The sequence below is a fragment of the Tursiops truncatus genome, chromosome 1 (assembly GCF_011762595.2).
Source record: "Tursiops truncatus isolate mTurTru1 chromosome 1, mTurTru1.mat.Y, whole genome shotgun sequence".
NCBI classification, from domain to species: Eukaryota; Metazoa; Chordata; class Mammalia; order Artiodactyla; family Delphinidae; genus Tursiops; species Tursiops truncatus.
Window position 1 is genome coordinate 100,263,988 of NC_047034.1, and position 63,321 is coordinate 100,327,308.

At 40.0% G+C, this 63,321-nt stretch overlaps 1 protein-coding gene and 1 long non-coding RNA gene across 4 annotated transcripts; both read right to left on the reverse strand.

Annotated features, from left to right (window-relative positions):
* Window positions 1-26,375: 26,375 nt before the first annotated feature.
* On the reverse strand, window positions 26,376-37,624 carry RWDD3 (RWD domain containing 3). Of its 3 annotated transcripts, none has more exons than XM_033863125.2 (4): window positions 37,475-37,624; window positions 29,265-29,705; window positions 26,968-27,083; window positions 26,376-26,869 (listed from the first exon to the last, which is right to left on the reverse strand). In XM_033863125.2, the coding sequence occupies exons 1-3, from the start codon at window positions 37,557-37,559 to the stop codon at window positions 27,007-27,009; spliced, it is 603 nt and encodes a 200-aa protein (XP_033719016.1). In that variant the 5' UTR covers window positions 37,560-37,624; the 3' UTR covers window positions 26,376-26,869; window positions 26,968-27,006. The 3 variants fall into 3 exon arrangements, with proteins under 3 accessions (XP_033719016.1, XP_033719009.1, XP_019775447.1); XM_033863118.2 differs by having other exon boundaries at window positions 29,218-29,705; XM_019919888.3 differs by lacking the exon at window positions 37,475-37,624 and adding an exon at window positions 36,763-36,882 and having other exon boundaries at window positions 29,218-29,705.
* A 6,016-nt stretch (window positions 37,625-43,640) lies between these two features.
* Window positions 43,641-60,133, reverse strand: LOC109547427 (uncharacterized). Its single transcript, XR_004528151.2, has 6 exons — window positions 60,003-60,133; window positions 57,694-58,645; window positions 56,643-56,754; window positions 50,511-50,691; window positions 49,416-49,541; window positions 43,641-48,919 (listed from the first exon to the last, which is right to left on the reverse strand). It is a non-coding gene; the product is annotated as an uncharacterized lncRNA (long non-coding RNA).
* Between the last annotated feature and the right edge of the window lie 3,188 nt (window positions 60,134-63,321).

Here is a 63,321-nt window from a genome sequence, read left to right on the forward strand (position 1 = left end):
AAACACAAGTATTAAATCTCTATTAGATTTGTCGAGGTAAGGTACTAATATGCATCACTAAGATCTTAAATTTATAAGTAGCAATGCTGTTTGTTAGATGCAAATAAGGATTTCCTTAATTAAAATACACTATCCCCAGCCTCTCAGCAGATTTAGCTCAGTCTTTATATAGGACAGGTTCATTATCTACCTCAAGTTAATAGAAGTATGACCTACTGTGGTTATTTCCTTTAAAATTTAATTTTAATTACTATTTTGTTAATGGAAATAAAGCACTAAAGAATTGTGAAGATGATCCAAAAGCAATTTTGAAAACTTAATTAAAATACCTCTTGAAATCTTCAAAAGGAATTTAGCACTTACATGGTTTGATAACTGATGGCCTTACAAATATAGCATTAGATAACCAACTCTATAAAAAAATAAATCTTTGGATGAAGCATACTTTACAACTATAGTGCTTCCTTAGTCTGCATCTTGAACTAATGGTCCAACTAAATAGGTATAAACGTAAAACTTGTAATTCAAAATTTTAACATTAGGCAAGTGTTCTTAACAAAGAAATGAAATGAATAACCATTACACAATGCCTTCACAATACATAAACCTTAAATGCATTCAGAGTTTTTGCATAAAACCATCATGGTTTAATCCAGATAATTGCAGATGTGTTCAGTTTGTCTTTTGGTCCTTTGGGACCTGAATATAAAATTAAAAGGCTGGTAAGATGTTGTATAAAATTCAATAGCAGAGTTTTATTAGGCAGCTTCCTCTCCAATCTAAATTTCAAAGATTTACACATATATTATTGATCTTATCTGTGAAAATATTGGTTCAGTGAGTAGCCTTTAAACATAACACAATCCATAGACTTTATTGAGATTCACTACTCCTCATGAGAAAGATAAGAATATGAGATGCAGAGTATAACAAAGAGCAAGCTCCAGGCAAGAAACACAGCCTTTGTGATGTTCAAAAAATATTTAGCAGCTCTTATATTACAAACCTTGCAGTGTTATGGTTCATAATGCAATGTGCATTTTTGTACCAGACTACTTGACTACTTCCAGTAAGTAAAATCCCTGAATTCATTAGCAATAATGACTTTTTTTCCTTATAGATCTATTTAATGGAAAAGGCATTTTGCCAGACACCACCCCCTACCCTGTCAAAACAAAAAACAAAAAAATAAAAACCAGTATGCCATTCCATTGGCATAAAATCATGGATCTATTCTCTTAAACATTGGAATTCCAACTTCAGAAATTAAAGAAATTTTATTAAAAATGAAAAATAAACATATGACTAAAATGATGGGAGAGCAATTAAGTTGAAGTACCACTGAATTTCTCTAATTCTGTATTAACCTAGAAACATGATTTAGATTCACACCCCCAAAATTTGACCTTACTGAACTAACAAAAGAAATTCTGTAAAAATAGGAGAGTCCATCTTTTGGTTTTGTTCTTTTTTTTTTTTTTTAATTCACCACACAGGAATTGCCAATTTGTAAGTGAGTTATTTTCTAAGACTTTATTTACATGTCAGTATTTTTAAAACTAAGGATGAATATTACCCTAGAAGCAATAAATAGGGATTAGGTTTAGCCTAAAAAAATCTATAAAAGCTTAATTTAGCCTTATAGCATAGCTGAAAGACTTACAATGAAATATAGCAGGAAGCAATACTGTTTCAATACTCGTAATTAAAGAAAATGGAAAGTTAAATTGAATTAAAGATAGTTTATTATTCTTAAATGCTCTGAGAATAATAGATTTAATTTGAAGAGAAAGCAAATGTAGATGAGACATTTATCAGAATTCTGAAGGCGACTTCTGAGCTTTTTCAAGGTCTTTGGAGGTTGTTGTCATCAATTCTGTTTCAGGGCTTAATTTCATGTGAACACATAACAACATGTATTACTTGGGCAGTTAAGATAAGTTTAATAACGAGTGCCTTTCCCTTCTCTTGTTGCAGGTATTCTTTAATATTAACTTGATTTTCATCAACAGTAAGAGTAATTTTTAATTAATAATCGGAATGGAAAAAGAGCAATGATGGAGAAAGATTTTTCTGGAGATAACTAAACATACATTGGAAGAAAGGAAAGGAGGGAGTAAGGAACAATGAAAAAGTATTGGGGAAAAAAAAAAAAAAGAATTGGAGGGAAGGGGTAAGGGGCCAATAAAGAAGCATGGACATTGTAAGAAAATAGTAACTTGAGGTCTGTTGGTTCTTGGAATTTTTTATTTGTTTGGTTGTTTGTGTATATGTGTATGTGTGTATAAAACACATACACAGAGAAGAAAGAGAGGGAGAAAGAACAGTATGATTTCCTGATATCCGTCCTTCCATTTAAGTTAGGTTTTTAAATCTCAATTGTTTCTTCTGAGAGCAAAACATGCCAAAGTGGAGGATGAGTCATATGACCCCTTAAATACAAAATATAGTGGCTTAAGTATCTAGACTAATAAGCATTGAGCCTTAGAATAATTCAGAATTTTTACATAAAACCACAGTGGTTTAACTATATTGTTACAAAATATTTTGTTTGTGTTTTGGCTCTCCAGGACCTATGCAAATTATTGAGCTGATAATGAACTGCATAAAATTCAGTACCAGAGCTATATTAAGCAAGAACCAAAAACAAAAAGACGCAGAGCCCTTAACACACTCACATGCACTGGGACTCTCTAAGAGCGTACAATGCTTCCCGCATGAGTCTGAACTTTCCTCAAGGGGTATCCCTCAGTGTTAGAGTTCTGTGAAACACACTCTGGATTAGAGTCAGGAATCAGACAAAGATTAGCACCACCGCCACTATTGTTCAATAGTGATTTGGAGGATCTAGCCAATGTAGTAAAACAGGGTAAAGAAATGCGGCATAAATCAGAAAGGAAGATATGGCATTCTCATTCTTTGCAAATGTTATTGGAAAATCCAAGAGAATCAGCTAAAATCCATTAAAACAAAAGAGTTCAGAGGAATGGCAAAATACGAAAGCAATAATTTTCACTTACACTAACAACAATCAGTTGGAAAATATAATAGAAAAAATATTCCACTCAAAATAAGAATTTAAAAGGGAGGGAGGAGATCACCCAAAAGAAAAATGGGCAAAGAATGTTAACAAGCAATTAAGACAAATATGCAAATAGCCAATTAACATGTGAACAGATGTTCAAACTCAATAATAATCAAAAATATATAAATTAAAACAAGATATCATTTTCCCCTTATGAGGACTGAAATGATTAAAAACACGGGTAATACCCTATCTTGACATGAAATGTGGAAGGAAGAGCCACGCTTATACAAGTAGTATTACCCAGAATCCACACAGGAAATAAACAGCACGCTCAAATTGGGAAATTTGAAGAGCATTTAATAAAAGGATTATTCATAAGGGTGTGGGCAGGGTGGAGGGAACCCAAAAGGGATAAGGCAGTCCCCGAGGCTGGAGCAACGAAGTTGAGCAGAGAGGCTCACCTACCAGAACTGTGACCTTGGGTCTAGGGAGGCAGCCAGCCCTCAGCAATCCCACAGGGAGGACCAGGAGAAGCAGTATCTCAGCTGAATTCTCCTTCCCTCTCACCTCCTGCCACGGCCCCACCCTGCAACCCTTCCATCAGTCGACCCAGCCCTACCAAAAGCCAGAAACCAAGGGACCCGTACTCCCAGGTCAGCCTCATTTTCTAACACCATATACAAAAATAAATTCGAAGTGGATTAAAGACCTAAATGTAAGGCTGGAAACCATAAAACTACTAGAGGAAAATATAGAACACTCTTTGACATAAATCATAGCAATATTTTTTTTGGATCTGTCTCCCAAAGCAAAGGAAATAAACGCAAAAATAAACAAATTGGACCTAATTAAACTAAAAAGCTTTTGCACAGCAAAGGAAACCATCGACAAAACCAACAGACAACCTACTGAATGGGAGAAAATACTTGCAAATAATATGACCGATAAGGGGTTAATATCCAAAATACATAAACAGTTCATGCAACTTAACATCAAAAAAAAACCTGATTTAAAAAATGGGCAGAAGACCTAAATAGACATTTGTCCCGAGAGGACATGCACATGACCAACAGACACATAAAAAGGTTCAACATTGCTAATCACCAGGGAAATACAAATCAAAACCACAATGAGATATCACCTTACACCTGTCAGAATGGCTGTCATCAAAAAGAACACAAATAACAAATTTCGTGAGGATGTGGAGAAAAGGGAATCCTCGTACTCTCTTGGTGGGAATGTAAGTTGGTGCAGCCACTGTGGAAAACCAGTATGGAAGTTTCTCAAAAAACTACAAATGGAACCACCACATGACCCAGCAATTCTACTCCTGGGGATATATCCAAAAAAAACAAAAACACTAATGCACCCCAATGTTCATAGTAGCTTTATTTACAATTGCCAAGATAGGGAAGCAACCTAAGTGTTTATCCAACAGATGAATGGATAACGAAGATGTGGTATATATATATACGATGGAATATTACTCAGCCATTACAAAGAATGAAATTTTGCCATTTGCAACAACATGGATGGACTTGGAGGGTATTATGCTAAGTGAAATAAGACAGAGAAAGGCAAACACTGTACAGTATCACTTATATGTGGAATCTAAAAAATACAACAAACTAGTGAATATAACAAAAAAAGAAACAGACTCACAGATATAGAGAACAAAACTAGTGGTTAACAGTGGGGGGATGAGGGGGAGCAAGATAGGGGTAGGGGATTAAGAGGTACAAACTGTTACGTATAAAATAAGCTACATGGATATATTGTACAACACAGGGAATATAGCCAATATTTTATAATACCTAAAAATGAAGTAAAACCTTTAAAAATTGTGAATCACTATATTGTACACCTATAACATATAATATTGTACATTCACTACACTTCAATTAAAAAAATTAATATATATAAAAATATTCACATATACTATAATATTGGTTTAGTCGTTTAAAAAAAGAAAAGAAGTTGGTACGAAAAATTCAAACTATTAGCTGTGTTTCTCTATGAGGAGGATTGGGAAGAAAGCTCAGGGCTCCAGGGTCAGCCAGGTCTGGGTTTGTATCCCATTGACTTGCTCAGTCAGTGTTCTTTTGACTGCAAAAAACAGAAAGAAAATCAAACTGACCTGAGAAAAATGTTTTGGTCAAGACTCACACCACCAAACCATGAGTAAGCCTTCAGAAACACCTGGATCCAGAGAATGGAACCTCATCAGGTTCTTTCTTTCTCTTCCCCCCACCTACTGACTGTCCCCTCCCAGAGTCTACCAGCTCTGCTCCTTAGAGTTGGTTTCATTCTCTCAGGCCCTCTGTTCCCACAAGTTCAATCCATGGTCACTGGCAATACTAAAAATATATTCTTCAAGTTTCATGGCCAGAGAAAAAAGAGCTTCCTGGTGCTTCAATTGAAACTGTCTCAGGAAATGGCACTGGTCAGACAAGCCTGGATCACATGGCCAACCAAGAATGAATCATCAGGGCTTCCCTCCCTGGTGGCGCAGTGGTTGAGAATCCGCCTGCCAATGCAGGAGACACGGGTTCGATCCCTGGTCCGGGAAGATCCCACATACCACGGAGCTGCTAAGCCTGTGCGCGACAACTACTGAGCCTGCGCTCTAGAGCCCGTGAGCCACAACTACTGAGCCCGCATGCCGCAACTACTGAAGCCCGCATGCCACAACTACTGAAGCCTGCACGCCTAGAGCCCGTGCTCCACAACGAGGGAAGCCACCGCAATGAGAAGCCCGCGCATCGCAACAAAGAGTAGCCCCTGCTCACCGCGACTAGAGAAAGCCCGTGCGCAGCCACCAAGACCCAATGCAGCCAAAAATAAATAAATAAATGTTAAAAAGAAAAGAATGAATCATACGGCAAGCCAGGGCAACAGGGCATGACGAGTGGCCCTGTCTGGCACAATGTCAACTCTGTGGCCAAAGGACGGAAGCATTCTGTTTGGCCCTCACCGCAACTACAGGTATCAGATAGAGGAAACACGATCTCCCCAAAAGAGAAATATTCTTCTGGACAATAAAAAGGTAAATAAACACTACATATATAGTAACCTTGGACAAATTACTTAACATCTCTGAACCTCAGTTTCCTCATATGTATGGATAAAATGAAGGAGGTGATGGTACCTATATCATAGGTTTGTTGTGGGATTAACATTGTGGGTTAATTTTATTCTTATTACTTTATCATTCTCTTTATCTTTGTATTTCCATATTATTTTATTTTTTAAAAGAACATGTAGTACTTTTATTTACGAATAAGAAAGCTATTTCCATTTTGAGAAGAGAGTTCAACAGTATAATTAAGGAAAAGCCAACAGGCAAGTTAATCATTAATTATTTAAAATTTGCGTTTTATATCTACCATTTACAATGTAACTGTCATTACAGTTACCACATTCTGTGTTTTACATTATCAAGTTTAATTCTCACAATCACTCCATGAAGTAGGTACAATTCCCATTTTAGTGACCAAACTGAAACTCAAAGAAGTAACTTACCCAAGTGTTGGGCTGCACCCCTCCGGCCTACAAGGCTTGTACTTGCCCAGCTTCAAGATGGAAGAAAGAGTGGGGAGTCAGCGACAGAGATATCAGTGGTTTAAAGGATGGGGGAGCTTACACGTCTGAAGCAAGGTCCTGGAGCAACACCCCATCGTGTGCGGCAGACTGTTGTCAGGATATGGTGGCAGTCTTTGGGGAAGGAGAGGTTACCAGTTATAGGGGCAGTTGATGTCAGGTTGGCTCATCAGTTACCAGGGAAACCAGCAGAGGGGCACGCCCCTCACCCCCACTTTGATAAGAACAATCACTCACTGGGGCCTGGGGCAAGTACTCAGGAAGGTCAGTCAGGTGCATAGGGTGTAGGCGCAGCAGGCACTCGTCAGGCAGGGGATGCACAGAAAGCAAGAGGACTGCCATCTTGAGTGGTCTAACCATACACCAAGGACACAGACCAGTAATTAACAGAGCTGCTGGGTAAACTCAGGATTGTCTAAAGGGGTCTGCAAACTACAACCTGTGGGCCAAATCCCACCTGCCACCTGTTTTTCTATGGCCCATGAACTAAGAATGGCTTTTCCACTTTTTAACTGTCAAAACAAATGAAATAAATACTTTGTGACATATGAACATTAAATGAACCTCAAATTTCAGTGTCCATAAGTAATGTTTTGGTGGAACACAGTCACACCCATTTGTTCTCATCTCTCTATGGCTGCTCTAGTGCTGCAGTGGCAGAAGGAAGTAGCTGGGACAGAAATCACACGGCCCACAAAGCCTAAAATATTTACTATCTGGTCCTTTGCAAAAAAAGTGTGCCAACCCTGGTCGAAATCCAAAATCCACTGTCTTTCAAGTACATCTCACTGCCTCTCCTTGATAGTGCCTAAAAATTATCTGTTGGATGCTGTCATTAGGAATCTCCGGTGGCCCAAACAAGAGAATTTCAGTGCAAGAAAACAGAAGAGCATGAGCAATTCATCTTGTGGGGAATGCAGAGAGAAAAAGGAGGCAAAAGAGCGTCTGCAGCCATACCACCCTAAATGCACCAGTTCTCAAAAGCTAAGCAAGGGGGGCCTCCCTGGTAGCGCAGTGGTTAAGAATCTGCCTGCCAATGCAGGGGACACAGGTTCGATCCCCGGTCCGGGAAGATCCCACACACCAAGGAGCAACTAAGCGCGTGCGGCACAACTACTGAGCCCACATGCTGCAATTACCAAAGTCCGCGTGCCTAGAGCTCATGCTCCGCAACAAGAGAAGCCACCACAATGAGAAGCCCGCGCACCGCAATGAAGAGTAGCCCCCGCTCGCTGCAAGTAGAGAAAGCCCGTATGCAGGAACGAAGACCCAATGCAGCCATAAATCAATCAATCAATCAATCAATCAATAAAATTTAAAAAAAAAAAACTAAGCAAGGTCGGGGCCTGATAGTACTTGGATGGGAGGTAAAAACTGCACCAAATGATGACATCTGCTCAGGACACAGTAGGGGAAAGAAACAAGGTTACCGGTTCCCACATGGAGCGACCATCCACTGACAGCACGCTGTCAAGTTGAATGCCTGAACTCAATATCACATATTATTCACAATACCTAGTGGGGTAGGAAACGTTTTGTAATAAAAAATTTAGACGTAAACCCTGCACTATTATACATTTACACCACCCAAAAGCAACAAAAATAAAAGGGATGCGGGTAAGAAGTGACCTATTAAAATTCTTATAATCAAAACTAAAAAACTTTGAATCAGTTTGTAAATATCAGAAGATAGTCTGCTTTTCACTATACATAAAAAATATGGACTTCCAGATTCAAAGCGATCCTAGGGGGTTTTCTAATATATTCCCTGCTTCATTATACCATTGCTACATTTACACCATCCTTGGAAAATAATTGTCTACTATTTTCTCAAAAACCTCTTAAGGCTGTACAACCACATGTGTTCACACAATCTTTTCTCATAACCTTTATACATAAGCGATGTTTCTGATATAATCAAAACATCACCATTGAGAATAATTTTTCAGAGATGGAATAGTAAATCCATGACTTCCTTTTACTTCTTCACTGATCTACTGTGCAGCTTAGATATACATGACTCTTACCCAGGCCCTAAGTTCTTTACTTATGAATCTAAGCTAATATGGAATATTTAAAGACTTAGGCTTACAAATTTTATGAATTCCCTTACAGTTTCTGACAACAGATGTCAAGTAAGTACAAGGCATTCTCATCATGGTATCACTAGACGCTATTTCTCAAGGTTAAAAATCTGAGTTCCCCTGAAAGAACTAAGGAGCCACTGAGCCACTAGCGAAGGAGGACTAGACTGAAGACACAATGAGAGGGGTGGCCACCACTTGTTAGCTGCACGCTTAGGCAAATTACTTAATCTCTTAGCCTCCACTTTCTTTATTGTTGAGTGGTTGTGTGTATTAATGTCTCTTAAAGCCCTCTGCACACCACTAAGTGCTGTAAGAAATGTGAGTTTGTATTATTGTCCTAAATAATTGTCCCTAGGATCTCAAAGACCACTGATTTAGAAACACAGTACATTTCATACATAGAGCCAGATCATTTTTAAGCTTCTGAGGACTGCTTAGGGTTAAGAAAGCATAGCATATTATTTCATGAACAGCATTACAGGTAGGAATTAAACAGGAAAAGGTTGATGGTTTGAGAGAAATAGAGAACATTTTGTTCTAACTCACTCATATGTTCTTTGTCTCATTGGGCTTCATAAAGCTACAGTGAAGTCTTGATTGGAGATTGCATATTACCTGGCAGGTTAACCTTTCTCTTCTACAGGATTTGGGTTCAAAAGATGATGACAAAACCACCATGTGTCTAAAAACTGATCTTTTCAATTCTACTGTGTAAGCAGGTTGAGACTGCTATGCCTGTTAATTAACCCCTCAATCCCCTCAAGGTAATTGAAGCATAAATTTAAGATAAGATTTATACGGTAGATAAAGTAAAGAATCCAGAGCATGCTTCTCCCACCCTATGCCTCTTCCTGTCTCAGTTTGACAAAAAGCAGATTCCACAGCCTGAGCCCAGATCCACTGAGAGGAGTGAGGTGTGTACTTTGAAATAAAATAAAGCATAACACTTCACACAATATTGTCAAATGTATACTTTATAAATGTCTGGTCTTACAGAATTTTCCTGTTCTCCTTATGTATATTTTTGTGTAGAGAAAGGATAAACAGATCCCATTGTCTTTTCTCATTTTGTTAAACGTTGTAGTATTAGGCCAATTCTAACATATCAACTACTTTAACTTAGAAATTATTTTAGTTACAGACAATGATCTGTTTGGCTTTGTTCAAAATCAGCTCCAGGATGATCCTTCTTATATTTCCATTAACTATGAAATTAAATAGAGGAGGCAATTTTTAAAAGAGAAATATTACTTTTAGCCTGAAACCCTAAGTATTGAGCTTTGCCTGCAGTGGGTTTTTTTCAATTAAATTATAAACCATGGGTAATAGAGATTTATAATGGGAGTGCTGATACAATCTTAACTATAGGGAAACCATCCTACGTGCTCTATGCAGTATATGGATGGATTATTTGCATTAAATTATCTTTAGGAAATGCAAACAAAAAAAAAGAAAAATGTAAAGCTTGTTGCATTATTAGCATAAAATTAAAGTCCTTGAATGCATAATTGTTCCATACCCAAAGCACTGACGGATTTTATTCTTAGAGTTCAAAGACCTCCTGATTAATATGCAAAATAGCCTCATTTCATAAGCAGGGGTTTTTTTCCCCCTCTCAGAAAAGAGACAGTTCTTTCCTGGAGGAAAATACTATGAAGTTTAGAAAACACTAACTAATATTGATATAAAAGCCCACACATCTATATAGCCAAAAACAATAACAACTAGGTGCTATTAGAATATTTATATTTCTTCAGTCTGCACATGACTATAAATTGTATGTTTAACCAAATAATACCTAGCTTAGGAAGATTAAGTGTACAAAATAAAAAGGGAAAACACTGTCTTTCTCTAGAAAGGTTTACCTATTTGTATAGTAACTTTTTAAAACTATTTAAAAGAAAGAAAATCCAATAAAAAGAGAAATTCTGGATCTAGTAGTATAAATTTAAATTATCTGACTCCAAATCTAAATTTACAAAGCAGGCTCCCTCCAATTTACATGGCCCCAGTCACCAAAGACTTGTAACAAGAAAACAATAATAAAGTTTAAATAAAGTTAAAAAGTACGTCAACAAATAAATGATTCTCCAGAATTCTAATTTTTTCTTATTTTTCTCTAAATAAATATCAGAATACTTTAATCCGTGGAAGTGATTTACTGGGTTATCTTCTTTAATAAATTTCTTTCCAGTGTGGACAGTACAGAACAACTGATTTTTATTCTGAATATTTAAATAATTTAAAATAATTTATGTTCTTTAGAGTATCTGACCCATGTTGCAAATCAAACTATAACCACCACAACACACTGTCAAGTTCGAGAAAATGTAGTAATTTCTTTCGACCAAGAAATGTTTCTTAAAAAGAGATATGAGGTCTTAAAATTCAGTGCAGTCCCAAATGTGTCTCATTCATTTGAACAATGGCACGTCAGTATATGGAACTCAACCTCCAGCTGTAACACCAGGTTCACTACCTGATTAGGAGTAATACTCTCTTAATATGCAGTATTCATATGGCAAGTACTGATTAAGAATCTAGTATGTGCCAGGGAGTGTGTTGGGCTTCCCAGCATTACCATTATCCCATTTGGGCCTCATATTTATATTTCACATTCATATTCACCAACTATAACCTGATACAGCTAGTTTTGAGATTATTCTATCTAGCAGTGTGTTAAATTCTTAGTCAGAATGTTCAGACTATAAACTCATGCCAAACACACTAGGTAAAAAGTTACTCTTTTCAAAAACTCTTCTAGAGTTAGTGAAGAAAGAAGGATACACAATTCATCAATGTCTTTTTCAAGTCCTTAACATGTAATTGATACTCAATAAGCAATTGAGAATAAGTGAATGGTTAGATGACAATATTAAACCATATTCCCATTCTACTCAAAATTCATAAAATTCAGAAATGTTTAAAAGTATACTCTGAAATGGAAGGAATACAGATTACATATTTAAAACTCTACTTTGAATGTGAAAATGGTTTTACTTATTAAGTTGTCTTGTCAATAGGAGACTCTGCTATTGCCTCATTAAATAAGTATGTACAGACATTCATTATATGATAAAATGTCATTACATTTATCATATGAGTCAACAAAAAGCATGTTCCAAAAATGACTAGATGATTTAAAACTCGTTCAACTCAGAAAGGGCCCAGTACTCCAACATAATGGCTGAGATTAAAACTGTTTTTGTATTTTTGCCACAAGGAAAAAACATCAGTCTTTTTGCTCACTCTACTGATTTTGCTAACCTAAAGGTTGAAATCAGCATTGTTACTGGCAAGAAAAAAAACACACATTCTTTCATTATTTTTTATATTTTTAAAGTTTTAAAATAGAATATAACAAAGTATTTCACTTATAAAGTACTTTACAGTTTACCAAGTGTTTTCATACAAGCCACCTTCTTTTAAGGGATTTAAAAGAGGCTTCCCTGAGAAATTACTACCCACAGATCACTACCTGTGACAGTTCTATTGTATTTCTAGCTGTTTAAACCACATCTGTAATATAGAATTCAATTCTAGGTGCCACATTTTCAGAGGGACATTGGTCAATTAGAGTGTAATGAAAAGCAAAGGTCCAGGGGCATCCCTGGCTCAGTGGTCCAGGGGCATCCCTGGCTCAAAGGTCCAGGGGTTATCCCTGGCTCAGTGGTTAAGAATCCACCTGTCAATGTAGGGGAGACGGGTTCGAGCCCTGGTCTTGTAAGATCCCACATGCCGCGGAGCAACTACGCCTGTGCGCCACAACTACTGAGCCTGCACTCTAGAGCCCGCGAGCCACAACTACTGAGCCCGCATGCCAAAACTACTGAAACACGTGCGCCTAGAGCCTGTGCTCCGCAACAAGGGAAGCCATCGTAATGAGAAGCCCGCGCACCACAACAAAGAGTAGCCCCCACTCGCTGCAACTAGAGAAAGCCCACGTGCAGCAACCAAGACCCAACGCAGTCAAGAATAAATAATTTTTTTAAAAAAAAGTAAATGTCCAGGTGAATAGGGGAAGCTATAATTTTTTTTTTGCGGTACTGGGGCCTCTCACCGTTGTGGCCTCTCCCGCCGCAGAGCACAGGTTCCAGACGCGCAAGCCCAGCAGCCACGGCTCACGGGCCCAGCCCCTCCGCGGCATGTGGGATCTTCCCGGACCGAGGCACGAACCCACGTCCCCTGCATCGGCAGGCGGACCCCCAACCACTGCGCCACCAGGGAAGCCCGGAAGCTATAATTTTTGAGAAATTATTCAAGCAAATTGGGAAGTGAAGAATAAGGAAAGGCATAATATCAGCTTTCAAATATTCAAAGGGCTGTCATGGAGAGATGAGTATACTAATTCTGTGTTGCTCCAGAGGCTAGAATTAGGATAAAAAGCTGGAAGTAAAGGAAGGCAGATTCCGACTGAATGCAAGAAAGAACTTTTAATCTGCTTGTACCGTCCAATAAAAATAACACCAGTCTCATGAGGGCAGTACAAATCTCTGGAGGTTTTCAAGCAGAAGTGGATGCCTGTTAGAGTTATAATTTTTAAAAATTACTATACCAGGTGGAGAATTAGGCTAAAAATCTCTAAGTTTCTTTCTAAATCTCAGATTCTAATTTTCTTGATAAAATGAAATACATAAACACAGTACAAAATGAGATTTTTATTATATGCTCATTTCTCTAACAGCTAAATATCTTCAATTACATTTTTAAAAATAAATATAAGATTCTGTGATACACAGAATGCTTACTTCCAACCAAAAAGAATCACTTGGTCTTTAAAACATCCAATGTATGCAACAAGAAGTATAACAAGTTTCAGGCAACAGGCCCTGTATGTCCTATTCACACATAAATTAATGCCATCATAAGAAAATATCTTTTATTTGTGAGGAGGCCATATAAAATTGACTATGAGTAAGTGTAAACTTAAGTATAATTTTACGAATCAAGAATAAAGGAAATTCTCTCTCCTCTAACATGCCAGAACAGAATGGAGCAGATGTTTTCCTAGGAGACTGTAACAATTGGACAACAATTGCTCACTTGGCTCCCTGAGTCCTCTTTGATCATATATAAGATGAAAGAGCTAATACAATTCTCTTTCAAAGTAGATTTATAGACCTAGGTCCTAGTCCCAGTTTTGCTACCAGATACATGGCCTTGGGTAAGTAACTTACTTCAGTATCACACTTTAAAAAAAAAAAAAAAAAAAAAACAGTTGGATTAAAATCATTTTAGCTCTTTCTGGTTCTAAGGTCTTTTACTTCTGCATATATGATGCCCCACTTATGCAGTCAAGCACTGTCGACCTTCAGGAACAAACTATAAACCTAATAACAATGTTTAAAGCCTGAAATTGCGAGTACCAATGGAAATAACGTAAAGGAAAAAGAGATAAAGTCTAAGAGGACACATTGTGATCAGTTGGCATACTGATGGAAAGAAAATGCACTCTCACTGGGTGATGATGGCTATAAAAGCTAAGCCCTGTGACCCTAAAGTCATAAAATTTAAAAGAAGTGGCAAGAAAGGGAGAGAAGAGACCACAAAGAAGAAAAAAAGCAAAACAAAGGGAAGAAAGGAGAGGAAAGAAATCAATAAGCAGCCAATCTCTTCAATGGCAGGACTTAAAAAAAGCATCAGAAATGGTGAGCAAGAAAAAGAGGGAGAGAGAGAAGAGAAACAGAGCAGAGAGAGCAAAAAGAAAGGAACAAACACTTGCTGGAGCATGAAACAACAGGGTTCCCTTGGTAGAGGTGGAAGGTGAGGCTCATTCACCTCCACAGACCAGGAGAGGGCTTCCTTCCACCGCAGCAGAGTGAAGTCGTGGTGTTGATGACAACCCTGACACACTGAGCTTAGTATGTGTTCGATCCGGTCTGCTTATCAGATGAGTGTACAACAGCTTTAAAATGTTTTCATCTCTAGAATGTTTCCAAAAGAGTCTTGTTAATTAAGGAACTGACCTTTGGATTGTGAGGAACCTCATCCATCCAAAGTTAACTGAGATGCTCCCTGGTACGTGGAGTGAATTTATGAATATATATACATGGATGATTTATAAATAGACATAAATAACTTCATACTTGAGGGCTTAGAACAAAGCTCTAGCCATAAAGAACTCAAATACACTTTGTCCTTCTCTCTCTCCTCTTTCTACTTGGATTTCTTGGGAATTCACATTTGTGTGGGCTGACGATGTAAATCCAGCAATGGGCTTAATGAAAACCATGAAGTGCACATAAATTAAACTCACAGCAGATTTCTCCATTTTTTCCCCTGTGTGTTATTTTCATAGGAATCTGTGTTTTCAGGAGAACTCGAAGCAAAAAGCTTGAAGTCATCCTAGCTCTACTGGCTATCTTAGCACCATGCAGATTTCCAATAATTATTAGTAATAATTCTGGGAAACAGAAAGGTTATAATAAAAATAAAAGCATGCCAAATTAGCTCGTACTTAATTAGAAACACTGGAACATAAACGAAGAATGTGATAAGGTGCTATTCCCCTACAAAGAGTCAAAGGAATATTTATCTATAGGATATGATGTGAGATGGTATTTAGAAATACTAACTTACATGTCTTCTCCCCTGGAATTTTCTTGTATCCTTTCCTCAGCCCCAAAATTAGAGTGTCCCACTTTCTCTGCAATAGAGAATGGCTGTTGAAGCTGGACACAGGTAAACAAAATAATTCAATTCTTAGACAACATGTTTCGAAAGCTTACTTTGAATTAAGAAAATCTAGAATTCTAAGAGCTCCAAGCAAAAGTTTAAGCCTTAAATAACAAAGCTCAAATAATTCATAATCAGTCACATTTTAGCTTCTATTATTTATACTAGGTATCAAACTTCATATCCATCAGGACGGGATTTGATGACATACGATAGAAAACTTCCAATGTGGCTTAAAGCCACAAAGGTATATTCTTTCACATAAAACACGTTCAGAAGGTAGCTCCTATTCTCTGCTCCACCTTCACCCTCATGCTCACCTTATAACCCAAGATTGCCATTGGAGTTTCAGCCCTCCTGTCCACATTCCAGGCAGTAGAAGGGAGGAAAAGGCAGCAGCTCCCAGTGAGTCAACGCCTTCAAGAAGCCCTTCTGGAAACCACATATGGTACCTCCATTTACCCAGAATTTAGTCTTATGGTCATACCGAGCTTCAAGGAAAGCTGTAAAATATAGTTTTTATTCTAGATAGCAATGTACCCAGGTAAGAAATTACTTGGAAAATTACTAACGAAAAACTACTAAGAAAGCAAGCTAGAATAGAAATTAGGTAAACACTTAGTGATCTCTAACACCACTAGCTTTTCTCTCTCTGGAGGACATAATATTCTCTGGGCTAGGGGTTAAAGGGGCTTTAGAGGAAATGTTTTGAGTGAGAGAGAGAGAGCAGAGCCTAGAGATAAATGGAACCAACATGAAAGGACCAAGTGGGCGAAAGCAAAAGTGGTGTTCAGAGACCCCCCCAGAGTGAGCCCAGGAACAGACCAGTGAGCCCCAGGGAACAATGTGGGAGCATGGTCAGTGCTTTCTCACTATCCAGGTTCCATGCACGTGAGCGCCAAACTCATGAGTGCAGAGGAGCTGTGTTAGTCATCCTGCCCACTGGTTTCTGGCAAGAGCTTCCCAAGAGCTCAATGGCCTATTAATGCACCAAGAATAAATGTGCTCCTCTAGGCTCTGAGACTTGCTATGGCCTGGGTGAGCAATCTCCCTTACAATGGCTTAGGACATCCAGAGGACCACTGAAGCAGAAATTATCCTATTTAGCATCAAGATGGGTCCTGTGATCATAGTTTTTTTTCATTTTGTTTTGTTTTAAGTTTTTAAATATATATTCCTATGTACACAAACCAGTCTTTCCAGAATCCAGAGGGGGAGTTGAAATTCCTCCAGTAACACCATTTGTATTCATTTCGCATAACTGAATATTTACTGAGCTTCCAATAAGCAAGGTTCTATCTTCAAAAACCTTTCATCTAGAAGTGTGGACAATAAAAGTACTTTAAAAACTGTAACATAGGGCTTCCCTGGTGGCGCAGTGGTTGAGAGTCCGCCTGCCGATGCAGGGGACACGGGTTCGTGCCCCGGTCCGGGAAGATCCCACATGCCGCGGAGCGGCTGGGCCCGTGAGCCATGGCCGCTGAGCCTGTGCGTCCGGAGCCTGTGCTCTGCAACGGGAGAGGCCACAACAGGGAGAGGCCTGTGTACCGCAAAAAAAAAAACAAACAAAAAAAAAACTGTAACATAAAGTACAGTATATACTAAGAAAAAGGAAGGGAGGAGGAGGAGAGGAAAAGGAAAGAACTAACCTCAATTAAGCTCCTATTATGTATCTTACACCGTGCTAGGTGCATTTGTACATTATTTAATCCAGTGACAAGTCTAAGAGATAAGAAAGTGGTATTATTCTTACTTTACATATGGGACAACTGAAGCTTGCTGCAAGAATTTAGACCAGAAAACAACTACTGATCCCAAAATGGGGATCAGAGGAAAAAGTTCTGGAAACAGAAAAAAATGTCAACAGATAGCTGACAGAAAAATGGACAAGAGGAAAGGATCTTTCAGCAAGAAGGATGAACCTGAGCATATGCAGGAAAAAAAAAAAAAAAAAGAGTATTTATCCAGTTTAGCTAGGGCAAAAGGATATATAGAGGATGAGTGGAAGATAAATCTAGAAATAATGGATTGTAATCAAATTGAGAAGGCATATGAAAATAGCAGAGTGAAGAGTTTGCAACTAATCCAGTAGGAAACAGGATACGGTTATTTGAGGAAGATTTATCTAGTTCAGGTCTACCAATCCTTATCCACAATTCCAAAGTCCAAAAGTTCTAAAAATCAAAAATATGTGGTTTTTTAATAATGTATGTGGAGACAAAAGCCAATCTGATCTGAACACATTAGGTATTAAAGTTTAACATGAACAATGAGACACCATTTACTTATACCAATTATATCATTATTTATATTACTTAATGTGAGTATTCATACATTTCACTGAAGAAATAACAGTGTTTGATTACAGGATGCTGCCTCAGTCTCCATTAGGGGGATTTTATAATATACAGTATTTTCTCCATATTACCTTTCCAAAACTCCAAGAATTAACAAGAAAAGTCTGTATTCTAAAATATATCTAAAATAAATCAATTAATTAAAATAAAGTAGATCTGACCCCAATTTTTTAATATTAGATATTAGGAACTGTAGCTATGTATAAGATGGGACAGGGGGGAACTGAGGTGAGAAGACTAGTTTGGACACGTCCAATAGTCCTGGCTAGGAAAAACAAGTAAAGTATGGTGGCCGTGAGAATGGAAAAGATGGGTGAATGTAAGAATCACTGAGAATTAGATCTGGCAGCTGATTGGATGCAAGGGAGTGAGGAAATAGTCAAAGGAAAATCCTGGGAGCCTGGTGATAGTTTCAGTATCAACAACAATGAAAATGGAATCGTTAATGAGTTTGTTCTAATCATATTGGATTTAAGGCGTTGGCGGAACATCTAAGTTGTCATCTAAGTTGTGATATTACACACAGTTAGAAATGAGTGTTTTAGAGTTCAGGAGAGAGATCAGTACCTGAGGTGTAAATCTGAGACAACCACATAGAGGAGATAATGAAACCTATGGAAATGGATGAAATTCCCAAGAAACATAGAAGTGAAAAAACACATGCACAGGATTTGGGGAAATCACTAGCACTTTACTACATAGTTCTCTTAGTTGCACGAAAGGTCTACTGCTGAACATTAGCAGAGGTTAATCATCTCTTAATGATGGAGAAGCAGCATTGTCAGACGTATCAGAAATACACCAGGTTCTTATAGAAAGGAGCACAATTCCAGAATTCCCTCCTAATAACACTTCAGGGTATCTGCTGCCAACAAAGAACTGAGCAAACATCATTTTGAGATGCCCCAAAGCAGATGAGTTCACTTTTTTCTAAAATCAATATATGTCATTGAGTCTACATTTTTTTATACTCCCAGGCTAGTAGAAATGTAGCTTTCTGTGGAGTGTATTATTGGGGCCAGTCCTGTCTCAAGAGGGTCATTCAAGCCAAGGTAAACTACAATTTGTCGAGTTGTTAACTTATGTGAAAATGGTATCTTTCTTACCAATGCTGCTACAGATTCATATCAGTATTTAATGTTTTGTAGCAGAGAAAACATGGTAGGAATATACTGCAATGAGTTAAGCAGATACAATGGAAAGCCACATTCCTCACCTCTAAAAGCAAAGCTACAGATGGGATAGTTCTCTAGAGGTGTGATGGCTAATTTTAGGTGTCAGCTTGGCTGGACCACATTACCCAGAGATGTGGTCAGACATTATTCTGGATGTTTCTGTGAGGGTGTTTTGAGGTGAGAGTTACATTTAAATTTGTAGACTTTATGGTAGATTGCCCTCCATAACGTGGGTGGACCTCATGTAATCAGTTGAAAACGTGAATTGAACAAAAGACTGACCTCCCCTGACCAAGAGTGCATTCTTCCAGCCTCGGCCTCCAGACCTGAACTGCAGCATTGACTCTTTCCTGGGTCTCCTGTCTGACGGCTCTGGGACTTTAACTACAACATGGACTCTTCCTGAGCCTGCTGGCCCACTGCAAAGTTTGGATTTGCCAATCTCCATAATCGCTTGAGCCAATTCCTTAAAATAAATAAATATATATCCTATCGGTTCTGTTTCTCTGGAGAATCCTAATACAAGAAGGATAGAAGGAATAAAGCTACATAACATCAGGTGATCTGAAGAAACTGGAGAAACTGAAATCTGTGATCCGGGTTGTCTGGAAAAAAGCAATGTAGTCAAAAACCAAATGGTGAAAAGCAAACTGATTGGGGCATTAGATTCGTTAAAATGGCAAACTGATCAAAAATAAAGATGCCACTCCCCAACTTTTTTATTTCTTGGTAATTTTTATACATCACTGGCAGTTTTGCAACCTTTAGACATTTTTGTCTTTTTCACAAGATGAGGGATTTGCTCCTATTTTTTTTTAATTTTAAATTCATTTTCCTGACCAATCAAATTCAGACTTTTGTGCATCAAGTGACAAAGGAGTCAGCTATCCTATGACAATTCCAAGATTTCAACAGCACCTTTTTATATAGCTGGATTTGTACAATCATTTAAATGTTACATTTTCCCTTTTGTTTAAAAATAAATGGAAAACAGCAAATTAAAGGGCCAAAAATAATGCTAGCAAGCAAAGGTCTCATAAAGTTAGCACAATTGTGACAAGATGGAGATCACTTGGCATGCAAAGAAAGGTGGACGTACAGCTTCTGTCATACAATTGTTAATCTTTACTCACCTGCATGTTAATTATGAGACAGAGAACAAAATTAAGAATATGTAAGAAATGCCACATTTATATGATCAAATATTGTTTGATAGACAGAGGTAATTAGGAATTTTATAATATTTTTAGCTTTCCAGGACTGGAATGCCCCTTACAACATGTATGTCTATTATTCAACTTTTCACATATGACCCCCTCACATATTTTAAGAACATAGATATGTTGACAGGATAGTGCTTCTCAAACTTCAATGTGCATACAAATCACCTTGGGGGCTTGTTAAATTGTAGATTCTAGTTCCGTAGGTCTGGGGTAGTGCATGAGATTGTGTCTGTGAACCACACCATGAGCGGCATGGTTACAGGAGACTCACACTCAAAGGTGCATACAAACATTGCAAAAATTACTCCGCCCATGGTTCACCAAAAGTACCACTAGATGAAAAACCAGTAACTGATATTACTCAATCGAAACAACTGATTTTAAACCAATTTTCTTAACCAATCTGCTTTTGGAAAAATTATTTTAAATTATTTCATTTGCTGCCAAAACTTCCATTTGTTAACTTGTTGTTGGCTCGTAGCTTGCCCCCATACATGGAGGGCAAGGAGAGACCCAAGAAAGAGGCAGATCACTCCAGATTGGGAGGTGGTGGTTTTAATAAGCAAGTGAACTTACAGACGAGGCTTGTGTTGGATGGCCATAATATGAGTAAATCTCTGCACCCCACCAGAATCTTAAAAGTTTACATAGAGGCCTTAAGTGGGTTCAGTCACATATTCAGTCCAGGTGCTCTCAACCACCTTACTGTCTCAAGGCTGCATCCCTGAATGGCTCCTAGTGTAGGAACGGTGGGCAGAATATACGTTCCAAGGACAGGACAGGGGTGAGGAGCCTCTGATTGCCCAGGTCCAGCTCTTGGGTCAACCGGCAGTTCATATCCTCTCAATGACCTCCTCCAACACTAGTTGAATTCATTTTTTAAAATCCTTTTTCCCAATAGACCTATAATGGCAGCAAAGAGGAGGCAAGGAAATATAATGACTTTTTCTAATATATCTCTCAAATAGGCTCCTTCCTCAGACTTCCTTAATTCACAAGTCAGTGGTACCATCATTCACCCAGCTACGAAAGACAAAAACCTAAATATTGTCTTTCATTTCTTTCTCCTTCATCTTCTACATCCAATCTGGCATCAAATATACTCAGCTCTATCTCCAAAAATGTATCTAATATCTGACCACTTTTCTCCAATGCCATCACAACCAAGCCACCATCATCCCTCAGCTAGACCACTGCAACAGGTTCCTAACTGGCCTTCTTTTTTCCATTATTGCTCTCCTATTACTCATTTGCTCTGTAACAGCCAGATGATCTTATTAAAGTGTAAATTACATATCACACCTGTTTCCAGTGCAACTGACTCCCACTGCAGTTAGCAAAACAGAAAAAGGCTTATATTGGGTTTTAAGACTCAACAGGATCAGGCTCCTGTATCTGTCTCTCTCCAAACTTATCACTGTGCATGTAGATTGTAGATGTCACCTCATACATCATTCTTTCCCATACAGGTCACTCTTGTTTTTGACTATTTCAAACAGGCCATGCTCCTTCAGGCCTCAGCCCTTTCACACTTATTGTTCCTACTGCCTGGAATTCCTGCTGCCTCCTTCTCCTGTGGTTGGTCCCTTTCATTCGGCTATTGGTTCCAATGGCATCCCCTTACAGAAGATTTCCCTAACCACTCTGCTTGAAATAACCTACCTTCTCCACGTAACTTACAATTTTGTCTGAACCAAACTTCAGGATTAGAGAAATTGCTATTAATTACAAAGATTTAAGAATTACCCTCAATATTTTTCTTATTTACCAAAAATATAATAACTGGCGTTTTTTAAGCCAAGCCTACTTTTATAGGGGAAGAAATACAGAAATATGCATTAAAGTAACTTATAGCTTAATGAATTATTATAGGGACTTCCCTGGTGGCACAGTGGTTAAGAATCCACCTGCTAACACAGGGGACACGGGTTCGAGTCCTGGTCCAGGAAGATCCCACATGCCGCGGAACAACTAGTCCCGTGCGCCACAACTACTGAAGCCCGCATGCCTGGAGCCCGTGCTCCACAACAGGAGAAACCACTGCAGTAAGAAGCCCACACACTGTAGCAAAGAGTAGCCCCTGCTAGCCACAACTAGAGAAAGGCAACGTGCAGCAACGAAGATCCAATGCAGCCAAAAATAAATAAATATATCAAAGAAATAGAAATAAAAAATAATGAATTATTATAAAAGAAGCGTCTGAGAAACAGCACCCTGGTCAGGAAGTAGAACATAGCCATTCCCTACCCACCCCCCAGAAAAAACCCTCTTTCCAACCACAACCCCATCCTTTCACCCTATAGGTAACTGCCATCCTGACTTTTATTATACCAACTTCTTTTCTTGTCTTTTAGTTTCAGCACTTGAGTATGCATCCATAATTTAATATCATTTTGCTTGCTTTTGAACTTTTACAATCATAGGGTACCTTTTGTGTTTACTTCATTTGTTCAATATTGCTTTTTTAAAGATGAATGCATGTTGGCTATAGTTCACTTATTTAGTTTGCTGTGCAGTATTTCATTGCATGAATATACCACAACTTACTTGTCCATTCTATGTTGATGGGTGTTTGGGTTGCTTCCTTTGGGCTATTAAAAATAATATTGTTATGAACATTCTTGTACAGGTAACCTCACACATACATGCACACATCTGTAGGGTATATGCCTAGAAGCAGAAATACTGGCTTATAAGGTATGGAATTGTCAGTTTTTCTAGATTATGCCAAACTGCTTGTTCAAAGCATTTGGGTCGATTTATAGTTCTGCCAATGGTGTATCAGTGTTGCCATTACTCTACTTCTTTGTCAGCTCTTGCTACTGTCCATCTTTTAAATTTTAGGTATTCTAGTGGGTGGCTAGAGGTGTCATTGTGGTTTTAATTTGCGTTTCTCCTGATTACTAATGAGGTATTATTTCATCCACGAAATCATGAAGTTGGACATGTACAAGTGAAGTGATATGTACAAGATCAGGCTCAAGCAGGCCCTGATCATGAAGCTGCATGATCAAGTGGCTCAAATGCCAATAGCGACTACTCCTGCACTGCTGCTTCTTCCTTAGTCCACATCTATGCTGTCATGGGGATACCCATAACTTATTTACTGCGGAAGGAAGAACTCAGGCCTGGTATAGGGATGGTTCTTCACAATGTGCTTTGGCAATTATCCCTGCAATCTAGAGTGTCTCTGAAAGGTAGTGAAGAGAAATTTTCTCAGTGGGCAGAACTTTGAGCAGTACTTCTGGCTGTCTACTTATCTAGGTAAAGAGATGTCCACAGGCGTAGATCTACAGTATTTCATGGGCAGTGGCTAATGGGTTGGCCAGGTAGTCAGGGACTTTGAAAGAATAAGATCAGAAGCCTAATGACAAGGAAATCTGGGGCAGGAGTGTGTGAATGGACCTCTCAGGATGAGCACAAAATGTGAGGATATTCGTGTCCCATGTGATGTTCACAGGGCAACCACTGCAGTGAATGTCTTCCTTGCTCAAATGGACAGGCTGACTCATCCTCTGGATGTAGTCATCCTCTTTCCCTAGCATCCCAGTGCTGGCTCAGCGGTCTCATGTACAAAGTAACTGTGGCAGCAGGGACAGACCTTATACACGGACTCAGCAACATGAAATTCTTCTCACCAATACTGATCTTACTACTGTCACTGCTGAGTGCCTAACCTGCTAGGAACAGAGACGAATCCTGAGCCACCAGTAGGGCCCCACTTCCTGGGAGACACCAGCCACCTGGTGGCTAATTAATTACATTGGATCTCTTCTCTAGTGGAAGGGTCAGCAACTGTTCTCATGAAAATATTAATTCTGGATATGAGTCCTAAGTCTCTTCCTGTAAGACTACCAACCATAATCTTACAGACATGGTTATGTCTCACAACATAAATTCTAAATGAGAAATTCATTTCACAACAAAAGAAATGTAGCAATGGGCTCATAGCTATGAAATTCATAGGTCTTTCCATGTACCAAATCACCCAGAAGTAGCTGGCTTGATAGAATAATATAATGACCTATTAAGACTTTGAACCAGTCATCAATATATGATGTTATTTCTCCCACTGCCGGAATACATGGGTCCAGGAATTGCAGAATAAAAATAGGATGGATTTCTCTCAGTATTATGTTTAATAACCCACTCACAGAATTTTTTATTACCATCCCTATAAAGGGGCTATGTTGATTTGGTGGTCTTAGCTCCCATGGAAAAAAAATATTTCTACCAGGGCACACAAAATGGTTCAAGTGAATTTGAAGTTGAGACTGACACCTGAATATATTAGGGTCCCTATGACATTAAACCAACAAGCAACAAAAGAGGTTCCTATAATGGCTGGGGTGGTTGACCACATTATTACAGGGAAATTGATCTACTGCTACACAATGGGGTCAATAAGAACTATGTCAGGAGCCCAGGGGTTCTCTGAGTTGCCTCTTAATATTCTCTTATTCAAGAGTGAAAGTTAATAAACAACCAACTCCTAAGGACTCAGACCTTCCAGAATGAAGATTCGCCCACCCTACTAGGTAAAGAGGCAGCCACGAGCAAAGCCAAATGGAGCAGAGGAAGAAGTTATAAATATCAACTACAGCTTCAAGACCAGTTATAGAAACAAGTACTTAAGCAAATCTACTTCATCGTTTGCGGATATTTTTGTACATATTAACTATTTTTTCCCTCCCCTACCCCCTATCAAGTTACATAAGAAATGTTGGTCGTAGTGCACTTGACAGTTTAATTGAGGTGGGATTGTGACTGAACCAGGATAAGTAACACCGCTAAGGATAATAGTAACTGATGGAACTTTACTTTTTCCCCTTTTGGGGGAAAGGTGAGAGTTTTTCCTTTGTACAAAAGATAGTAAAATCTGCATAGACTGAAGTAAACTGTTGCTGTTGTACAGAAACTTAAATATGGGTAGAAGGCTGTGCGTGGCTGCTTAATAGCTAAAAGGGAAGGTCGCGCTTGTTACTCGCCATAGGCACTCAGCTCCCTCTCCCTCACTTACACACCCACCCTCCTGTATTCTGCTCTGTTCTCCTGGGGTTGGGACACATGCAAACTACATTTCCCGACTTCTCTGCCAACTGGACTCCTGTTAGGTTTGGTCAATAGGAGGCACCACTGGGAAGTCAGAGGCAGCAGAGGTTCTGGCACCATGGTAGTTGTTGGCAATCAGCAGGGGTGGAGTGACTGTGAATGCCAACACACCACAGATAGTACCTATCAGCAACCTTAGCTCTGGTCCAGGCAGTACCACTTGAGCAGATCTAGGATCAATTACAACAGTCTCCAATAGTGCAGCGGCGGGTACAGGCTCCTAGCAGTTTCTGAACTCTGAGAATATCACCCTCTCATAGAACAACCTAACTACATTTACCAGTTCTCCAGGAAAAAATTATCAACACCCTAGAATGACATAAAACGAACAAAAAAATCCCCTCTAATTAATGGAATGATCAAGAGGTAGGTCTAATTTAATTACAAGGGTGTCTGAAAATGAGACAATCAGACGGTACTGCCACAGTCACAGAGCAGCACTTTCAAGAAGCGCTACTGGGCGTGCCACAGCATCTCCTTATTTCTCTCTCCCATCAGTTATAATTTATAATGACATCACTGTACCTCAGATTACAGTGAGGGAGATTTGCCTGGCCTTTCTTCTATTACTTGGCCCCTTATTTTAGGAGCACAGGTGGCTTCAGGAACACAAATATCCTTTCTCAAACATAAATGCCTGTCTATACTGTTGGTACAAATTTTAACATAAGCTTTTATTTTATGGCTTCTCTCCTTATGTCATAATAAATATATTCTGAGATTATCAGACTTTAACAAATTTCATCAGAAATAAAAAATAGTATCTCCATATGATTTCTTCCCTCTGGTAAGCCAAGTTCATTTTGTGTAAAACACTTCTTCCCTTGTAAGTTTTAATTTAAATTGAAGAATTTTATTTTAATTTGACCCTCCAGTCCTATCACTAGTAAGTATCATGTAATTCTGGGACCCCAAAGAAAACAATTGTAAATCAAGTTCTGTAGAACTTCTTTAGTTTGTATTTAAACTAACCATTTATCCAATTCCACAATGAAATCAGTGTTATAATTTTCTTAACATTTAACTTAAAACATTAGACAGAATAATCTGAATGGGGGAAAAATCATTATCAAATGCTAAAAATGTAAACATGAAGGAAGTAAACATGAAAACAAATCTCTTTTTAAAAATTCATTTCATTACAAGAAAATTAGGCAGAAAATTGCACAGTTCCAAACAAATCCTCTGTATAAACACAAGGGCTCATTCACCATCATCTTTTTGTATTTATCTCTCAAATAACATTCCATCTATTGAACCCAGCCTATACTGGCAAAATTAGAATACATGGATATTTTTACTGTTTAATATTCCATAAACAGAATTGGCTTTTGTCCTTAAGTTATGATGGTATCTGTCATTTTGCTTCAGAGAAAACTCTAAAATTGTTCCCTTATGAGTATTTCAATCAGCCACTCTCAAAATCCAATGCAAAAAACAAAAACAAAACAAAACAAAAAACGCTGTTGTTTCACTAAAAGATACCTGTCTTCCACTTCATTTTATCAGCCTAAGTACAAATTCGGAGAAAAGCTTCTTAAGTCCTGCAGTTTCAAATTCCTTTTGTAACTCATCCAACGATGAATACTCTTTGACTTCAAATGCCAGAAACCTGCATTATACAAGAGAAACTCATGAATATGCCTAAATTTGTCAGAGTATAATTATCGATTCAGTTGCTTTTCCATCTGCAATAGTACTAAATTATACCTTTTGTGTTCTGTCTGTACTTTTGTTTCAAACAGTACACTAATCATTTTCTCTTTGCATTTCTTTCCACTTGAGTCCACATCTACTTTGCAGGTTTTCTGAAGAATCAGGTACTCCTAAATGATAAATCAGTACGTTAAATACGTATCTTACTCTGAATCTCAAAGTCCTAGTTTGAAAGGAGCCATAAACCTATAGGCTTATTTCCACGCTTACAGAGTACTCACTTTCTGAATCAAGCAGTAAGAGAGTTACACAGTGTTTTCACATACTTTGAAGCATAACATTCTGGTGAATGCTGGAGTAAAGAAGGGTCTAATCGAACTACGTAGGCTTAAATCTAAACTAGATCTGATTCTGGGGTTAGTTATCTAGATCTTCTGTGCCTCAGTAACCTATTCCATAAAATGGTACTCATAACATCTACCTTATGGGGAAGTTGCGATAATTAAATGAGTTCATACATATAAAGCACTTAGAGGAGTGCTTGGCACAATAGTGCTTAATATAGTACCAGCTACTGTCATTATTATCACTTCCTCAAGGTCGGAATGAAGTTAACAGGCACACAGTACCGAACATTCCAAATTGATGGCATCTATAAATATGTACCTGTAGTTCTCAATCCTGATATACAGTCTTATAAAAATTTAAGGGATATTTACATTAAATGACATTTTAGGGACAGCTAATAAAAAAGAAAGAACTCCTTGAAAAGTACTCTACATTACCAGAGGTCAAGCCATATGATTAAATAAATTAATTAACTGATGGATCCAATCTGAGAAACAACATCTGCAAAACAGCTACACTTAGCCTAATATGCCTGAGCTGGCTTAAAGAAAAATCTGAGCCTTTTGGGGATATATGAGCAAAGAAATTAATTTGTATTCATTTTGTCAGCCAGTATTTTATCCAAAAGGATCAAACTTTATAGATATACTGTAAATCACCTTAAAATTTGTGGTTCCGGGGCTTCCCTGGTGGCACAGTGGTTAAGAATCTGCCTGCCAATGCAGGGGACACAGGTTCGAGCCCTGGTCCGGGAAGATCCCGCATGCCAAGGAGCAACTAAGCCCGTGTGCCACAACTACTGAGCCCGCGCGCCTAGAGCCCGTGGTCCGCAACAAGAGAAGCCATAGCAATGAGAAGCCCACACACCATAACAAAGCGCAGCCCCCGCTCACCGCAACTAGAGAAAGCCCACACACAGCAACAAAGACCCAATGCAGCCAAAAATAAATTAATTAATTAATTAAATTTTAAAAAATATATGTGGTTCCTTGGTCAGACCCCAACACAATATCTTTATTAAATCTGAAAATCTGTGGTACCTATACACTATAACCCAGCACTACTCTGGTCAACTGAAGTTATTAACCAACAAGTTTTGGGATAAGAGCCCATGACAAAAAGCTAGGTAGTTATCCTACAAACCTTTAAGATGATAGGTTATGCAATATAAATCTGTTTCAAATAAATTCCATTGTAATTATTCTTGACCCAACCCACTTGAAAGCATAAAACCTATTAAGTGATTTGCAGCTCTTTTAAGATTTAAAATATAATAAGCAGCTTTCTTTGTCTGGTCCCACATAAAGCAGGTTAGATGAGTTTAGAATGAGAACTTGAAAACTCTGAAGAAGACGATGATTTTGAAAGCAGCTGCTGAGACAAGTCAGGTGGAAAGCAAAAGTTAGGGAGGAGGTGACAAGCTGACAGCCCTAACGATTCTACTTCCACTCACACTAAATCCTGGTTAGGAGGGAACAGCTCCTCTTTTCAGGTATAACAGATACCAAGTTCAAGCGTCAGAACATATCTTTAACTTCCAAAAAGTTAAAATTTTTGCAGGCTACCCACAAATATACACCTTGCTGTGTGCCTAACTAAGGAAAGAACTATAAATACACACAAACTTTTAGTGCAAATTTATAAAATTTAGGCTCAAAGCTGATTACAGAAACAAACACTCATGTACCAGAGATTTTTTTAATAACCTACCACTTTCATTAAGTGGCATGATTTTTAAAACATAATCTTCTACTTATTCTTCAAGCTTTTCAAGTCTGTAGTTGTAATTAGAAGTTAAAGACAGTCTTTAAAAAGAAAGATCCATTAACATGGTAAGAGTGAAAGCAGAAACATCTTAATGATTAATCTGTCCCATTGTTATCAAACACACTTATAGACACACCATTTTAGCAGAAAATAGCCAAATTCATATTCAACATTAAAATTTTTTGGCACCTTGATGTTGTTTCTGTCTCCCTGCAGTAAAATCAGTATTACTTTACCCATGAACATCAGTCTTCCTGTCAGCCTTAAATCGGAAGCCCACTTCTCCACACTTTTGACATATTTGGTCTTTGCTCTCATATGGTCTAAATGCAAAAGAGTCATCCACAATCCATCATCCACAGTCGTGCTTGCTGCAGAAGTGCACTTTTCACTGCCACCTCCAGCTTCTGGCCGCCTGAGGATGTGCCTGAGATTCTGCTGAATCCAGAGAACTAGCTCATGAACCATAGGTTCCGACAAAAGGGTCTCTGCTTGCTCCAGTAACTTCTCCTTCACAATCTCACACTCAGCCCTGGTCAGGTGTTCGGAGTTAACCACAATACCAGGCAGACACGACGGGTAATTAACCGGTAAATGGAACACCAATCGTAAGGGTATATCCGCATCCATAAATCCTTCGGCTCTTGTGAGAATTCTGAACACAGTTCCATCTGTCTCTGGAAAGCATCCAAAAATAATGATTAGCTGTACCTAATTCAATCTGAATGGAACACTAACAAGTTAGAATTTTTGTTTCAAGTATCAATTTATTTTTCATGTGAAAACTAAGTTATTTTATGAAGAGATACATCACACTAAGAAAGCCATGATTTACAGATTCTTACTTTCAGCCATACATATATAGTCATAGAATCATGCTCACCAGCACCCAGGATTTCACTGGCATTTATAATTGCCATTATCCCATTTTTATTAAGGTTACCAGAAAGGTTTCTCATCATATGATGTTCTTCCTCCCCAGACTTAGTTGATAATTCAGAAATTCCTAATAAACTCATATGAACATTCAAAGAAACAGTATTGTGTATTTATAAAATCAGTGATTAGTTTAAAAGTTATACACTAAATCCGGTGAAAGTCATGTTGCAGTGAGTCTGAATCAAACCAAATACTGGATCCCATGTGGTTGCAGGGGTACAGAGCAAACCATGACTGTGCATACACAGTAACTGCCTGGACCCGCTCTTTTTCACTTCAAATATATTCGTATCAGTGTAACATGAAGGCAGCGGGAGGAACTAAAATTGGGCAGACATCAGTTCAGCTGTTTCTGGCTCCATAAGGAGGAGGGGGAAAGGGGAAAGCGCACACAGGATACGAGATGAAACACTCTGCTCTCTTTCAGATTTGCTCCACTTCACCCCTCTGATGTGTTCCACACCACTTCACCCCACTTTTCAAAAGTTGATAAAACGTCAGGCTGATTCATTCTGCAGGGGGCAGAAGCACACAGATCAGAAGAGCAGAGTAGAACCGAACTGGGTGCTGACGAGGCTCTTTGAAGCTAACTTGCCTCCGTCTACCCTACTTCTTTCTCCACAGCCCTTGTTTCATTCTCCTTCACAAGACAGGCAGTCAGATTGTTCTAATTTTCATACCTGGATCGCTGCTCAACACCCTCAACAATGGAAACCTGAGTGCATTCCCATTTTAAAGAACCTAACAGAACATTAAAATGGCTCTCTAGCCATCCAATTCCATTTATACAGAAGCTGTTGTTACAGACATGGATTCATATAGGACCAAACACATCCATTACACCAGGTTTTTCTTTAATAGAACCTTCAGTATCAGCTGCAAAGCACTGCCGTTTTAGGACACCACCCCGAAACCCAGGCAGTAACCATTATAAAGATCACATTAGGCGGCTTCCCTGGTGGCGCAGTGGTTGAGAGTCCGCCTGCCGATGCAGGGGACAAGGGTTTGTGCCCCAGTCCGGGAAGATCCCACATGCCGCGGAGCGGCTAGGCCCGTGAACCATGGCCGCGGAGCCTGTGCGTCCGGAGCCTGTGCTCTGCAACGGGAGAGGCCACAACAGCGAGAGGCCTGCATACCACAAAAAAAAAAAAAAAAAAAAAAAAAAAAAAAAAAAAGATCACATTAGGGCTTCCCTGGTGGCGCAGGGGTTAAGAATCCACCTGCCAATGCAGGGGACACGGGTTCGAGCCCTGGTCCGGGAAGGTCCCACGTGCTGTGGAGCAACTAAGCCCGTGCGCCACAACTACTGAGCCTGCGCTCTAGAACTCGCAAGCCACAACTACTGAGCCCGTGTGCCACAACTACTGAAGCCCGCGTGCCTAGAGCCTGTGCTCTGCAATGAGAAGCCACCGCAATGAGAAACCCGTGCACCGCAACGAAGAGTAGCCCCCGCTCGCCGCAACTAGAGAAAGCCCGCGCGCAGCAACGAAGATCCAACACAGCCAAAAATAAATAAATAAAATAAATAAGTTTATTTTAAAAAAAAGATCATATTAAAGTGATGTAACTTAAATTTGTATTACATAAGTAAAATATATGCTGCATAAAGGAAGATTTTCCAAACAACTTAGTACATTCCTCTAAAATCCATCACCAGCTTCTCAAAACCCTTCTTTCTTCTATCCTGTTACTTGTCCTTTGTAAAAAATATTTTATTATTAAAGTAAGCTCCCTAGATGTCAGTTAGATCACTGCACTTCACTAGATAAAATGGGCATTATAAATAGACCTACAGACATGTGACCACTAGGCTAAAAAAACCCTCCAGAAATCATCTAGAGGGTCCACTTTCCCTCTCAAGGGGGAGGTGTAACTTTTAAAGCTCTTCATTCATCATTCAACAAACATTCACTGAGTACCTACTAGGCCCAAGGCACTGTTCTAGTCTGAGAGAAAACAACGGGTAAGACACAGATCCTGTCCTCTTAAGTCAATCCAGTTTCATAACATGAAATAGTGGACAGAGCCAAAGTGATCTTCCTCAACTTCTCTTCTACACCTAAAAATGTCTTTACTTATAAACATACATACATATAATTTCTATAAACCTGTATTTTATATATTTTTTTATTTCCATGGAGATAACTCTCCATGGGAATAGCATTTTTTAATGTTCTCTGAACAAAAGGTGCCTCCCTGCTGACAACTTGACTACAGCCCCGTGAAAATGATTTCAGACTTCTGACCTCCAGAACTGTAAGAGAATAAATATGTGTTGTTCTAAGACACCACATTCGTGGTTATTTGTCACAGCAGCCACAAGAAACTAACACAGTATCTGTGCTCACAAAGCAAGGTTTTCCCCGCAAGCAAGGCTCCCTTTCTGGTAAAAACCCTGAAACCTAGAGTGTTCTCCAATCTCTGCCACCTAAACAGCCACCTATTCCTCCCCAGGGCAGTGACCTAACTGACAGAAACAGGCAGTCCAGGGAGAAGGTCTGGAAAGCCTACTGAGCTGGCTCTTCAAATCCTTACCAACTTTCATTCTTCTCTCTTAGTGATTTTCTGGCCCTAGTCAGCAAAGAGAAAAGCAACAGGAGAAAATCCTGACTTCCGCCTTAGAAAACCGTGAAATTATTAGTTATAAGCTTAGAAGGAAAACTGCTTTAATTTTATCAAGAATTGGAAAGGATTAACAACCTTCCTACTTGGTCTTCTCTTTGACTCCCTCCGTAGCTACACACACACACACACACAGACACACACACACACACACACACACACACAGGAGCTGCAAGCTGAAATTACACAAAATGATGCTATCTCTGTAAGAAAATGAAAATCCCAACAACATACCCCATTCTGCTGATACTTAATGAAGGAATAAAATTACGTATTCTTTTAAAAACTCATTTTCTCCCTGAAACTCTAGAAGTATGTATATTACCCTTCCATTTCTCATCTGCCTTAGTTTGTACATGCAATTAAACTGGCTCTTTTTTCCTCAGAATTTTTCATGTAATCACATGTACTATCAGTCTGATTTTGGGGGTTTTTTTTCCATTAAAAAAAGAAAACAAGGTTGTCCCTATCTACTTTATTAACAGCTTAGAAACAGAGTGATTAACAGAAAAATAATGGTGTTCTACATCTAATGCTAATCTCTGGCCTTCCCTGGCACCAAAAAACTCTAGTCATTAAGTTTAACTCACAAACTCATCATTCTCAATAAAATCTATGCCCTAGAAAATTTATGCCTGCCCTACAAATCTAAAATTTTCATGAGTTCCAAGACTATTTTCATCTGTTCTAAAGATCCTACCAAAAGATGTAAGTTTTGCCTCTGGTTGAAGCTTGCATACATATTCCCTAGTTTGGGTTTTTTTGGTTTTTTTAAATAAGTCATTGTACCTTAAAATAAGTATATCAATTTCATAACTAAAATAGGTTAGTTTCAAACCTTATTCTTCCTTACAAGTACATGAAGGAAACTATGCTCCTAACCACACTCCAAACAACAGAAATTCAAACGAGAGAAACTGAACTGAACCCCAAATTCCATACTGTTATTTTTAAGACTTCACTCTACTTCATAATCACACACAATAAAAATTCAATAAATGCTGTCCAATAACAGAAGATAGTGGAAAATGTAAACAAAATTTAAGAGGATGAGTTCTTCAAGATTCATTTAGAGCCCATTAAGAAATCATTTATATACCATATACAACTGAATTTCCCTATACTTGCTTTTTTTTTTCTTTTTTGCAGTTTTATATGTCCTCAGGGTAAGACTTTGTTCAGAAAACCACTAAAAAGCCCCCAACACCCTCTCTTACCTCACTGCACAGGATTTTTTTCCTCTCGCTCTCAGGTGGCTCCCCACAAGTATACAGCCACCAGTGCTTCTTTTTATGTTACAGCTGGAATTTTATACATGTTAAACGTGGTTACAGAAAAAAAAAATAAACTAAAAATAAGTGAAGCTAAAAGTGGCAATCCCATCCTTTAGACGTGAAGTTCAAGGCTGATTTGTTTTTAGAGACGACCTCAGTACTGACCATCAGCAGGACACAGGGCTGAGCAGATTTAGAGGGGTCAGTGGGTGACAGTCATGATTCATTTTGCAAGACGGCCCAATCCAATCTGAGCATTAGTGTTAGCAGAATACAAAAAGCTACTCTGAAGCTACTGTGCGAACATATCATATGATATTGAGTCTTACACACCTCCCATTTTATAACTTCTTTATCTGTAAGATGATTTCCAGAAACACAACTCCACATATAATGAGCACTAACTATGGCAATATAATCTCTGTGACCTTCAATTACCTCATCAGGAAAATGCAGATTTATAACAATACCAAATCCCATCTACCTCATAGGTACCTACACAGGCATGCACACACACTCCCCTTCAGAACTATTCTGAACATAAGTGGGGTCATCCCCGTTTCTCTGCTCTGGGTGCTCTTCTTGCTCTCTTCTTCCTGGACAGGTGTCATCCTTGCTCTCCAAGAACTGTTTTCCTGACGCAATGGCCGCATCTCTGTTAAGCAGCATGACGCAATGCAAGAGTCCATATACTCTGGAGCCTGGTGGTTACTCAACCAGCCTGAGCATCTGTTACCTTCTTTATAAAATAAAGTTAAGAATACCCCTCATCGGGCTTCCCTGGTGGCTCAGTGGTTGAGAGTCTGCCTGCCGATGCAGGGGACACGGGTCCGTGACCCCGTCCGGGAAGATCCCACATGCCGCGGAGCGGCTGGGCCCGTGAGCCATGGCCGCTGAGCCTGCGTGTCCGTAGCCTGTGCTCCGCAACGGGAGAGGCCACAGCAGTGAGAGGCCTGCGTACCGCAAAAAAAAAAAAAAAAAAGAATACCCCTCATCAAGTAAGATGCATTTAAAGTATCAGGTCTGTGGTAGGTGACCCCATTAAACCTGGCACCCTGTCTGACTGCACTGCACAGGGAGAAGCAGAATACCCCTGGTTTGATCTGCCCACAGCCCTCCCTAGTGGACAGGAATAGGAGCTTACATAACTTGCACCCATCAGAGACAGTTACACCTGATGCCTCTTATGAGCTTTCTACAACCATCACAAAGAGGCCACAGTGTATGTAAGTCCCCTGAAATTCTCAGCACAAATTAGTCCAGCTAAAAGAATCCAACTATTCAAACTCTTCAATCTTATGACCTTCATAGATGACCCTAGGGTTAGCAGCCTGAGCCTGCCTGGGCTATCTCGTACCAGAAGTGCAATCCTACCCAATGTTAACCTGATTCCAGTGGCAACAAGGAGCAGCTTATTTGAGGGGAAGGCCAGGAAGGAACTGATGGTGTTCAGAATGTTCTTACATCCTCCAACCCAAGCTGACAGTGACCATGACAGTGGTAGCCAGCAGCCCACTGTATATTTACTGAGGTCTATTAAAGAAGTCCTTACCTTACCCTTAATTCCCAGTTGTGAACATCAAACGTCCCAATTTCAATCACTGAATTGTTCTATTCTCCAGTGAACCTTTCAGCAACAAAACGTCCTAAGTTGTTACACTGAATTCTTTTATAATTCAATTACTTATTGATGCCAAAACACTGAATTAAATTAATTAGGAGGCATGGCTTGAAAGTCATGCTCAATTTAACAGCAGATAAAGGGTCCACAGTGCTCTTCATATTAAGAAATTGCTCTTTCTTTCTTTCTATGCTTACTTTTTTGGGTTTTCTCTGACCTGTCAGCAGTGTCGTATGCTCAACCATACTCATGACCCAGACCACCACCATTCCATCCTCTTTCAGGTGTAATGGGAAATCATAGGTTCATTTTCCCAGGAGATTCCTAGTTGAGCCATAATAAAGGAATTTAAGAAAACTGATGATCTCTTCAAACAGCCTGCCTCAAGCAGAAGTAATTATCAATAAAGAGAGCCAGAGACAGCAAAGTAAGATGATGAAGAATAACAAATGCTATCCAATCAGAAGAGAGGTGACGAGAAAATACTAAAAGTGAGTAAATCCTTTCATATGGATTTTAAACAACTGTTTCAGAAAGCTACAAGACAGGCTAGGCACTGAAAAGAAAGCGGCTTCATTACATGAATTGGTTCACAGTGCCCAGAACATAACAGTGCTCAATGAACGTATAGACACGAGTGATCAAGAAAGAATAAATGAAAAGGAGCCAACTCCTGCTCTGTAGGTGAATAGCACACCACGTAGATACCAGGAATGGATCCTAACCCTTGATGGCTTTCTCACAACATTCAGAACATTTTAGACTACCTTCTTAAAGGTCAACCAATTTATGGTCAGAAGGACAATTTTAATAGTAGCTGAAACATAACAGAAGTTTAAATCTTATGCCAAAAAATTCACAGAATGTATTTGAAAGCTATGCCAAAAAATTCACAGAATGTATTTGAAAGCTAAGTAAAAACTGAAAGTTATGTGCATCACTGCACTTTTTCATAAACTGAAGTTTTGGTTTTTACTTAATAGACGCCATAGACAGGCAGAGAAGAAGTTTTCACTATCATGAAAATATAGCCAAAAGAACCGTTCTAGACTGTAAGCTCCTAGAGGCCCTGAGCAGTCAGTGTCTTTGAAACCCTGTCAGCGCTTCCGGGGACTCAATAAATGAGTTGAATGATTAATGCGCCCCCAAGAGCCTGTAATTGGCAACCACCTTTCAGCCGACTAGAAAAAGCAGGAGAAAAGCAATCAAACTGAGAGTCCTGACTGAGCACTGGTCGAATTCAAAAATTCATTTAACAAACATTTACTGCATACCTACCACGTGCCTGGCACTGTCGTAGGTTCCTGGAGTTTTGTGATTACAAAACGGACAGGGTCCCTGCCCTCTTGCAACTTGAAACAACCAAATACCCATATAGTTAAACTGTGGTGGGTGCCCTGAAGGACATAATGCGTGGTGCTTACAAAGCACGTAGTTCAATTTGGGGAAGCTGGATTTAAACTAGGGGTGTCAGGAGAAACCTCTTTTCACGGTCAGATCTGACGGGTAAGTACAGGACGGCCAGGGAAAGCGTGGGGGGGGGGGGGGGGACGCTTTCCAGGAGGGCGCGGCTGGCTCGTAGCGCTCAGCGAGTTGAGGAGACAGGCGAGTCAGAGGGTGCAACGGCAGAGTGGGGACGGGGGGTAACGGCGGATGGAGGGGGAAGGGCGAGTGCGAGTGCGACGGGAGAGTGGAGGGTGGGACGGACGAGTGGGTGGAGCGGCGCGGGAAGCAGGAACCGGTCCACGGGCCGCAAGAGCCTGAGCATTATGCCGTCCGTTCACTGCAGAGGAGCGAGCAGGGGCGCGATACTATTCACGTTTTGGGGGTCGCCGCACTCTCCCGCTAGCTTCCACACACGCCCAATCCCGGGGCGTGTCGTTCCCTCATTCAACTACCCCGGCCCCCAAGTGTGGGCCCGGGGCGGGGAGCCCAGCCTTGGTGGTGGGGAGCAGAGGGCGCCCAGTCCGTCTGGCGCGGGGGTAGTCACCTGAGCGACTCAGCACTTCCCACTCGCCGGGCCCGCAGAAAATCGCACCCAGGGCCGAGAGCTCCTCCCGCACCGGCTCCGCCATGGCCGCGCCGCTCGGCTGGCTCAACACCTCCCCTTCCGCCTTCCGCCGCCGCCGCCGCCGCCGCCGCCGCCGCCGCCGCCGCCCCCGCCGGCCCCGAGCAGCGCTGCAGGGCTGCCACCGGGGGGCGCCCCGCGTCTCCGCAGCGCGCGGCGGGCGGGAGGCCCCGAGAAGCCCCGCCCACAAGCTCCCGCTCACTTACTCCAGACGCGAGGCTCCGCGCCCTCTCGGGGGGTTTCTGTCCGAGGGGGAAGGCCCCGTGGTGTCTGCCAGAGGTCACCGTGCAGCTCACCCGCTGCTTTCCTGACGGAGGGAGGCCTCCCAGCAAAGCACGAAATTCTCTAACTTTAGCTCGGGCTTTGAACACTAGCCCTTCCCGCCCAGACTTGGCCTTGAAAGGAACTTGGAGGTTAAGAGGAGAAAACAAGCAGCGAAGTGACCAGAAGAGGTTAGCCTTTGTCTGGCTCAGAACTAAACTAGGTGTTGGGGGTACTTCAGTTAACAGAACAGACGAGATTCTCCGCCCTCCTGGAGGCACTAGCGACCCAGGCGGTCTGGGACACCCAGAAAACGTCCGGGGTAGGAGCAACCTCCAGATGCTGAGAGGCAACTGGAGCTCGGACTCTGGACCAGAACCGGGTTTCTGGGACGTCCTTCTCCTAACAACGGTTGCAGAAGGGGAGGGTTGGACCTACCACCTCTGGCATTCTAAGGATGTGACTGGGGTGACCCAGAACCTTTGGAGGAGCTATGCACCCGGGTGCTGGGAGCAACGACGTAATTTCCCATTTGTCTCCCGCCTTCACAGGGGACAGACCTGCTGAAATCGGCCAGGAGAACTCCTGGGCCTTTAGGGGTACAAAAAGTATGAAAATGTAGCAAACGCTAGCTTTTCAGTATTACTTATTTTGTGATATTTGATGCATACAAAGCAATGTGATTCTTGAAGTTCAATAATGAAATGCTCATCCTTGAACTCAGCACTTAAATTTAAGATTGTTTGCAGTTCCAATAGGGTAACAATTATCAATCCATTCTGTTTCAACTTTGATTTCGTGAACAAGGTTACAGTGATTGTGTGTGATGGTTCTGTCAGTCAGCATCTTTGGCTTGTCCTTTTGTTTGTCAGGTAACAATTTAAAATTTTGCAGCCTCAGATGGTAGCTGGTCTAGCTCATGGAGGTCCCACAATTTTTTGTTTGTATCAGAGATAACATTTTCTGAGATAAATAAGGGATGTAGATGGCTACACAGTGACTCCTGACATTGACCTACAGAAGTCAGGAAAACGGGGCTGATTTGAAGACTGGATTCATGTTACCATCATCAGCATCATTCCCACTGTTACTAAAAAGAGATTTTAAAAAGGAAAAGATACTGGCTTCCGAGAACAGAAAGGAAATTCAACAAGATAAACTGCAGGAGAAATGCTTCTCAGAGGATGCCATGGGATTTCAGTGACCCCAAGCAATTAAGAGCACTGCTGTGTACATAACTGGAAAGACAAAGGTTTATTTAAACACATAATTGTCTCTAATGTGGCCAAGTTTTGTTTAATAATAATAATAACTCCTTTGAGTTATTTCCAAAATAGTAGTTCAGTAGGTTCATAATTAGCTGCTAAAGAGTTTGGTGAACAAAAGAATAAATTTTTAATTTAAAATATCATTAAATTATTTTTGATTTTAGCTTGAAGTCCAATGTTAGTATTAAAAGTGGTAGGAAAGGGCTTCCCTGGTGGCGCAGTGGTTGAGAGTCCGCCTGCCGATGCAGGGGACACGGGTTCATGCCCCGGTCCGGGAAGATCCCACATGCCGCGGAGCGGCTGGGCCCATGAGCTATGGCCGCTGAGCCTGCGCGTCCGGAGCCTGTGCTCCGCAACGGGAGAGGCCACAACAGTGAGAGGCCCGCGTACTGCAGAAAAAAAAAAAAAAAAGTGGTAGGAAAATATTAATTTAGTTGTTTGACTTATTTATTAAAGATTGACCAAAAATAAAGTAGTTCATATCTTATTTTTAATTTCCCAAATTCAGTATAAGTGGTATGAGTGAAATAATGTGAACAGTAAGACTACAGCCGTCAGAAATATTTGGAGGCAGTCCCTAAAGCCTGCTGTCAGCAAGGTGATGTAAGAGTACATCAATCTATTTAAAATTTTCTTGTCAGTAGGTTTCTTCTTTGCTCTTCCTTTCTTCATTGATTCCTTAACCTGCTTCTCATACTCCATTTAGTATGTTTAAATAAAAAAGAAGTCGATATGAATGTCTTTTAAATTGATACTATCCTAAGGCCCTGAAGTCCCATGAATAAGTTACTACTCTCTGACATTTGGAAGTAATCAACACAGAGAAAGCATAATGTCAGCTTGATATTTCTCACACTATGAAAATATCAGCTACATGTCAAATATCTAAAGCCTACCTTAAAGCAATAAGTTTTCTTGTATTCATAAGCTACTGAAAATTCTAAATATCTAAATGTGCTATGATGTCTAGACATGTGGATGAATGTCTGGTTAGAACATTTCTCTTTCTCTCTCCACTCCCCTGCCCCCAGTAGTGTATGGTTTCCTAGAACAATATTATTTATACATGCAACTTTTCTAAATAGTTGCTTTCCCAAGACCATACAAAGGAGTAGCTTTAAATCTCTCACCTCCAGTTAAAACCACTTGCCCAAGAGATAGTTATTTTAACTTTTCTAGGAAAACGTTTCTACTCACTTTATCATGTGTAGTATGTAGACTTAAATATTCAACTCTGTCTGCAATTTTAAGTCAAACCTTGTAGAATTGGGCATAGAAATGAGAACACACAATTTTAAGAGTATTAAGAGAGGTTAAGTGTTAGTATCATGTCAAAAAAGCTGAGAATCCTAATTCTGAAGTGAGTGGGGGTGTGATAAGAAAAGTGATCATATTAAGACCATGAGGCAAGTAAAAATGCCTTCAAGAACCACTAAGAGGGCTTCCCTGGTGGCACAGTGGTTAAGAATCCACCTCCCAGTGCAGGGGACACGGGTTCGAGCCCTGGTCCAGGAAGATCCCACATGCTGCAGAGCAACTAAGCCCGTGCACCACAACTACTGAAGCCCGAGTGCCTATAGCCCGTGGTCTGCAACAAAAGAAGCCACCGCCGTGAAAGCCCACGCACCACAACGAAGAGTAGCCCCCCTGCTCGCCGCAGCTAGAGAAAGCCCACACGCAGCAACGAAGACCCAACGCAGCCAAAAATAAATAAATAAATAAATTGGGGGGGGGGGAACCACTACGAGTAGGGGACTTCCCTGGTGGTCCAGTGGTTGAGAATCTGCCTTCCAGTGCAGGGGACGTGGGTTCGATCCCTGGTTGAAGAGCTGAGATCCCACATGCTGTGGGGCAACTAAGCCCACGTGCCGCAAGTACTGAGCCTGCGTGCTCTGGAGCCCATGCACCACAGCTAGAGAGAAGCCCCTGCGCCACAACAAAAAGCCCCGCCACGAAAAGATCCCGCATGCCACAGCTAAGACCCGACACAGCCAAAAATAAATAAATAAATAAGAACCACTAAGAGTAAAGAACAAGAAAGGCATTAAATGCCCATTTGCCAAATGAACCTGAACTCCAATAAGCTGTGTGCTACTGGTTTTGTCTAAAGGCTTTCTGTATTTACTCACTTCATAAGTGCTCTTGGGCGCTCGTTGACTGTTGGTCGGCTCGACAAGCTGTTTTAAGATACAGAGAGGAAAGCAGCAAGCCTTTGCTCTCTTCAGTCTTTGGTCTAGACAAGTAAACCCAACGTGCAGCCATTGCAAGTTCTTTCATCATGCTGAGGCTACAAGAATTTCCACATTCCCTGACTGGTGTGACGCTCACTATCACGGTAGAGGTGAAAGCAAAGGGCTGCTGCGTGACATGTAACTCTTACAACTTCCCAGAGGAGAAATATGTCTGTAATGCTCAGGAGCATAGTAGGTTTCCAAAAGGACAAAAAGTCAGTGGTGTTGATTGGTCATAGTTATTTGTGTTCCGTTACCGTGTGCGAGTCACAAATTTATTTTTCACCCAGATAACAAAATAAAAGCAAGTCAAATGTGTAAGAATTTGATACTGACACTGTAATCATACCCTTTTGTGGAAAGATCTGCCTCCACCTTGTCCAAGTAATCTGTACTCCCTCCAAAAAATTGGTCACATTCTGCCTGGGAGAAACATGCTTGGTTCTCACACATGAGTGATACCAAAACAGTTTCAGCTTGCTTTGTGGGAAAACATCCACATGGCCCAGGTTCACTGACATAAAAGTTCAATGCCTTATCAATGTTATAAAAACAAGTCTTCGGTATCATTAGGGATTTAGACTTTGTCTAATGCCCAATAGTTAATTTTGATTACTACTGTAAGTGTATCCTTTTTATTCATTGCATTTTGCCAGTGCATATTCCTAGTTTAGCGAGTTTTTATTATCTGGGGGGATGGGGGGAGGGGGTCCGCAGGGCTGGGGACTATGTGAATTTTATAAAAAATCTTTTTCTCCAAACTCGTAAAGGGACTATAAATGAGTAAATGCTGCCATTTTGGCAAAATAGATTCTCAGTGGTTGACAATTAAAAGGGAGTATATCAAAATATCAAAACTGTGACTGGGAAAATTAGACCTGGGTCTCCTTAAAAAAAAAAAGAGTGGGGGCCCCATAAGCAGAAGATGTATTAGCTGCAGAGAGAGGGAGGGGAAAAGGGAGAGAGAAAGGGAAAAAAGAAGGAAGGGGGAGGGGCAAAGAGGAGAACTAGGAAGACGAACGCTTTAGAAGGTGATGTGAAAAGGATGATTTTTATGAAGTGAAGGAAACCAGGATTTAGGAATTCGACTTTATTTCTAGAAGAAGATTGATTTATCAGCTTTTTACACATAGAGAGACCTGAAACTTTATTCAGTAATAATACAAGGCCTGAGGTTTGCTTCAAAATAATGTAGGAAGGGACTCCCTGGTGGCGCAGTGGTTAAGAATCTCCCTGCTAATGCAGGGGACACGGGTTCGAGCCCTGGTCCAGGAAGATCCCACATGCCGCGGAGCAACTAAGCCCATGCACCACAAATACTGAGCCTGTGCTCTAGAGCCCGCGAGCCACAACTACTGAGCCCGCACGCCACAACTATGGAAGCCCACGTGCCTAGACCCTGTGCTCCGCAACAAGAGAAGCCACCACAATGAGAAGCCCACACACCACAACGAAGAGTAGCCCCCGCTCACTGCAACTAGAGAAAGCCTGCGCGCAGCAACAAAGACCCAATGCAGCCAAGAATAAATAAATAAAATAAAATAAAATAATAACATAGGAAGGGGGAAGAAGCTGGGGAATGGATGGAGCTGACTTGACCGTAGGTAAATAATTGGTGAGGCAGAGTTGTGGGTACAGGATTTGGCATTTTATTCTATTTTTGTATATTTTATACTCTCTATAATAAAAGTTACTTTTTAAAATGTGATTTGTAGATAATATATCAAGATACTTGAAATTTGCACAGTACTCAATTAAGGAAAAAAGGACAGAAGTAAAAGGGATAAATAGGAGCGAAGGGAAAAGAAGAAAAGAACTGGAGCTAAGTAGAGAGAACAGAGTTGGTGAAGGACATGAAGAGAGCAGATAACAGGTTCTAAAGTGATATGTTCAACAAATGCATGACTTCAGAATTTGTTCAGGTGAGAGAAGCACAGAACCTAAAACTTCGGTGTCTTTCACAAGATACAAGTGGTTTTCTCTTAGACCTTCAAATAGAGGGAGGCAGGCAGAGCTGCTGGGCCCCTCCGTGTGAGGCTCCAAACTCCTCTTGTTTTTTGGATTGACTTAATTTTAATGTTTTTTAATTTTTATTGGAGTATATTTGATTTACAATGTTGTGTTAGTTTGAGGTGTACAGCAAAGTGAATCAGTCACACATATACATATATCCACTCTTTCTTTAGATTCTTTTCCCATTTGGCCATTACAGAGTATTGAGTAGAGTTCCCTGTGCTATACAGTAGGTCCTGGTTAGTGATCTATTTTATATATAGTAGTGTGTATATGTCAGTCCCAATCTCCCAACTTATCCCTCCCCCTGCCCATCCCCTGGTAACCATAAGTTTGTTTTCTACATCTGTGACTCCTGTTTTGTAAATAAGTTCATTTGTCCAAACTCTTCTTCTGTGGCTCTGCTCCCCACAGCTGGAACCCCCTCGGTCATGCCATGGTCTGGGGTGGCCACTGGGGCCCCAACCACCAAGTCTACATGTGGTCAGGAGAATGGGGCTCAGGCACACCCCACTGGCTGAAATTTAGTCGCATGAGTGCTCCCAGCTAAAAGGGGGGCCAGGAAATGTCATTTTTATTCTTGGAGGCCATGTACCCAGCTAAAGGTGGAGGAAGAAATGAAGTATTCTCGTCATTATTTCTTTCTTATTATGGAGAGAGGGAAAACAGCACCAGGAGACAGCTGGCAGTCCCCGCATGAAGTCAAGTTTTGACCAAGAGGTTAAGTAGTCACATACCATAATTCTGTAGAGCTCACCCTTTCCGTGTCCCTCGACCCCCACCTTTACTCCTTGTCTCACTGTCCCATTCTATTTTTCCCACAACATTTACCATTACCTGAAATCTCGTTTATTTGCTGACAAGCATCTCATGGTTGCCCCAGAGAGAGCAGGATGGCCTCCCACCAGTACCACCAAATTGGTTCAGATGTCCAGAGTGACGAGGACACACAGGCCCCAAAAGGGTCTGAGAGGGTCTGTTACTCACAAGCTGAGGTTTTCTGGGAAGAGCAGGGCCTGAATGAAGGCAGGGGCCATTGGCTCTGGGGTTCATCTGGTTAAGGGCGGGGCTGGGCTGGAGCTCTCCTCGGCACCACAGGGGTTTCTGTGGTCTGAAGGAGAGAGGGAGTGCCCAGACTTTCTTACCCACTTTCCCAGAGGCGAGACAGAGGGGAAAGGTGGGGGGGGGGGGTGCTTGAAAGCTGTGGGCAGTCTAACATCAAAAACAGAGTCAGGCATGTCTACTGTCTATCTCCACTAGCATTCTAACTCCCACGAAGCCAGGAGCCCTATCACCTCGGTATCCTCCACGTCTAAAACAGCACCTGGCAAATCAGGAATGCACTAAACATATATTTTAATACAAATAAACTCACTGCAAAGTTTATAAACTCTTCATAACAATTGCGTATTCAACTGGATCACGCAGTGCCTACCATATGCTAGTGACTTCGTGAGGACTCAGGCATTCAAGACTATTAAATAAGACATCACTGCCCTCCAGGAGCTCCAAATCGTCTAGGAGACATCAACCTTTCCTGGGGTGGGGTGATGAGTGTCCTGCCAGGTGAACGGAAGGCCATCAGAGGAGGCCCAGGAAAAGCCTGGTTTGGCTATTGTGTTAGAGGTTCCCCATCACAGGGCCAGGGGAGGAGGAGGAAAACTACAGGGAAAGATGGCTGGAGAGAGATCTCCGCTTTCATTCTTAACAAGCATTTATTGAGCGCCTTACCATGTGCCGAGTATTACACTGGGTCCTGGTGAAACTGTGGTTGCAGTGAAGTGAGGGAGACAGGTCTTAAAAGACCACACATTCGGCAATGGGCAGCCTATTGAAATCATGGAGTAGATGAGATTGCCTGCCCACATCTCAAGAATTTCACAATGAAGGTGATGTTATTTCTCAGCAGTTGGAACAGAGAAACACTGGTTTGCCAGTTTCTAACACAATCTGCGTCAGAACGATAGTTGCTTTGTGGTAGTGTCTATGTATTTCCCCGTTGTTTTCATTTATTTGTTTTACTCTGTGTTTAGTGAGGAGAAAAATCAAGCCGAGAAAACAGAAAAAAGTTTCCTTTGTGGCACTGTTAGCGCTTGGAAGGGTCTCTGTCTCTTGTCTCTGTCTCTCTCTCCTTTGGAATATAAAAGCTATCTGAGAATAAAACACTGGGCTAGAATACTTTGTCTATTGTTGTTTCAGATAAAATCCTGCTATATTTATGTGATTCTTAGTGCCCTTTGAAACATTAATTGGCCAGAAATTTCTTCATTGATAGCTTCATTACTTTTAAAAGGAACATTATACTTCTGGAATAGGCAGAACCAGGGTTCCTACTATTGGGATCATATTACCAAATACTTTGTCCTTAGCTCCAATTCTCCTTTTTCGTAAGATATTTTCCCACATCTTTGCCTGGTGAATTCTTATTCATTCTTCATGTCTGAATCCCACCCATCCTTCTGAGTCTGAGTTGAAGACCCCTCCTCTACTTCCCCTCCACCTATCATATTTACACACCTGTCAGGCTGCATTATAGTTGCTCATGCGTCTACAATCCTGGTAGGGTATGACTTTCATGAGAGGAGGGGATGTCTCTCTTCCACCTTTGAAAGTATCTCCGACTCTTAGCACAGTGACTGGCATACAAAAGGAACTCGATATTTGTAGAATAAATCGAAAATGAGTGAATGCATGGTCATAGTGTCAAAGTAAATAGACTGTGCTTTGTTTTTCTTGTTACCTCTACTCTGATTCCCACCAGTTTTTTTCACCCTTGAATATGTTGATACACATCAACATCAAGCAAGCAGATTACTACCCATGTCTTTACTTGAATCACATTCAGAGGAATGAAGAAAGCATGAATGGGCAAAGGAAAGAGTGGATTACTCCTAACGAAGCCCCACAGTTTCATACAGGGGAGTGAAAAGGGAGATGAAGTATATTGTCACATTTACAGTAACTTTTAACCTGTGAGTAACAGTAGTCCACAGTTACCATTTTGCTTGACTATATTATGAACAAAGAAAAAATGAATTTTAAAGTAATTATTACAGCTAATACACAATACTAAGTCGGGAAGTCACGTGGTAGGTAAATCTATATAGTGTCTATGTCCCAAACTGAAATGGGAGCCCACATGGTACATGATCCAGTCTGGCTAGAAATATATCATATTTCCACCTGAATATGTGACTGGGGTATATATTTTATTTATTATTCAGGTTAATACTCATCATTTTAAGCCTTAGTTTTTTTGTTTTTTGTTTTTTTGTTTTTTGCGGTACGCGGGCCTCTCACTGTTGTGGCCTCTCCCGTTGCGGAGCACAGGCTCTGGACGCGCAGGCTCAGCGGCCATGGCTCACGGGCCCAGCTGCTCCGTGGCATGTGGGATCTTCCTGGACCGGGGCACGAAGCCGTGTCCCCTGCATCAGCAGGCGGACCCTCAACCACTGCGCCACCAGGAAAGCCCAATACTCATTATTTTAAAAATAAAAATGTCACTTGACAACAGGGTATTATATATAACAATGCAGCTGTAGTAATTAATTCGAAGTTATGGGACTCAGATTTTCCACTGTGTAACTCATGATCATTTAAAAAGATTCTTTTCTTTTCTCTTTTCTTTTTCTGATACTTCAACATGTTGTTGACCCATGATTTAAGTTAAAAGATAGATTATGTTGAAGGGACGGGGGATTGATGGGAGAGAGGCCCAGGGAACTTTTTGTCACGATAGAAACATTCTATTTCTTGATTGGGGTGGTAGTTGCATGAGTTTATGCCATTTAACCATACTTTTAAGAACCGTGCATTTTATTTTATGTATAATATATCTCAATTTTTTAAAAAGAGTATTGGTGGGAACAGAAAGTGTATAATATTTTTATAAGATTTCTTCATTTTTCTGAATTTGACCTGAGTATGCCCTCGACTTGAAAGCTGAAGGGAATTATTCTTGAAATAACTGAAATATTGAAACCTTGCTGATGCTTGATTTTTATGTATAACAACAAATCTTGGCAAGAAAAAGCTGCAGGTTTCAAGTATCTTCAAATGGCACCAACTTGTCTCTCTGTGAGTAAGATGTTAATACAGATGAAGAAGACCATCCCTTCACTCAGGGCAAGTTGTTTTTCGCCTAAAAGCTCAGCCTACCATTGTCTGTTGATGTAAAAAAAAAAAAAAAAAGACCGATACAAGTACACCTCATTTTATACAAACTAAAGAGCAATTATTCAAATATTATTAATGCACTAGATGAGCTCACTATTACAAATAATTTTATGATGACTTTTCTGCTAGGTGAGGAATGTGTAATGACATAGACCATCTACCATTTGTACATCAATTCTTAGATGCACATAGTTTTCTACATTTTAACATCTCTGGAATTGAAAAGCTTTATACCATGGATGGTACCTTCTATTGGCCATTGGCCAGGCAGCAGAGAAGACTGATGTGGCTTGCACATGCATTAATTTGGTTGTTTTCCTTGATGACTTGATTTCTGGTGAGATCATGAAAATAGCAGCATCAAAATTTGCAGAATGGCAGAATGGGTATCAGCAACTTGGAAAAAGTTCTAGAATTCTAGCATTAGTGGAGCATCTTTTTTTTTTAAGAAATACTGTCTCACTGATGCTTTCGTTGGAACAAAGGATGACAAAAACAGACACCAGTGAAAAAACAGACACCAGTGCCTCCAAGTTGATGTATGATTCACAGTCGACAGACACAGAATGTGAAGTTGTTTTAAGACTACTTTAGTTATTTTGGTTATATCTTCCTGTTTATGTGTGCACAAGAGTGATATTTGATAATGTACATCTACATAAGTCTAAAAAAGCTTTTTCAAGAAGTGTAAAATAGAAACTTCAAGTGATAAGAAAGTGAGCCACAGTACAATTGGCAGCATATTTTGTTTTGTTTTGCAGTGGTACATAAAATAATGACCCATCTTACAACTGATGGCGTCTTAGAATCTATTAAAGCTGATCTTTGCACTTTTTGCATGCTTGCTTTTCAGCCAGGGGGATGATAGAAGAGCAGGCAAGAAAGACTTGTCATCAAATAATATCTTAAATTTATAATAATAACAATACTTTGTACTGAGTGGCTACTATGGGCAGCTGCGAAGTGCCTATGTATATCATTACATGTAATTCTCCCCAAAAAGCCTGAGAGAGAGTTGTTACTGAGCAGACCTTTATCCCTTCTGAGCCATTAAATAACATGTCCAAGTTAAGTTTGCAAAACCGAATCTGAACCTAGTTTTGAATGACCCCCAAAGTTCTTGATCTTTGTATAGTAGATTCTTCCCCTGCCTCTCCCCCCACCCCACCATCACCGTAAGTTCAAAGTGAAAGCTTACAGAAGGTGGAGAGAGAGCGAGATGAGAATCGGGGCATCATTCAGTTTCTGTTCAGGTTGTTCTTGAAGACAGCTTCATCCTTGATCTGGTGATACAGTTCTTCCTTCAATTATGTGCACAAAATACAATATATGATGACTTTTTTCCCAAAGTGATGCCCTTAAAAAAGCATATTAAGGGAATTTCCTGGTGGTCCAATGGTTAGGACTCGGAGCTTTCACTGCCAGGACAAAAGCATATTAATAAGTGATTTGCAATTGTTAAAAAATATTTCTGTATTCAATCTCAGACAATCAGTACAATTTTATAAATCAAAAATTAAACTCTTTAGTCAAAATTGTGACTTGGAAAAACAAAACATGAAATGTGATTGGAAAATTATATTATTAAATATTTCTTCCAAAAGCACTTTTATTTCTTCCAAAAGCATTTTTTTCCAGCAAAAGTGGAAGTGATTCAATAAAGTAACTTCAAGTTATATATAATGTATTTGAGGAGATACTCCTCAATATTATTCTTATTTACTGGTGTCATGTAATTCCCTGGAGCAGCTATTTCCTAACTCAGTTCAACTATGGTTTGGAATTTTTTATTGCTTTCTATGATACCTAACTTTCTTATACTCAAGAAATTATTCAGGGGCATAATTTCTCTCATTTGATCAGTACTTTGGGTAGCATTTTAATAAAAAGAAATCAAGGAAAGAACAAACCTACCTTTACTAAATACTAAATCTACACAGCCTTAAATGTTCACAGCGACAGATGGGGGTCCACAGGACCACACACTGGGAAGGGCTGTACCAACCTGGCTTGCTGACTCAGCCATCGCAAGCACACGTTCTGCAAGAGGAAAGATTGCCTTTCAAATTCCCCAACGCCAGATCTCCAAGCATCACAGCATCTTAATTATTCACATGTAGAGAGGCCCAGGTACTGTGCTAGTCCCAACAGTACATAAGTAAATGACTGTGAGGGCCAGGAGGAAGCAGTCTCTCCGTGCAGCTCACAAGCAGCTAGCAGCAGTGATCATCAAAATGTTAAACACTAATGCAGCTTGGGCTCTGACCAATCTAACGAACATTAGGCATAAAGATCTATACTGGCTGCAGCAGTGCACCCTGGCTGAGTGTCACCCCAGGAATAGTAGCTTGAGTGACTAGTGCAGCTTTATAGGTTACAAATATAGTTTGAAATACATTATGTCACTTAATCCTCAAAAATTATGTTATGTAGGCATTACTATCATTCTAACTTATAGGTTAGAAAATTGAGGCTTACGGAAGTTAAGTAATTTGCCATAGCTCACACAACTAGTAAGGGAAAGAGCCTAGATAAACTACCTACGGCTGCTTAACACAACCAGTTTGTTTTATTCTGTGGTTTCTCTTTCATTCTTAGGGCTAATTATAAGGACATGAAACTCACTAACGTTGACTTTTTTTTAAGCTGTTCTATCTATTGAGAAATTAGAAAATAAAAAGTGACAAAAAATGTTGATTCGGTACTTCAGCTTCATGTTATTCAAGTCACTCAGTTACCAGCAGTTCTTATTAAATGACTTTTTTCTTGGCCTATGGAAATGTTAACGACTAGTACAAGAAATACGTGCATAAGACACTTTCAGTGATATTTTTGTGAGGCTCTTCTTCACTGCTCTCATCTTCTGCTACTGTCAGCATGTTAATCTGTATCGAAAAATATGAACCAAATAGCTAACTTCCTGGATGAAATTTATGCTACAGGTTTAATCTTAGAAAGCAAGGCATGAAGTCATTGAGTCTTTTATAGGAGGATTAAAAATTCACTTACCCTAGAAAGAAAAGGCTGTGGTTCAGAAGACTTCCACATAAACTATGTAGATACTCCACCCTCACAGAGGCGAAGCCTGTCTCCTGATTCCTTGAGTGTAGGCTGTGCATAGTGATTTCCATCCAAAGAGGGCAGAATGGGGGAGGCTGGTGTGCAGGGAGTAACTTTACAGTGGAGAAACCTGACAAATAATATTTCATCCGGGTGATCAAGGTCAAAATCAAAAGTGATAAGTCGGGCTTCTCTGGTGGCCCAGTGGTTGAGAATCTGCCTGCCAATGCAGGGGACACGGGTTCGATCCCTGGTCTGGGAAGATCCCACATGCCGCGGAGCAACTAAGCCCATGCACCACAGCTACTGAGCCTGTGCTCGAGAGCCCATGAGACACTACTGAGCCTGCGTGCCACAACTACTGAAGCCCACACGCCTGGAGCCCATGTTCCACAACGAGAGAAGCCACCGCAGTGAGAAGCCTGCAAAGAAAGAGTAGGCCCTGCTCGCTGCAACTAGAGGAAGCCCGCGCGCAGCAACAAAGACCCAACACAGCCAAAAATAAATAAATAAAATAAATAAATGTATTTAAAAAAAAGTGATAAGTCACATTAATGGTATGTACCTTTGACATGATGTGATTAACATGGCATTCTGCAAGATGGTTTTTCAGAGACTCGCAGATCTTCCCGGTCTGCCAGCTTTCCAAATAAAGTCCTACTCCTTGCCTCAACACCTTGTCTCCGATTCACTGGTCTATCGTGCGGCCAGCAGAGGGAGCTTGGACTCAGTAACAAATTCGGCTTAGCCAGCCAGGAGCCTTGCTGCTCCTGGCTAACTGGCCCCGGTCAGGGGAATACTGGGGCAAGGCCCTAGCAGCTGCCAGGACCATTTGTCCTGAGGATCTTCCCTCCAAAGTTCCCTGCAGCGGCACTGGCTACCCCAGAGCTTGGCAGTTGAAGCAAGGAACCGACAAACTTCAGTTTGTGGCTATGAGTCGATGGACTCGATTTGATTCTGGAGGGTAAGTCGCACCGGCGTGCATGCCGGGAACATATTCCCCCCATAATCTGGGCTTTTCCTTCACGGACCAAACCAATCTGGTTGGGGTACCCTGTTGGAGGGGGTAATTGTTGGACTCTACCTGATCCTGGGAACTGGTTCTCTGGGAACTAGTTCGTTGGTTTTGTAGGGTAAGTCTACCCGATCTGGGAACTAGTTCATTGGTTTTGTCTTGGTTTTGTGTGCATCGAGGCTAGAATTTGTGCCTTTTGTGTTGGACTTTGTCTGCGTCTTTTGTGTCTTGGTGTTATCAAACTTTTAAAGGTGGAAAATACTCCATCTATCCCTAAGGAGAGGCCTTTGGGGAATATATTAGATAAATGGGCAAAACATAGCCGTGAGCCTATAACTAAGAAAGACATGATATACTATTGTAATAAGATGTGGACCCAATATATGTTATGATCAGAAGAACGATGGCCCCTGAATGGCTCACTCAATTATTATACAATCTCGCAGTTAGAAATGTTCTGCAAAAGAGCAGGGAAAAGAGATGAGATTCCATATGTGGAGCATTTATGCTATTGCATCAGGAGGAAAAGGAGTCAGAGGGCTGCCACCTTATGGTGCAGTGGTCTGAAAGGAAACACAAAGGGAAACCTGTTCTACAAGGGAAAAGAAAAAGAAAATGCGAGTGGGGACATGTTATTTCAAAACTTAACCCCCCAAACCCAGCCTGTTCATCTCCCCAGTGGCCGAGCAGGCTGCACCGGCAGCTGTTCCAACTGCCCCCGCCCCCTCCCACCCCGTGCCGCCAACAGATTCACCACCTCCTGTTTCCCCTACCTGTGGGGATCAAATACAAGTTTCTATGGTAACCCCCAGGACACAGGGACCTGGTTTAGAATCACCATCTAAGACCCAACAGGGCACCCAATTTGGACCGGGGCCACTTCTGCAGCAAGGCAATTTCCCGTGCCCCGATATCCTGTAAAAGGCCAGGGGACTCCCTTGGACTTAAGGCATCCGATTCTGATTTCCCCACAGGAGCCGCAGGTAACATTGACAGTGGGGAACAAGGTGATTGATTTTCTAATAAATACGGGTGATCTTAAGAGACTTATAAATATTAAACAAAGGGGAAACAAAGTCATCCTAGGAGAAACTTGCCTATATCTTTGAGATACAATGTCCTAACTGGTCTTCTCAAAAACACTTATTTCTGCCATCTTTTTAAAATGCAAATTTTGAAAAAGAGGGTACTAAATAAAAAGTAATTTAGAACTTGACTTGTTTTCCATAAGTATTAGTAGAAAGGGGTTAACCATCTGAACAAGTGAGCTTAATTTTTTCCATCTGCCAGAAACCCAACTTTAATCCAACCTCTTTTGTAAACTGATGGGGTTTACATTGCTGTACCTGACTTGGGCTGGAATTTTGAAATGAGAACTATGATGTCTGTTTGTGTGTTTGTATGTGTTTTTGTCTTTGGGTAACATTGCTGAGGTTAGTCTGTAAATGAGCTCTATTTAATTGGCTTAAAGAAAAGTGCTTACAAACCAAACAATTCTAAATACAAGAGAAATTAAGCTAAATGAGTTTCAGGTTCATGTGAACTGGGAAATATTTAGTATTAAATTAATGCCTGGTATTCATGTTTAAGTTTGTTGATCTAATTAATAGAGACATGTCCTTAGAGCCATCAACATTAAGTATAGTACTTTCACTGCACCTAGGTTTAATAGAAGTTAAATGAAATCTTGTTAGATTTGTTGCAAATTTGTCAGCAAGAAAAATAACTTGATATGATGAAACTTTAAAGTAAATAAAAATAAGAGATTTTAGGTAAACTATAAGAATAATTGTGTTCTAAAAATCATCTAAAATAGGTTCTCCAGATTTTGGTAACTATTACTTGCCTCTTGGTTGTCACTAGAAATTAAGGTTTTCAAGAGTTGGGGATTCTAATTTAAATATATAATTAAAGCTACTGAAAATAATAAAACATTTCAGTACGGTAGAATGTGTGTTTTCAGTTAAGAATATATGAGGAATGGAATTACATTTTGCTGAGAAAGTTTTGTACATGATCAGGATTAACTAAGATTGATGTTAACTAAGTAAATGGATTTTTTTTTTTTAGATAAGCTAATACAAGACTGGAGTTTGATCTCTCTGTGTTAGAAGTGCTTCTTTCGATAACAGATTATGTAAGTTTCTGTGCCCTTAAGTGATCCATATTTGTTTTCTTTTAATCGTTTTGTGACTTTGGTTAAATGAATAAGTACTCTTTCACAGTGACCTACGATCCTGTTGTATTTTGAAACCTTTCTGATATTTTTAACAAAATTCCCAAATATCAAAATCTGACTAAAGCTTTTTAGCCTCCATCTGACCCCGGTATACTTCGAAAGAACATCTCTGAAACATCTCAGAGAGAGATGTCAAACTAAGTTTATTTCGTATGTTAAATTACTTCAAAAACATTGTCAAGTGACTGGAGATGAACCTTAGATTACAGAGTATGGATAAATGTCATTTATATAGATATTCCAAATTTTATATGGAATCCCTAACATCTGATATGTCCTGATATGTTATCAATCATAATACTAGTTATTCTAAAATGTTATATCCAAAATTACATTGTACTCAAATCTTTAACCATGCTATTTTAAGTTTTTTGTCCTGATGCTTTTACAAAATGAAAATTCTTCAAGAAGACTGATAAAAAGGAACTTTTTAACAAATATAAGTTTCTGATAGCCTTTAGATAATATCACTGGACTGGGTAACAAATGACAAAACTAAAGGGAAACCTGATTATTTCATCCAGATCAATGGGAATTAATTACGTGGGAATAAATGAACTGGTAAACATGATTTATAATTTTATGACTTTGGGAAATATTCTGGCTTTAATCTTTGTTTTTCGGAAAAATCTTTTCTCTTATGCTGTGACCTACAACAGTTGATAAAGTATGCCTTTGTAAACAAAGAGGAAATGTTTATCTTTTTCTCTCTACCTGACCCTGCCAGAATTTGTTTTCTCCAGCTGGCTCTCCTGTGGACTTCATACTATGCTAATCATTGTTTTAATTAGTTCTTTATTTCCAAATTGTGTGTGCTTTGTATCTCCCTGCTGCACTGTGTCTTTGTCAATGTTACTAGCTGCATTACTTATATCCTGTCTATTTTATGAGTGTTGTCTCTTGCAGTACCAAGTGTGTAACCAGGCCTCCAACAAAACTTCTATGGCTAAACATCTTAAGGAAATAGATCACTTTTATAACATAATTGTAATAATGCGATTCTAGGTATGGGAAGACGCAACAAGGGAAAATGTCTCCTGGATCATAATTAAACAGAGGATCCAGAGAATCTTTAATTATCAATAGGGCCTAATCCAAAAATTAGCACTTGGAGTGGCATATCAAGAATTTTCGCCTGACCTGCGATGAGCCTCCCAGCACAGTGGGACAAAATTTGATCATGAAATGTCTCCCAACTATTGGTCAAATTCGTGACCAAGAGGAGAGGATCAGTCATCAGCGATCGCAGCCCTCCAACCTGAGCCGGTGAGCCCTGAGGAAATGCAGGAAGGAGAAGAATACCTGCCATCTAGCAGCCATCAGACTGCAGCCACTCCCTATGGTGAGCTCTGAGGAAACTCAAGATATGAAAATCCAGGATACAGGCCCCAGATAGCTGTGGTGCATATCAAAGAAATGATTTCAGTGAGCCCAGACTCTTGCATCTTCCCATACATAGAAAAATGCTAAATTCCTTAACTTGAGATGTGGCCTCCTGGGCTTGAAGACCTCAAAATTCCTGATAACTCTCAACTTTTAGGTTATAAATACTTTCAACTCTACAGGCATAAAGTAGACACTTCCAAAGTGTAACACGAATCTCAACATTTGGATCACTGACACCCGACGGTGGACACTCCCAGAAAGATCCATCAGACGGAAGAGTTAAAACGTTGTCACCCCTTTTTCCACAAGATTGTGGAATGGACATTGACAGTGGGGAATTGTAACAGGAAAGAGCTAAATCAGACTCCATGTTCAATCTGTTTCTTTGACTTTAACCTTTCCTTTTCGTTGCTCTTGTTATTTTAATCATACATAATGGCCTGCCTCAGGGAACCCTGCCCCTCTGCCTGAATGTTAAAGTGCCTTTGTTCAGCTCACAGGGAGAGGATCCGAGCCCACCCACCTGTGGATGGCTTCAAGAAAGAAGATATTAACACATCCCCTCCCTGAGGCTGGCCATTCCAGGGGATATTTGCAAAACTTCTGGCCTTTTTACTTTACTTCCTCATCTCCTCCCCCTCTCTGTGCTATAAAAGAAACTGGCATCCAAACCCCGATAACATGGTTTCTCAGAGGCACCAGTCTGCCATCTTCTCGGTCTGCCGGCTTTACTTGCCTTAAAAAAAAGAAAAACAAAAACCGGCATTCTGGGGTCTTCCCCTCCAAAACTCACAACCCTAGTCTAATCATAAAAAGCATTAGACAAATCCCAGTTGAGGGGCATTCTACAAAAAAATACCCTGACCAGTACTGCTCAAAATGGTTGCGGTCATCAAAATCTAGGGAAGTCTGAGAAATTGTCAAAGCCAAGAGAAGTCTAAGGAGACATGATGACTAAATGTTATGTATCTTGGATGGGAGCCTGTAACAACAAAAAAATATCAGGTAGACGCTAAGGAAATCTGAATATTGTAGGAACTTTAGTTAATAATAATGTACGAACACTGGTTCATTAATTGTAACAAATATACCAATACTAACGAAAGATGTTAATAATAGGGGAAATCTTGTGAGGTACATGGAAAACTTCTGTACTATCTTTGCAATCTTTTTTTTTTATCAATCTGAAATTGTTCTAAAGAATGAAGTTTATTTTAAGAAAATAACTCATTTATCATTTTGACACTTCAGTAGGTGATCGCACTACACCAGGCCTTCAGTTAATTCAAAATTCCTAAAGAAGCAGATAAGATGAGGCTGGAATTCCTCGGAGCTACCCTTGCTGGTTCTCAGGAAGCCCACCTCCTACATCACCACCACCCCTACTTTATCCTACTTTGGTTTCACAGCCAAGGTTCTTGTAAGAAGAGTGTAGACTTACCGCCTCTACTCCACCTTTCATTCACTCTTCAAACCACTGCAGTCATGTGACTAGCCAGCCATAACTCCAAGTCGAAATTCAGTGGATCCTTCTCAGTTTTCACTTATTTAATCTGATAAAGATTGAAAGTATTGATCACTCACTTCTTTATAACTCCCAGTTTCCTTGTCACAGTCTCTCCTGTTCTCTTAACTTTCCTTCTCCTTGGCTAAAAAAGCTGCCTATCCACCCTCCACTATTTTTTTTTTAACGTCTTTATTGGACTATAATTGCTTTGCAATGGTGTGTTAGTTTCTGCTGTACAACAAAGTGAATCAGCTATACATATACATATATCCCCATATCCCCTCCCACTTGCATCTCCCTCCCACCCTCCCTATCCCACCCCTGTAGGTGGTCACAAAGCACCAAGCTGATCTCTTTTTAGATCTGATAGAACTTGAGCTTCTTGGTCTGGAGAAGGGTCATTTAGTTGTGCAGATATAGGGCAAGTAGACATGCATGACTTACTTTTTTGTCTTAGCAAAAACTGTCTCTCCCATTGGTGTGCAGAGCTAGACACTGGGGAGGAGGTGACTCAGTCCCTACAAGGAACTGAAGGCCTGCTTGAGGAAAAGACATCAGAGCCCCAAACTCCAGACTCCATGGTTCAACGTCAGGGAAGCCTGTTAAGGATCCATCAAGGAGTCCTGAGGAAAGTCTGCTAGGGGAGAAGTGACCAAGGATTCCAAGAGCTGAACATACCAGGAAAATAAGATACAGCAGCACAAAGACCCCAGAATTCATGGGGGTGGAAGGTGGGTACATTGTTTTCAGCACACAGTGGCAGAATTACCTCCCCAACCATCCTGCCATTGCTGTTGCATGTTGGGGGAAAATTGCTGCGCATAAGTGTGAATTAAGTGTAGCTGTGACCCTAATACCCACTGCTGTGGTCTGCACAGTCATCTAACAGGCCAGCAAGGGCATCCCAACACCATCCATCAAACTGCAGGATTAGTCTTCAATGGTAATACCCTGTGGACTCAAGAAACAAAGGCAATGGACTTACCAGGCTCCAGTGCTCTCTCCACCTGACGCTTGGAAGAAGACTGACCAACAAAGCTCCAATCCTTGGGCTGAATCAGTACCTGCCATTAATGGACATTTTTGAGGAAGGAAATTATGAAACCTTGCTAATATGGACTCAGTCAATTTGTTAAACAAAAGATGTGATCATATTTGTACCCTAAATTTCTGAAGTTCACACCAGCCACACAAGTTCTGCTCACTCTACCTAACCCTTAAATATTGCTATTTTTGAAAATTTTGTACTCCACCTGGATAATTCCATCCAGTCTGTATCTTTATTACCTCCTTTATCCAATGTCTCCCATATCTCTATCTAGAAAAAAGGATTCTGAGCTATGTATTACCTCCAACTGCCTTCTTAACTTCATCTGGGTGTTCCATAGGACTGCAAATGCAGCCTGTCCACAAATGATTGTACTTCCCCAAAGTGCACCCACACACCCATAAAAAACATATTCCCCTACCCTTACTAGTGGCATTACTCCAAACAGAAATATGGGATTCTTCTTAGTTGCCTCCTTTCCATCACCTCCCACATCTAATCTCTCCTCTTCTTACCACCTTCTCTTGTTCGCCACCTTCTTTGCACTAATCCAGACCCTCACTTCTTCTTGCCTGGACTTTGCAATTGCCTCTTGATGTCTTACACTTCCCCAAGCATGCTAATTCCTCAATTTGAAACATGCTTCCCATTTTCCCACTGTGTGCATCTGTCTTTTCCAACTCATAATTGGTTTCTCCAGAAGGCTTCCTTCACGTCCCAAGTCAGGATTAGCGGCCTCTCTTGTGAGATGTCCTATCACAGTGCTTATCACGCTGTACCCGGTTCTTGTTTATCGTCCTTGGGAGACTGTGGGCTCCTGAGGGAGGGGTTGTCTCATTCACCATGGCAGCCCCAAAGTCCAGCACAGTGCCTAGCACTCAGTAGGTATCTAATAATTTGATGAATAAATAAATGAATAAACATTAACTTTTGCTCCTGCCTTTTAGTCTTCCCCCTCCAGTCCATCCGCCACAGTCCATTCTCCACATGTGATTCTAAAACATCATGTTACTCTACAGCTTAAAACTCATCATTTATTTTCCTATTGTTCAAAGTAGTGTATCTGAAACAGTGTTCCATGTTACACTGCTCTGAGAAAAAAAGCAAGGCTAATGATATTTTGCTTCTAAAATTTATTGAGAAAAAGAAAAGCAGCTCTCAACCTCCAGGAGCTGGCCTGCTACTATCAGCTATGCCTTAAGACTCTACTGTTGAACACAAACAGTTTCACAGACCATCAGCAAGAGACAAGGCTGCTCTTTGACTGTGATGGGTCAGGACAAAAACAAGGCCACTCCATAAACATGTCTGCACAGAGACATAACATGAACAGTGTCCAAACCACAAAAATGGCCAAACATCCTCCTATCCTGGCTGATATGAGTGACTGCTGCTTCTTTACCCATTACAGGCTAGCCTCCAACTAGTCTTCTCTCCTTTGAGTTAAGATTTATTAATCATACTCAATCATAGAATTACCTGTTTTCTGACATTTAATGCTAAGCAAAGCCCCACTTCCTCAAACTCTCCTGAAATCACTTAACCCGAACCCCAATCCTACAATAAACCCTTTCTAACACCATCTTACTGAGATGCACAGTTCCCCGTGGTGTACATTCTTCCTTTCTGCCATGAGTAATAAACCCACCTTCCTTGTTCAACCACAAGTATGTTCCTGGTGGTCTTTGGCTGGAGGGCATTGGCAATATTTTTTCCTATATCTAAGTAAAATACTAAACGTATTTATATTATTGCTTATGTGCTTATGTGACTCTAAGAATGACAAGAAGTTACGAACACCTGATGTTTGACCTGTCCATTGGTATAGATCCAGCATTTACCAACTAATTAAGCATTGCTTTATGTTGTCTATTAGTCTTATCATTTCACTGTTTTTTTAATATTAACAGCATATCTTGGAGATATTGTCAGTTCAGTTCCAGACCATCATAATGAAATAAATATTGCAATAAAGCGAGTCACACAAATTTTTTTCATTTCTCAGTGCATATAAAAGTTATGTTTATACCACGCTGTAGTCTATTAAGTGTGCAATAGCATTATGTGTAAAAAATGTACATATCTTAATTTTAAAATACTTTATTGCTAAAAAATGCTAAACCATCATTTGAGCCTTCAGTGAGTCATAATCTTTTTGCAATAGGAACATTAAAGATCGCATCAAACATCAAAGATCACTATAACAACTATAACGAGGAAAAAGTTTGAAATATTGTGAGACTTACCAAAATGGGACACAGAGACACAAAGTGAGCAAATGCTGTTGGAAAAATGGTACCGATAGAAAATTGCTTGACACAGGGTTTCCAGAAACTTTCAATTTGTAAAAAACGCAGTATCTGCAAGTGCAAAAAAAGTGAAGCACAATAGAACAAGATGTGCCTGTATTTAATTTTATTACATATTAAACATTTATACTAAACAATGGAGCTTCCTGAATCCATCCAAACAGAAGAAAGTTTTTAGCTTGTTTGTTTAAAGGAGAGTTCTAAATAGGTGTCTGATCAGATACAGCTCAAATACCGGCTCCCTCCCTCATGAAGCATGAGCTTATGGGTGACACTTACAGCACACAGTGCAGGATGAACACGGCACTTCAAGTAGTGAGACGATCCAGACGCAGAACTAATCCTGTGGAAGCAGGAGCCAGTAGTCCCTTTCAGAGTGTTTGTACTAGTGTTAGGTCAACTCTCCCTTTGTCTTCTCCCATCTCTATAAACGGACAATGCCTACAAAATGTTCTCTACGAATGACAACATTCTTGTGCAGGTGGATTTTTTGTGGAAATTGGAAAAGGTCCAAGTTTCGTCTCTGGGCTCATTCCATAAATTGTGGGAAAGTCTTCGGGTTTTCAGAGGCTAGAGAATTAGGGATGTGTTTTGATCTAATTTTATCTAGATCTTGAGAGGAGGAAGAAGCTCCTTGATGCCATCTGGACTGTATACATAATCTGAAAAATAAGCTAAAACTTTTTGAACTATAGTGGAAAATGGAAATGGCTGTAACTAGACTATGAACTCTTTGAGGATTGGCTGTTCTCTCCAATCCTTGGTACTCAAATTGTGGTACAAGGTGCAACAGCATTGGCATCACCTAGAAGCTTATTAGAAGCACAGATTCTAATCAACCCCAGGACCAACGCAGGATCAACCCCAGACCTACTGAATGAAAATCTGCATTTGAATAAAATCCTTGATATTTTGTATGCAAATTAAGAAGAATCTGAGTCAGGTACTATACCTCACTCACTGTTGAAGGAGAGAAAGGATAGAAGGAAGGAAAGCAATCTTATTTCAAAAGCTCTTACACTAGATTATCGATGAGTATTTTAGGACTTTAACAATGAGGAGAAGATAGGAAAATATTTTTTAAATTAAAATGTATAAATTTTATGCAGTCCATGATATGTTCCTGTATTCGTTTGTCTCCTTTGTTCTCTAATATCTCACATCATTGTCACAAATTTCTCCCAATTAATTTTTTAACATAAGTACTAGTATGGATAAAGTAGTACATTAAATCATATTTTTTATTACTTGACTAATTTGACATAAAAATGTTGCCAGCTTTGAATTAAAATTAAGGGCATCGATATTTTCTCTTTTTTAGCTACCCAGATAGCACTGTGGTTTTTATATATTATTTTCTTTTGATTTATGTTTTTAAGGTGATGTGGTTGTTGCCCTTGTTGTTGTTAGTATTCTCCACCAGAATTGAGCACCAACTTTCACTCATTTCTTTTTTTTTTTTTTTTTGGTAGGAAGTTAGTTACCAAAAATAAACTGCATTAAGTCCATATTCAACTTTAGGATTTGGGCTCCCTTAAAATTGTGACATAAAATTACAAGCACCCTCCAAAATTTCTTTCAGCTTTAGGTAAAATTAATGTTGGAGGTCACAATGGCATTTGATAATGAACCTTGTGCAGAAATAGTCTTGTTGCTATAAGTACTTCGAGAATTCCAAACACTGGCTCTCCTCCTCCTTAGCAAAGATAAGAGAATGTTGGAAGCACTCACACTGCAGCAACCTCAAGAACAGAATAAACAAGGAACACTAACCTGGAGGGGTAAAGACTTACTTAAATTTAATTGCCAGTTCTCCTTAATGTTTGCTGAAGAGCAAGAAGTTCCCCCAAGATATTCAACTATTAACTACAAAATTTTGATTCTTACAGGCAATCAAAAATTATGTCAGGACCGCACATCTTAGAAATCATATTTGTTATAGGAAATTATCTTTTTCCATGGCATCTAAAGGATATCTATTATTTAAATGCTTATTATTTAAACCATTTAATTTACAGATGGTTTAGTATTTAAATTTAAATTGTTCACCATTCTTTAAATGAACTCAACAGCCTTGTACAAATTCTTCCCCCACGATACTGAGCGTGAAGGGTCATTTAGTCAGACTCCAGGCTTAGCATTCCACCAGCAGCCTGCTCAAAATAAGGGGTGCCCAGAGTAGATAAAATTCCAAGCACACCAGAAAGCCTCGTTCTTCCACAGAATCATAATTAGGCAATTGTTATTTATCATTAACTTATTAAAGACTTTCCTTCCAGTCTACTTACCAATAATTAAATAATATTTTTAAACACCAGCTTGGAAATAAAGTGTTCTGGGGGAAGTTGGGGAGAGAGTTTAATAAGTGCAGCACAAAGCAAGTGTTTCAAATGTTTTAGGACAAATCTTAAATCTAATATTCTAAAGCCAGGGAGGGCTGTTGGCTTTGTTTTTGGGCAATGAATCCAAGAAGGGCCCAGAGGCGGAGTTTGCTCATTATTTTCCCTCTAAAGGCTCTTAGTCTTTATATCAAGCTAAACAACCATTGGGGCCACAACCCCAATGTTAAAACAACCATTGGGGCCACACACTCATATAGTTTTATTTTAAGCAATCTTTTCATTGATGTGCAGCATACAGAAGTTTGTACAAATCATATGAGGTTTCACAAAGTAAACTCATTCATGTAACCAGCACTGAGATCAAGAAACAGAACATGGCCAGCGTCCCAGGAGCCTCCATCCTGCCCTGCCTCGTCATTACCCTCACCCTTCTCCAGTGTAACTGTTTTTTTTAAATTTCGCTTATCATTTAATACTTTTGCACCTTACCATGTTAACCATTTGTCTTGTCTTGTCAATATTTTTTGATATTTGTTTTGGATACAATGATTACAATTGTCATGTTTTTGAAATATAGTTTTGAAACTATTGCTGTAAGTTTGAATTATATAATTTTCACAGAGGTGTTAGAGTTTCAGTAACAGATTGGGATCAATGTAACTTTTAACATCACAGATCGCTTTTGCCTGTTTTTGAACTTTATGTAAACAGAATCATATGGTATTCACTATTTGTATTGAACTTCTTTTGCTCAAAAATAGCATGAGTTCATGTAATTCATCCATATTTGCTTGTAATTGTAGTTCATACATTCTCATTGCTGTGTAATATTCCATTATGGGAATATATGACAGTTGGTTTTCCATTCTATTATTGATGAATTTGGGTTGTTTCCAGTTTAAGGCTATTATGAA

Excerpts from the sequence above, each read along its gene's own strand:
- RWDD3 (XM_033863118.2), bottom strand. The coding sequence starts at position 37,559 with ATGGCGGAGCCGGTGCGGGAGGAGCTCTCGGCCCTGGGTGCGATTTTC. Across the intron at positions 29,706-37,474 it reads GGAAGTGCTGAGTCGCTCAG|AGACAGATGGAACTGTGTTC; the intron begins GTGACTACCCCC and ends GATGCTTTCCAG. Across the intron at positions 27,084-29,217 it reads GAGACAGAAACAACATCAAG|GAGTACCTGATTCTTCAGAA; the intron begins GTGCCAAAAAAT and ends TTTATCATTTAG.